This window comes from Nothobranchius furzeri, chromosome 1, assembly GCF_043380555.1.
Source record: "Nothobranchius furzeri strain GRZ-AD chromosome 1, NfurGRZ-RIMD1, whole genome shotgun sequence".
Classification (NCBI taxonomy): Eukaryota; Metazoa; Chordata; class Actinopteri; order Cyprinodontiformes; family Nothobranchiidae; genus Nothobranchius; species Nothobranchius furzeri.
The window spans coordinates 46,139,047-46,211,135 of record NC_091741.1 but is presented as its reverse complement, the minus strand read 5'-3'; the positions used below and the strand labels follow the sequence as shown (position 1 = coordinate 46,211,135).

Below are 72,089 nucleotides of genomic sequence, written 5' to 3'. Positions count from 1 at the left end.
TATACATTCAAACATGCACACACACACACACACACACACACACACACACACACACACACACACACACACACACACACACACACACACACACACACACACACACACACACACACACACACACACACACACACACACACACACACACACACACACACACACACACACACACACACACACACACACATACAATTTATACATGCATTTGCACACACATCCACACACGGCCATAAAATTAAGATAAGATAACAGTGAAACATAATGGTAAGTGCTTATCTATGAATAAAACTATATCTGTAAAAGGACGGTATAAATTATAAATAATACAGCCTAACCATATGTTTGTTCAAATAAATTTATTTTTAAATTTATCTTAAAAATATTAGCTGCTTCCCTCTTCTCCAAAGGCAAAGTATTCCAGATCTTAGGTGCATATACACTAAAAGCAGCCTCCGCTGACTTAGAATGTGTATGTGGTATAACAAGATTGGCATGATCTGCAGACCGGAGTGGTCTGACTGGTATATAAGGTACTAGCATGTCTGTAATATATTGTGGTGCAAGGCCATTGAGAGCTTTATATACAAGCATTTAAAATCCATTTGTTTTTCAACTGGTAACCAGTGCAGAGATCTTAAAACAGGAGTAATGTGTTCTGATTTCTTTGTTCCAGTCAGAACACAATCAATCAATCAAAGCTTTATTTATATAGTGCCTTCCGCAACCCTGTCGGGTAGCCCAAGGCGCTGAACATAGTACATGACAAAGTTAAATATGGTGAATAAATCGAAAATAAAAGCAGTTCAAATTACAAATTACAAAAAAAAGGTAAAACATTCCAGTAGAAGACAAATGGGTAAAACAAGGGATTGAGTGAACCAATGAAAACAGGGAAATAAAACCAACATTAAAGATGGCCAAATTCAAACATGTTCAGGAAACGCCAAGCGGAAGAGGTGGGTTTTTAGGCGACTCTTAAAGACTGGCAGAGATGGTGGCAGCCTAACTGAGGGTGGCAACTGGTTCCAGAATGACGGTGCTAGGACTGAGAAAGCCTGGTCCCCACGAGTACGACACCTCGAACGAGGGACAGCGAGCAGGCCTTGGTCAGAGGAGCGCAGAGCGTGTGATGGGGAATGTCTGTTCAGGAGTGTGGCTAGATAGGGGGGAGCATTACTCTGGAAGAAATTGTAGACAAAGACGAGGAGTTTGAAGTGTGAACGATAACAAACCGGAAGCCAGTGCAGGGAGGCCAGAAACGGACTGATGTGGTCCCGTTTCCTGGTCCCAGTCAGGAACCTGGCTGCGCTGTTCTGCACAACCTGTAGGCAATGCAGTGATGACTGACACAACCCTGCATATAGAGAGTTGCAGTAATCAAGCCTAGAAATTACAAATGCATGCAGTACCCGCTCCAGGTGGGCTCTTGACAGCATAGGATTGATTTTTGCAAGGCATCTTAGGTGAAAGAAACTGGACCGGATCACAGAGTTGATGTGTGCATCAAATTTAAGTCCAGCATCAACTTTCACCCCCCAAACTGGTGACAACTGGTTTTGAGTAGGGAGAAAGAGGGCCAAGATCAACATAACAACCCACATTCCTGCTGTTGGGGTGAAAAACAATGAGCTCTGTCTTTCCCTCATTCAGATGCAGATAGTTGGCCATTAGCCAAGACTTCACCTCATTAAGACAGGACACAAGGAGCAGCATTCTTAATCAGCTGCAATCTGTAATGGGCCATTCCCATCTGTACCTGGTTGGCCCTGCCCAGATAGCTCCAGTCGACCCCAGCCTGGCCCGGTTGATTCCACACATCCTTGCTTAGGTATGCAAGGAATGCAGTCAGAGACATTTTTAGCTTCTAGGTAATCAGCTTGATAAAGAATGATAATGATTTGAGCATGCCTTAAGCCTATGTGGGCTGATTCTACCCACCAATCAGAGGCTTGCTCTAATGGAAGGTGTGAATTTGCTGTCAGCAGTGGGTGTGTTGGCCCTGGTCAGCCTGAAGCAGACCACCTCAGAAAGAGGGCTGAAAAACAGTCTTGTTGCACCCTGAAAAAAGGCAGGCCACCAAGATATGTAAGCAAGCTATGCTATCTGGGCCGGTCCGACCAGGTACAGATGGGAATGGCTCATAAGTAGCATACTGAGGGAGGCCAATTAAGAGACCATTACAATAATCCAGCCTGCTAGTTATGAATTTTTCAAGGTCAGTTTTTGATACAAAATGTTTAATTTTAGAAATGTTACGTAAATGAAAAAAAGCTATTTTAATTTTATGATTAATGTGTTTTTTAAAATTCAGGTCACTATCTAAAAATACACCCAAGTTACGTGCTACAGTCACATTCTAGAGACAGAGAGGCGAGAAGATCTACAACTGTCTGTCTCTGTGCGTTTGGACCAAATACAAGAATTTCTGTCTGATTTTGAATTAATTGTAAGAAATTTTCAGACATCCAGGCATCCATATCCTTAATACATTGTGTAAGAGAGTGAAGGGGAGCTGTAGTATCAGAAGACAATGAAATATATAAGTGTAAGTCATCTGCGTAATTATGATAATTAACATTGTGCCTCTGAACAATGTGCACAAGAGGAAGCATATACAGATTAAATAATAACGGGCCAAGGATTGAACCTTGAGGTTCACCACAAGTAACCACCAGTTTTTTTGAGTTAAGCCCCCCAACTGAAAAAAATGACTGCCCGTCTCTAAGGTATGTTTGGAACCATCTAAGAACTGGACCGGAGAAACCAACCCAGTGCTCTAACCTGTCTAACAGAATATCATGGTCACTTGTATCAAATGCAGCACTAAGGTCCAGATGGACAAGGACAGTAACTTTCCTAGAGTCCGTGTTTATGTGTAGATCATTAACAACCTTAATAAGAGCTGTCTCTGTGCTGCGGTTACTGCGAAAATCAGACTGGTAGGTATCAAAGATGTTGTTTTATATAAGGTAACGGTTGATCTGAGTAAAAACTGCTTTCTCAAGTAGTTTACCAAGAAATGGTACATTTGAAATCGGTCGATAATTGGAGAACGCAGTTGGATCAAGGCCACTCTTTTTTAACAAGGGTTTAATGACAGCTATTTTTAGCGCACTGGGAAAAATTCCTGATTGAAGAGACGAATTAATGATTTCCAAAACATCAGATTTGACACAGTGGAAAGTAGTTTTAAAAAGATTGTTGGAATAGGATCCAGGCTGCAAGTCGACAATTTTAGTTGTTTAATCAAGTTATCTAGTGCTTTATCATTTAAGACAGATGGCTCAGTGGACGTATATATTAAAAAATAAACTAAGGTTATTCGTGAAATTCTGTTCAGACTATCAGGATAGCATCACAAACTCAAACCACTAGATGGCAGAAGCTATCAGGACATTTGTCCTGAACCATAAATGAGGTCTCAGCAGAAGGCAGAGTAATGATAACGCCTTCATTGTGTAAAAGCAACTCTTGTCAACATCTGTGAGCCTCATGAAATTGAAATGGTTTCCACGGACATCTGTTGCGGTTGTGTGTGTTTAGACTGGAGAGGAATAAGTAGGGTTCTTAGATCTGATCTCGTTAGAGTGACTTTGGAGCTGCTAAAGAAACAGAACTGTGTCAGGTTCTTTCTCCCTTTGTTCCCCAGCCCCTCCTGTTCCCCTGCCAAGCTCTTGCATTCCCATTTAGTTAATTGGTTCCACCAGGTTCTCCTCAGCCCTCTCTGGCCTTCCCTCTGGTGTCCTCCTAATCACTCCCTGTTAGTCCCCACTTGATTTCATATTTGTTCCCCTCATCCCTCTAGTTATTAGTTGTTTATATGTGCCCTCAGTCTTTAAGTTTAATTATCCACGTTTTATAGGTTTATCTGCCCCCCTGCTTGTTTCTTTCCACCATTTAGATTATTGCACGCACCTGCCTTCCCTCCAGCTCTCACTACTCACACCTGTCACCTGTTCCCCGGTTCACCTCCCTCTGTGTTTAAAAACCCTGTCTTGTCCTTCTGTGTTTGTCGGCCCATTGTATGTGTCTGTGCTGTTCTGTTCCCTCCCATGTTTTTGCCTGAGTCCTTGCTCGTGTTTTTTAACTTCAGTTTTTGTGTTTTGACCGCTGGATTAAGCCTCCACCTTAAAAATAAAGAATTTACTTCTTTACCTCTGCTCCTGTCTGAGTGATCTGGTGTTGTGCATCTTGGGTTCAAACCTACTGCCCGTCAGCGTGACAAACTGGTGAAAAAGTTCACACCCGGATTTGAGAATTAGATGGAAACTGTTGAAATATTTCCTGGATGGTTATCAGTTTTGATAGAGCTGCAGTAATCTCAGTGTCACGATGCTTCTTTACATGCTTCTCAAGTGACCGCTTGTGATTAGATCGCACTTCCTCTCTCATTCTTTATGCAAACAAACATTTCCTATCACACAGGCAGCTCAGAGTTGCACAAGGAATTTAAACCAAGTTTATTTATGTTCCAGCAAAATCGAAAATCAGTGAAGTGAGAATGAAAAACAAAGAATCAGAAACAAATGTTGATGAAACAAAAAATTAAAAAAAAAAACTGAGTGAGCCACCAACTTTTCACTCATGTTTAAAAACCTAAATGTTTGCTCTGGAAGTATAAAATGAAAAAACAAAAGCTAAAATAAATGTAATTTTTATAATTATATATATATATATATATATATTCATATATATATATATATATTCATATATATATATATATATATATATATATATATATATATATTCATATATATATATATATATTCATATATATTCATATATATATATATATATTCATATATATTCATATATATTCATATATATATATATATATATATATTCATATATATTCATATATATATATATATATATATATATATATATATATTCATATATATATATTCATATATATATATATATATTCATATATGAATATATATATATATATATATATATATATTCATATATGAATATATATATATATATATATATATATATATTCATATATGAATATATATATATATATATATATTCATATATGAATATATATATATATATATATATATTCATATATGAATATATATATATATATATATTCATATATGAATATATATATATATATATATTCATGTATATATATATATATATATTCATATATGAAGATATATATATATATATATATATATTCATATATGAAGATATATATATATATATATATATATTCATATATGAAGATATATATATATATATATATATATTCATATATGAATATATATATATATATATATATTCATATATGAATATATATATATATATATATATATATATATATATTCATATATGAATATATATATATATATATATATATTCATATATGAATATATATATATATATATATATTCATATATGAATATATATATATATATATATTCATATATGAATATATATATATATATATATATTCATATATGAATATATATATATATATATATATTCATATATGAATATATATATATATATATTCATATATGAATATATATATATATATATATATTCATATATGAATATATATATATATATATATTCATATATGAATATATATATATATATATATTCATATATGAATATATATATATATATATATTCATATATGAATATATATATATATATATATTCATATATGAATATATATATATATATATATTCATATATGAATATATATATATATATATATTCATATATGAATATATATATATATATATATATATATTCATATATGAATATATATATATATATATATTCATATATGAATATATATATATATATATTCATATATGAATATATATATATATATATATTCATATATGAATATATATATATATATATATTCATATATGAATATATATATATATATATATTCATATATGAATATATATATATATATATTCATATATGAATATATATATATATATATATTCATATATGAATATATATATATATATATATATTCATATATGAATATATATATATATATATATATTCATATATGAATATATATATATATATATATATATATATATATATATATATATATATATATATATATATATATATATATATTCATATATGAATATATATATATATATATATATATATATATTCATATATGAATATATATATATATATATATATATATATTCATATATGAATATATATATATATATATATATATATTCATATATGAATATATATATATATATATATATATATATATATATATATACTTACCATATGTATATTTAATATTTTTTCTTGTGAAACATCTCATGACTTTTATTTTGAGAGGCACTATTTAAATGCCAAAAATATGAGAAAAATATAAACAACAGATGAAACAGATGCTAGAGGACAAAAATACATATGAAATACTTAAAAAAGATCCAACAGAAAACATTAAGAAAAACATGAAAAAATTACTGAAGCCACTGCACGAAAAAGGCAAAATAACAGAAAAAATGTACAAACACTGGATTCCCACAGCAAACATAACACCAAGAATATATGGAACGCCAAAAATACATAAACAAAACACCCCACTTAGACCAATAGTTGACAGCATAGGTACACCAACATACAACATGGCAAAAGATATCAGCAGAATAATCAGCCCGTTATTAGGAAATACAGACCAACACTGCAAAAATAGTATAGAATTGGCAAAAGAACTAAAGGAAATTACAATAGAAGACAACGACATACTCATCTCACATGACGTCACATCTCTGTTCACAAAAACACCAACCCAAAAAACCATAGACATAGTAGTTAACAGAATCAGACAAGACAAAACTTTACACAAAAGGACAAACCTCACAGCAGACGACATAGCACAACTGATAGGACTGGTAGCTAACTCCACTTACTTCACATACGACAACACAATATACAAACAACTGGAAGGCTTCGCCATGGGTAACCCGTTATCAGCCACCATGTGCGAATTTTTCATGGAAAACCTAGAGCAAAAAGCCATAGCCACCGCCCCCCCAAACTGCAAAATAAAACTATGGAAACGCTACGTGGATGACATACTAGAAATCATACCAAAAGGTCAAACAGAAACACTAACACAACACTTAAACAATATTGACGACACGGGCAACATAAAATTCACTTATGAGTTAGAAACAGAAGGCAGCATAGCATTTATGGATATGAAAATCACCAGGCAGACCGACGGGACCCTAAACATAAACACATACAGGAAACCAACACACACAGACCAATATTTATTATGGACATCAGAACACCCCACCATACACAAAATGTCAGTAATCAGAACATTATATCACCGAGCAAACATAATAACAGAAGAGAGAGACCGTAAACAAGAGGACAAACACATACAACACGCTTTAAAGACCTGCGCATACCCGACATGGGCAATAAACAAAGGAAAACAACAAACAAAAACAGAAAGCAAAGAACAACCCAAAAAAAGAACCAGAAACCCAGAAAGACAAGAACCAAAACCAGTGATAACCCTACCATACATCCGAGGCATAACGGAAAAAATAAGAGCAACAATGAAAAAACACAACATAAACACACCAACAAAGCCATACACAACAGTTAGAAACAGACTAGTACACCCAAAAGACAAAATATCAGCTGGACAAAAATGTGGAGTCATCTACGAAATCCCATGCAAAATATGCAATAAAACATACATAGGAGAAACCGGACGCCAACTCAATACACGGACAATAGAACACAGAAGGGAGTGCGAGAAAGAGGCAAATCGTAAACACACAAGAGCAGCAAAAGAAGAAGCAGAAAGTACAATAAAAAAGTCAGCCGTAACAGATCATTGCTTAAGAGAAAACCATATAATGGACTGGGACAGCACACGGATCATAACCACCGAACAACAAAAATACAAAAGATGGATCAAGGAAGCAATCGAGATAAGGAGACGTGGATGTGGGACCATGAACAGGGACGACGGAGTTTACACGCTGGACCACGCATGGGACTGCATCGTCGGAGAGGGGAGAGCGGGCAGTAGAGGGCGACAACGTCCTCTGCTGCCCGCAGATAAACGGAGAAGGAAGTGACGCGCCACCATCAGCGTCAGCCTGAAGAAGCCGGCAGCTGTCGGCGAAACTGTAGCTACAAACAGGTAAACAAAACTGTTTCTGTGTTTAAAAAAGAACGAAAGCATGTTTTCTGATTGTTCCGTCTGTCTTCATGAATGAAGGGTAATGAGATTAGGAATGAAGGGCCTAGCAGACGGGAGCAGCAGTGTTATCAATCACCGTGGCAACTGACTGAATTATTTGGTGGTGAGTGTTTCAGATTAGACCAAGCACCTTTTAAGAAAATTACATATTAATTTATTACTGGCTTTATGTAAATCCATTTCCATTAGTTCATTAGGTAGAAGAGTTAGGCCTGAGTCATGCTTCTCCGTCAGCTCCAAAAGGGAGAGACGCGCACGGACGGATGGAGACATTTTGCCCTCATACTTCTCCGTCTCCTGGGGAGTGTTGCAAAGCAGTTCCCCGCCAGGACACCAGAGGGTGTAGCGCTGTTCTGTGGTATCCGGTCATGTATCCGGTCCAAGATAGTGTGTTTATATTGTGTTTTTTGTATATAAAAGACTTTTTAACACAGACAAATTTGTCCCTCATTCTCCTACACCTCTTCATGTGCTCGCCACCTCTACACAGACGTTTCCCCTCATTTCTGTCCACAAATAGAACGCTTGCTGCGTATCTTTTCACTCCTCCAGTCACGGGGGAATTAAACGTTCATATTTTTAGAGTTTTTTCGCGAGATATTCTTCAAGCTTCTCCGTGTCTGCCGCTAGTTATCCTCTGCTCTCTTTATGATTTTAGGGCGCAATGGCGGTGGTATAGATGACAGGACAGCGGTGCCCTGACCAATCACAAGCTTGCGTTCTCCAAATCGACAAACGGATGTTTAGAAAAGAGGGCTCGACTCCGTCCGTCCTTGTGGGGCTCTCCAGCAGGCCCGCAAGGACGGATAATGGTGTTGTGTGTCTCTGCACTGACGCAGACGCAGAAGCATGACTCAGGCTTAAGATTCATTACTTTGGTGCTTTGAGTTTGTGATTGCCCGTCTGTAAAACGACTGGAAGGTTTATGAACTGCATTGGAGATTGTGAGAGATTTTAAAATTATGCCTCAGTCATTCCAAGAAAAGCTGTCACAGACATGATTTATATTTTAAGATTCAGGAACTATAAACGTTTATAGTTAACTGACTTATAGCAACAATTATTATTATGGGTTGCTCATGTAAAAATACCTAGTAAGAGACAGGCCCCAGGTGGTGAGAGTTGGTAAGCACACTTCCTCATCACTCATCCTAAACACAGGTACGCCCCAGGGTTGTGTGCTTAGCCCCCTCCTATATTCCCTGTTCACACACGACTGTGTTGCTAAACATGAGACCAACATCACCATCAAGTTTGCGGATGACACAACCATCATAGGCCTCATCACAGGGGATGATGAGACGGCCTATAGAGAGGAGGTGATGGCACTGTACGAGTGGTGCCTGGAAAATAACCTGACTCTCAACATCAGCAAAACCAGAGAAATGATAGTGGACTACCGGAAACGACCAGTCAGGGAACACCAACCCATCCGCATCAACGGGGTCGAGGTCGAAAGGGTCAGCAGCTTCAAGTTCCTTGGAGTCAACATCACTGAGGACTTCTCCTGGACCCTTCACACAGACACTACTATCAGGAAAGCTCGCCAGCGGCTTTACTTCCTGAGGAGGCTGAGGAAGTTTGGCGTGAGCGCCTGCTTCATCTCAAATTTCTACAGGTGTGCAATTGAGAGCTTGCTGACGAGCTGCATCACAGTGTGGTACGGAAGCTGCTCTGCCAGCAGCCGTAAATCACTACAGAGGGTGGTGAAAGCAGCAGAGCACATCACTGGCATGAGGCTTCCTGCCATTCAGGACATTTATCTCCAACGATGCCTCCGGAAAGCACACAGCATCATCAAGGACCACAGCCACCCGGCACATCAGCTGTTCTCCTTGTTACCATCTGGCAGACGTTACAGGAGTCTGTCTGCTCGGACTACAAGACTTAAAAACAGTTTCTATCATCAAGCCATACGACACCTCAACCACAACACCTAAACACACACAACACAGGACTCAGAAGCTACCCTGCAGCTTCACAAGTACTATATTTAATCCGTACTGGTCACTTCACTTTATTGTTATTGTAATTTATATCCAAAGTGCAACACTGTAATCTATATCCTGCATAATTTATATCCTGCAATACTGTAATTTATATCTAAAGTGCAATACTGTAATTTTCTGCAGCTCATTCCTGTGCAATATCCCATCTGCCCTCCCGTCATATTTCTTTTCAGGATTTTCTTTATTGACACATATATATTTAGTCATCTTTTCCCTTTTACCATGTCTCTCTAATATTTTGCTCCTTACTATATTTTTTGCTTTATTTTATTATATTTTTATTATATTTTATTATATTTTCTCCTGTATCATGTTGCTGAGAGACCGCTGCTCGTCATACACGTTTCATTGCAATGTTGACCCTGTGCTAACTTGCATATGACAAATAAACTAAAACTGAACTGAAACTGAAAACTAAATAAACCAAATCTATTGGTTGGGTCACGGGGACAGTAACCTAAGCAGGAAGGCCAGGACTTCCCTCTCCACAGCCACTTGGGCCAGCTCCTCCTGGGGAATAATACGGCATTCACTGGCTAGCCAAAAAATAGTCCCTCCAGCATGTCCTGAGTCTTCCTGTAATTCTCCACCCTTTTGGACAGGCTTGGAAAACCTCATTAGGGAGGCATCCTGATGCTGCCGGGGCAGACGGCTCCTCTGATGGCGTTTCCGTGCGTTACGATACTTGGCACATCTGGACTCAGCCTAATATAATTTTTACTTGTGTGTGTGTGTGTGAGTCTGTGTGTGCGTGTGCTTGCATATGTTTGTAAATGTTTTTAACCTGTTATGGGAATCTGGGGTCATTTTGTAAAGCACTTTGAATCACACTTTGTTTGAAAAGCGCGTTAGAAATAAAATTTGATTGATTGATTGATCCTAACCAGATGCCCCACCCACATCAACCTTCTCCTCTTGATGTGGAAGAGCAGCGGATCTACTCCAAGCCCCTCCCAGATGACCAAACTTCTCACCCTATCTGTAAGGACAGTGACATAACTAGCTAATTTACCTCGTGCTGGCGCAAGCAGCAGGCTGCGTCTTAATTTGCATACTTGCTGCTACATGGCACTGCATGTAGTACTGGAGTGTTCCACTAGGGGAGCACTAAAACCCAGACCAGTTAGAGAACCGGGTTTGTGGGTACAACCAAAACAAACAAGATGTCAATAAAAGAGCTCGTTACCTGGTTAATTTTGAGATCACGACAGAATTAAAGTCAGCAATGATAGTTTGTGTGATAGAACTCTAAACCAAAGATGGAGTCACCGTGGTGAGTGTGTCTCGCTCATTTTGTCAACTCCACCTACTGGTTACTTGTACACTGCAGTGTTCGAATGCATTATGTAGCGATAATATCGGGGGATGTGCACAAATGACGTTTCAAATCATTGCAAGTAATGCATGGCAGCCATTTTAAACACGCATTTGCTTCGTTAAACAGGAAGTATATCACAGCCCTAAGGGAGAGCTTGTGACCATAGGTGAGGGTAGGAACACATATCGACTGGTAAAACGAGACCTTGGCCTCCATCTCAGCTCTCTCTTGACCTCGACAGACCGGTACAACGCCCGTATCACTGCAGACGCAGCACCAATCCACCTATCGATCTTCCCCTCACTCGCAAACATGACCTCGAGATACTTAAACTCCTCCATTTGAGGCAGGACCTTGTCTCTGACCTGGAGAAGGCATTCTCCGCTTTCCAGATGAGACCATGGTCTCAGATTTAGAGGAGTTGATTCTCATCCCAGCTGCTTCACACTCGACTCCAAACCACGCCTATGAGCTGATATGGACTTGATCCTTGTGATGAAATTTGGCGTAAGAATCCATATTGTGTCCAATTTAATAAAAAAATAACTTAGGTTTTTGTAACATTTTATGACCACAGATTATTTGCTTTGTGCTTATTTGACATCAAAAAGACTGAATGGATGAACTAAACATTGGTTTTAGAATCAGTATGACATTTTCAAACAGTTTATGAAATGGTCAAACTTTTTCAAGAATTTACAGATGATGGTACTAGAGTTCCTACGTTTTTATAATTTGCATGCCTTCAGCTCCTTGTCCTGTTTTTTCTGTTTCTATGGCAACACTACTTCTGACTGTTTTTTCAAAGTATTCAGTAGTAAAATCCTCATGACAACATTCTGATATGAGATGAAACTTGCTTCCAGTTTTGAATATGAACATTGAAAATTTGCTGTTTTTATACATTTTTATTTGTAGATATTTAGATGAGGGTGACCAAAAGATGGGAGGACCATTGGAAATAAATAAAGGAGAGCCTTCATTATTGTAATTTATTGCCGCTTGAATAATTTCTGATCCTTTCAAAATAAAGAAGTGAGAAAGAACAGAGTTAATTCCTATAACAAGCTTTTTCCTGCTTCATTTTGATGTCATGTTGCTATCCTTCCCATAACCAGCGTGTTTCCATGGAACGAGTCGTGTTCTGTCAGGTTTGATACTTGTTGCCATGCCAACAGAGATAATCGCTGTTGAATGTCTGTCAGTTTTGAGACAGAGGGATCTCATCAGGACGCTTTGTGTCAATTTTGCAGAAAAAAAAAGCACACTCGTTCCTTTGTTTTGTTCCATTTTTTGCAGTGTTTTTAATCATTTTTTTTAGAGGTGCTTGGTAACAGATTCCAGTCCACAACGCCTACTGACCACCTGCTGCAACTGTGTATGCCATCTATCAACCAGGCACACTGACAGATTCTTAGCACAAGCAGTGTGTTTACATGCACGCTGACACACCGCGTGGGCTTAAAGAGGGGTTGCAGGAAGGAAGTTTGGATTTTGACTGTTCATAGTGAGCTTTGTACATTCTGTTCCGGTTTCTGCAGCATGCATGAGCTCCAATCAGGAGTGTGTGAAGTGCAATGAAGAGAGTGTCTGTCGAGACACCGGTGACCCTGTCTCCAGCAAGGATGTGGCTAATGAGAACTATAAATATCTTGGAGCAGACCTGGCTGTCGTTCACAGTTCTACTATTTATGCGCACACACACACACACACACACACACACACACACACACACACACACACACACACACACACACACACACACACACACACACACACACACACACACACACACACACGTGTGTTATTACTATCTCCTTCTACGGAAGAACAGAGGAGAGGAAAAGGGTGTGATGATGAGGGTGTGTGTGTGTGTGTGTGAAATCATTAAATTATGAACAAAGCTCCTCAGCAATCACAAGCAGACTGTCATGACTCCCAGGCTGACACCTTCCCCTGCGTGTTTCTGCTTCTCCTCCGTTCATTGTTTTCACCTGTGCCCAATTCCCCACACACCTGCCCCTTGTCTCCTATCAACTAGCTCCTGTGTAAATGATCCTGTCTGTGTCTCTCTGTGTTGTCGGTCCATTGATGTTGTCAGCGTTGTTTTGTTCTCCCCCCCCCCCCCCGGTCTCTAGTTCTCTGCTCATAAAGTGAGCTTTTGGTTTAGTTCCTTGCAGCGTCTTGATAATCGGTTTTGGCTTCCTGCCCTTTTGGATGTTTATTTGGTTTTTCATCCTTAATAAAGGATTTTACTTTTATCTCCACTCCTGCCTCTTTTCATCCTGGGGTTCAGCATATTGGGTCCAACCTTCCTGATCTCAACGTGACACAGACCCCTTGATCAATCTACCACCTACATGCCATTTAGCCCACTCGCCTTTTTTCTTCCATACCTCCATCCTCATGCCCCCTAGCACCTGCAACTCAATCATTCATCATTGTGTGTGCCCTGTTCTCTTGTCAACAAATGCGATTGCATGCTTAACAGCGGTGATTCAAAGCAAGTGAAAAAAGCTTTTCAGGTGCAGAGATGGAGGGAGAAAGGCTGAAGCTCACAGGCTGCTTATTTGTACAAACACTTTGGTAAAAAGGTCACAGGAATGAAAAGGTGTTGCTTTCCACATGTACTTAAAAACCTACTGAAACCTGACCTTTGTGTAGATTTATGTTTTAAAGATGAAAATATCTGATTTTTGTGAGTATTAGTGACTAAGTCCAGTTAAACGTCACAACAACACTAATAAACTCATCCAGTTTACAAAAGCATTGCAGTCACAGCAAAATTTGACAGGTACTGTCAGTGAATGTCTCAGCACGTTTATGTTGTATATTAGATATGAGTCAGGGAGACTCACTCCTGATCCCGGAGAGCCGGGATCCACAGCAGGTTTTAGTTTCAACTCTGCTTCAACACACCTGACTCCAATCAGAAGGTGATTAACGGGTTTCGAAAGAGTTGGTGAGCTGCTGCACAGGTGATTCAACACCTGAATGAGGTGTGTTGGAGTGGAGAAACAAGGAAAACATGCAGGACACCAGCTCTCAAGGACCAGGAGTGAGTACCACTGCTATGAGAAAACATTTTTGTGATGGAGGAAGGAGATAAGAAGTGATATCACTTTACTGGAAGAGACAATTTTCTTTCTTTTGAGGTGAAATTGGAATTAGTTTTTTCGTTTATGTACTTTTCAGCCATTTTTCGTAAAACTTTGCAATTTATCTGCAAAATCAGTTATTGAGTCTACGTTTCCTCCTGCAATGTTACCGCAGAGGTTCTCAAATGTTTAACTATTATTCAAACTTTATGCTTTTGGATCCCCTTAGGGCAGGGGTGTCAAACTCAAACTCACACGGGGCCGAAATGAAACTCTGGGACGGAATCGAGGGCCAAACTTAATATTTTTTGAAAAAGTGACGGCAAATTTGCACATTTTCTTTATCAACATATATGCAATTTTGAACCTTTAAATTTGGAAACAAACTTATTTCTGTATTAACACTGAATGTGGAATAACCAAATTACACACGAGCAAGTCAGTTTTAAATAAAAGGCATCAGTGGTATTCATTACTTGTGGTATAATCAGCATTTTTAAAATCTATTCAGGATTTATGTTTTCTTGTTTATTCATTTTTCTTATTTTTTACTCTCCTTTTTTTTTCCTGTAATAAGTGTCATCGCTGCTGTGACTTCTAGCTTTCCCCACTGAGGAACAATAAAGGGATTTTCTATTCTATTCATCTATCTGCAGCCTTTCCACTTCCTGTTTACTGTAGGTTAAATCTTTTCTCACGGGCCAACAACAAAATAAAAATATCATTTTATCTTAAATGAAAATGCAACATCTCACCTGTTAACTTTCATGTTTTGGAGCAGAAAAAGAGCATAAAACCAACATATTTAAAGCTCAGTTTGCTCCACTGGTTTACTGTGATGCTCACCTGTTCCAGCCAGATACCTGCATCATGGGGTTGATCTGAGCTGAGGAGGAGACTCCTGTTGTTTTGTTCATCTTCATCATAATAATGACAACATTAGATGACAACAGGTGCTCACATAGGTTTGTGCTGATGAACATGTCTGAGCAGCTTGACCATGTTGTTGTGTGTCGGGGAGGAAACACAACGACAGCAGCCACAGAGTCGTGCTGGTTTGAGCGTGTCGCTGCTCGCTGGAGTTATATCGGCTCTGTCTGGACGTTAGTTGGAAAACTCTCTCTTTCAGTCATGAACACATTACTGAGCGGCTAGAATCTCCGTTTCTGGGCTTCAACGTCAGAAAATAGCTGAGTGAGAGGAGTGTTTAGTTTGTCCGAGACAGCGGAGCTGCAGACACCGGCAGCAGGCGCTGGAAAAAACACAAAGGAGGGGGCGCGTCGGCTCCGCGCTGACGCCGCAAAGCATCATGGGAGTTGAAGTCTTTGCGGTAAAATCGGCCAGCGGGCCAGTTTTAATATATTTTTGATATTTATCTCGCGGGCCACATAAAATGCTCCGTGGGCCGCATCTGGCCCGCGGGCCTTGTGTCTGACACATGTGCCTTAGGGGATTTTTCTCTGTATTTGACCCATCCCTAAGGAGCAGTGGGCTGCCATCTGCATAGCATCCATCCAAATGTAAAACGGCTTCATCCCTCAGCAAACATTAGAATTATTAATGTGACCCTGCCTGGCTGCAAATCAAAACACAATTGATCCTGTTTGGATCCTGTTGTTGGAAATGTTCAAGAAACAAACTCACAGCTGCTGAAAACGGTTCTGATTCATCTCTGAACAGTGGACCTCTTTTAAAACTCCCTTGCACGTTTTATTTTACACCTCTTCTTCTCTACCCGGTGTAGACTCTTGCCTATTGATTGTTAAGAACAGGTCTTGAATAAGTGGCTTCATTTTATTATGAGTCCCTGACTTACTGAAGCTTTGAATGTTATCAGTTAGCTTCCTTCCCCAGAGAAAGGCCATTGTGCACATCTATCAACTGAGAACATCTTATCTGTCCTGTGCTGGCCCAGTACTGGCATCAGCCACAGCAGTTGGGATTTTACTGGCCCAGGAAGAGCATGATGGGGTTATTGGTCCAGAGGTAAGTACCCCTGATGCCACTTTCTATTCCCTTTCTCCTCACTGCACTTCTGGCCCAGAAACATCCCCTTCCTTTTACTCACTTCTCTTATTTGTTGAGCAAAAAATGTCTGTTCATCTTCACCTTCAGAGTTACATGAAAAAGCTGGATTTAGACAGATAAAAAACAACTTTTGACTGATAATTATTTATAAAAAGATGGAAGATTATTATGTCCTTTTGATTGATGCAGGTCCAGTATTCACGACTTTTTGATTTATTTGGCTTTACACCAACTCACAAGCTATAAATACAGCTTGAGTAAACACTCTTGTGTCATCTGCAAATGTCTCATGAAGAATACTGCTTCTGGTAAAGCAACAAGGAAATGCCGATAAGAGTTGAGAGACTCAACAAAAGCTTCAAGCTAAAAGCCCCAAAAGGGCAGTAGGCTGCTAAAATCTGGTAGGAGTTGTGAGGCAATCTATTTTAAGGCAAGCCTTGATGATTTCTTAACTCGTCCCAGATGTATAAAGCTGCACTAATAAGCATGAGACATATTGTCCTGATTGTGGAGATAATTTGAAAGCAGATGTGGCTCGATTATTTCAACAGTTTGCTATTAGGTGGTTTGGTAATTTTGCATCGCCTAATTTGCTAATGTGGCTTTGCAGATAAACAGCCCTGATAATGAGAGAATAAATTAGTGTCGCACTCAAGAGACCTTTACCTGTCAGACAACCAAATTCTTCCTCTCAGTGACCGAATGCAACTGGTGAGATTCTAAAGATGCCACAAAAAATAAAAGAAAACAAGAAGAAAAATGATTCATCTGGAGGTTTGACCCCTTAACTTCTCTTTTCTGTAGGTTTCTCTTTTGTTTCTAATGGCTATCTTTCAGTAAAAGGTATTTTCATTCCATTTAAATTATTTTAGCAATAGAGTTTGTCCTTTTTTACTTTCCTATAAAAAGTCTCACTATTAACCCTTTGATGCATAATGGTCACTACAGTGGACAGGTACTCAAAATTGTTATTTATTTATTTTTGCTATTAAGCACAGCTGTTGAAGACTTTATTGCATGTGAGCCCCTCCCTTTGGACTTCAGTAAGGCAATCCAACATATTTCATGTTCAGAATGCACGCTGTCCACTGAGGTGGACATGTAATAAATTATTTGTAAATTAACAAAATGTCACAAAAAATATTTGTTGAAATTTGTTTCATTCACACCTAAAGATGAATGAAAAAAATTGTTTAAAAAATCATGGTTGAAGATTTCATAATTCATGCATCAGAGGGTTAATAAGTGTTACTAGCATGTTTACTCTTTTTTAATAACGTAAATAGGATCTTTAAAACAGTGTTTTTGTTGTTTGTTGATCTGCTAGTCTTATTTCACTTTTGCATTTACTGTCTGTGCTTATTATTATTCTCTTTTAACTACGGCTACTTGCTGCCTCTTCGATAAACATGCTGCTTTTGTGATCCGGCATTGTTGAATACTGTATGTACTCTCTAATGTTTTTATGTCCCTTTATAGAAATCCGAATTTACAGCTGGCACAGGACTACAGATGAAAACCAGCCGATGGCTAATTCTGGCATGTTCCAGCATGTATGATGTTAGCATGCGCTGTCCTGATTAATAAATAAATGATTGATCGATTGATAAAATAAGTAACATTTCATAAAAGCTCAGGAGAAATCTAATTTCCTTTTCCAAATGTTTTTGATTTTTATCTGACAAAGATCAAATTTGGGTCGCTGCGTGGTCAGTGTTCATCTGCATGAATCTAAATCTTATTTCATGAGTGATGAGTGTTGACTAATCATACCCAACTGTATGACCCAGCATTTCCAAAAAAAAGGACTACAGAGGCTTTAAACAACATGTTTGTTCACTTGATGCTTCTTGGTTAGAATTGTTTCCCTAGAGATGCAATTTCTTAGATGAGTCAATTTTCTAAGTGGCTCGGATTATACTGCAGCCTATAAATCTCACCTCCTCCTGCTTTGTTTCAATGCAAAAGCATCCCATCCTCTTCACCCTCTTGTTGGCCTGGAAATATGTTGCATTATAGGTTGTATGTAGGAGGAAAACAGCACACCCTCAAGAGGAACGCTGTACGAGATACACAATAGATGTTATGTCTTATCTTTGTGAATAAACATTTTATTTTCCTCAAAAAGCATCTTTGCTTGTTAAGCGAATGTCGTATTTCAACTGCTAACGGACAAGCTAACCCATTTACTGAGTGTCTCATCATGTGCTGTTCCAGTTTGCATCAGCTGTTCCATTTGGTTAATTGTCTGCCACTTCTTTGCAAATACGATGTCAGCCACTGCAGGCAGTTTTTAGAACATCAAAACATTTTGTGCAAGTACCTCTTTTGTTCATGAATCAAGGAGACGAAGAGCAGCCACAGCTACTTAACAAAACAAAGATTTTGGATTGAAAATACACTGGTAGGAAAAAAAAAACATTTTTTCTATGCCTAACTGCATCTCTGACCTATTCACCTCCTATGAGTCTCCCTCATTATTCCTTTACGATGGGGAGGGTGTTGCAAAGTCATGATCCAAACACTGGTTTCTGTATTGTGGCCCCCTTTGTCCTAATTTACCATGGGGGTGTGCTGCTGTGATGTGATGAGAGCTGACATCAGGTACCCAGGGGGAAACATTTTTGCTTTTGCATGTCCCAGTGGCCTTTCTGTGGAATTTGGTCCCCCATCTCTTCTTCCTTTAGCATTAATATGGAACAGATAAGGCCACCATACATATGCAGGGCATGAGACAGCTACCCCTCATCAGCATAGAAGAATAAATTAGGCAGGATTATTTTAATCCTCTTGTGTAATTAAGGTGACAGTAGCCTTTGTTCTGTGTAAAAAGAAGTGATGTCATGTCTATTCATACGAATGGGTAAGTGACTAATAAATTACCTGCACTTGTATAGTGCTTTTCTGATTCAGAGGACCATCAAATCAAACCGGTTTGATATTTTTCACCTCACTGGAGGTAGAAATTCACAGTGCGCGCACTACGTGAGCTGCTGGCTGAACTGAAATATTCTAGTTGTGTTTTTTTTACAATGCTCATTTTTAATCTACTTGGATACGCATTCATCCAACTAGTATGCCTCATCAGTTTTTTTTTTGCTGTAATCTGAGAGCTCTCTATTGGCTTCATAGCCAATTATATGACTAACAGAGCTGAAAACGAGGAGCTACATCAGACAGGGATAAGCGCATGAGACTAGATTTAGCATGTTACTGTTTATTCATTTGTTACAAACTTCAGGGGGGTGACTCGACCATCCAAAATAATGTTCACTGTTGGCCTCTGCCTCTCACAGCAGGGCATGACTTTCTGCATGTGACTCACTCAGCCACCACAGATTTGTTTTTCTTTCCCTGCAACACAAGTAAAAATAATAAGAAACTCCATCACATTTGAAGTCTGACGAATGAATAAAAACTAAAGTTTTTTTTAAACGAGGATGATTTCAACTGGACAAGAGGAAAAGACATTTCCATTTTGATACGGCTGCATTAATAATTCAGAATTAGCTAACTATTAAAAAGGTCAAAAATAGTACAGCAGAGCTCAAGTATTTTGTTGGAGGATGCAAATCAAACCAAAAAGCAAACAGAATTTAAAAAGCTGTACTCTACATTCAGTAACGCTAAAGAAAATGTGTCAACATAGTTTGATTTTCTTTACATACCAGATATGAGAGAGAGAGAGAGAGAGAGAGAGAGAGAGAGAGAGCGAGAGAGAGAGAGAGAGAGAGAGAGAGAGCAGCACCTTCTAGCTTGATAAACAATTATCTACTTCTTCCCAGCAATTAACTGTTTAGCTGTAGCTCAGGGGCGGTTCTTCCAGTGCCCCAGGAGTGATATTAGTTGGTCTGGTGGGAGAATTCACTGTTTAATGAGATATACCAGGCAAACATGATGTGTAAATAGTTCAGATTGCATGTAGGCACACACTATCAAGTAAAACTAACACATGTAAAGTAAATATATTTATATGGATTATGTGCTGTATTTTTTTACTTTTAAGGATGTTTTCTCTCTTCACGTCAGGGAGGGCGGTGCCCTAGCACCTACTGTGGATGAGCTGCCACTTTAAACATTTGTGAACCTACAGTCTTGGTAATTAAAGTTCCACAATCTCCATCTCAAAGCTGTTTTTCCAGACCAGGGAGGGTATTTAGTGCTCTGAGCATAAACACAGCACAAGTGAAGCCGAAAGGTCCAGCAGGGAATGGAGGCCTCACTCATCACAGCTGAGCAGCTTTTACTGAGACTTTAAATATTCATGACCCATAAAAACAGCCAAGTAGACATGGCTGTGGCCAGCAGAGAGGGTTCATTCATGCAGCTCACAGGAAGCAGAAATGTTCATAACCACTAAATCATACGGGTGGGGGAATTCTTGCACACACACACACACACGCACACGCACACACGAAAACTCATGCACAAGGTAATATTTCTGAGAATCATGAGGATTAGATGTACTTTCCTCAGATTTCGGCACATCTGCACTAACACACAGAATAAAACCGTCTTACAAAGAATTACTTTTAAAATCAGTTTTATTATGTTATTGAATTCCAGCTGAACTCAGGAATACCACAACCTTTTACCATTTTAGGGCTAAATTCAAAGCTCACCGGCTCAAGGTTGCCTATTTGCTATAACTGTATTTTATGTGTTTTATCCATCCATCCATCCATCCATCCGTTCTTTTCCACTTATCCGGATTCGAGTCGCGGGGCAGTAGCCTAAGCGAGAGGCCCAAATGTTCCTCTCCCAAGCCACTTGGACCAGCTCTTCCAAGGAATCCCGAGGCGTTCCCTGGCTAGCTGAGAGACATAGTCCCTCCACCGTGTCCTGGGTCTTCCTTTAGATTTTCTTCTGGATGGATGTGCCCGGGCGTCCAGGAGGCATCCTAACCAGATGCCCGAGCCACATCAACTGCCTCCTCTCGATGTGGAGGAGCAGCGGATCTACTCCGAGCCCCTCCCAGATGACTGAGCATCTTACTTTATCTCTAATGGAAAGCCCAGACACCCTGTGGAGAAAACTCATTCCAGCCGCTTGTATCCATGATCTCGTTCTTTCGGTCACTACCCAAAGCTTGTATCTTACTGCTGCACGGGCCTTCTCCCAGTTAGCCTACAGCAACACAAATAGTAAACAAATGCTGGCAGGAGTAAAAACTGGATGTGCACAGTGGCTGAAGAAATGGACAACAACGCTGCAACACAGCTTATTTGCTACGTACTGTACCGTTTAAAGGTGTTACCCGTGTTGCATTTTGGTGATGATATTATCAGAAGACTGTTTCCACGGCACTGAAGGTAATCAGCAGGCTACCAGCCTGACTGAGACGTTTACATGCAGATGAAGTCAGGTTCCTACCACATTATCTGGGTACTTCAGCTTGATTAGAACCTATTTAACTTCAGCCAGACTAAGGCGTTTACATCAATATATTTAGGCCAATACTCCAGTTTTCTGATGTGCATGTAAATGCACTGAGTGTATTTCTTTGTGTTGTCAAAAATCTTATCCTTTATACCCCCATCAGGTCTCGCATGGTAATATCATCTTTGATTTATCCTCTCTGAGACCTGAAATCTCATAAGTCATTGTCATTTTCCACAACATTTTACTCTATCTAAAGCTGCTTTGGCTAATCTACAGAACAAGCCAGGTTTTGAACTCAAACACAGTCACAGATCTAAATAATTAGACTGACTGCAAGTGAAAATAATTGGTAACATTAAGGAATTGCCCGCACCATTTTATACCTGGGACTACTTTATGACAAAACACAGCTGTAAGCCTCCGCTGAAAGGAGCAAGGCCCCAAAGACTCCTGCTACTGTAGACACAGATGCACATGTTGTTAGCGAACTGGCATAGGAACATGCACACACACACGCATGCTGTTTGAAGTTTCCCAACTTTTTATGGTCTGAACACATTTAATTAGCCTAATTCTTCCCGTCCATGCTCTGCAGATGGAATGATTTACGTGTTTCACGGCTGAAGGGGGAACGCGTGTCATTCAAAGCATTTTATTTAGGATTACCAGAGGAGGAGCAGGTCCAGGTGTTTAGTAAAGCTTTGTATTATTGTTGACTGAGTCGGTCGGTCAGGTCTCCTCTCCGGCAGAAGGCTGATTGGGTTGAGCTCAACACAGAAATCCTGTGCATAATTAAAATAAATATTGCCCCCCCCCCCCCCCCCCACACACACACACGAGAATTCCGCTGTTGGTGGTGGTCGGAGGGACCAATGGGTCCAGTGTTTGGCAGGCCTTGTCTCTGTCAGTGCGCTCCAGGGCAGCTGTGGCCACAATGTAGCTCATCACCAGCAGCGTGTGAATGGGTGAATGACTGATTGTTTTGTATGGTGCCTTGAGGGGATGTAAAACCCTATGAAGGTGCTATACAAATACAGACCATTTCACAGAGGTTTGTCATGAAGTAGTCCCAACTTTAAAATAGCGTCTGTGATTCCTTTATGATATTAATTATTTTCTCTTGAACTCTGATTATTTAGGTCACGAAGCAGTATTGTGATCAGAGTGATTTTATGGAGTTTTGTTACTAACAATGCCAGCTGGATCCATTCACTTACGGTGTTTTATGCCAAGCTAAAGCTAAAGGACTACAGCCGGGCCAGGAGAATGACTGGGCTGGTTATTATATATATATATATATATATATTTTTTTTTTTACTTATCTAACTCTGGGAAATAAGTCAACAGACAAAATTTCATTTTTGGGTGGAATATCCCTTTAAGCTAATTTGTTTTCCAAAAGGTGCTATTGCAGCTTTAACTAAGACATCGTTGTCATTACTTAGAGAAAACTGGAGGGGAATTTAAATTTTCACAATTTTTTTACCACTATATCCTCAAAATCAACACTTTTTAAACCATTTCTTTGACATTCTAATAATCTGAAATCGCTAGAGAAAATAAAAGTGTATCGTTCCCTAAAAAGCAAAGATCTCACAAGAATATGATGGTTTGTTGCATTTTAAACAGAAGAGACAGTCATTTTACCAACAAATCAATATTTGCATCACAATTTCACTTCCCACAAGAAATTTCAGTTTTGGCTTTTTTTTTTTTACTTCCTTTGAAAACTAACAGCAGGGTCAAAATACATAAAAAACTAACAAAATTTCTGTGCATCAAAGGTACATCCACATTTAAAACTCCTCATGCTCACACACAACTATAACAGTCACATGTCATTCATTCACAATACTGGTCAATAAAAGATAAAAAGTGCAAAATAAAAACAGTTGTTTGTCATGAAATTCATAAAGCTGATTTTCTAGTTTTAAACATGAAAATTCACTTCATGAATTTAACAAAACTGATGGGGTGTGAAAAGATATTAACAAGGACACATGAGGTCTCACAAAATAATATGTAACAGCGTCAAGATAACCTTTGTGATCTTCACAAAAACATGTTTAAATGAAGGCTTTATTTACCTTTGTTAATATATTCATATGTGAGTTGGATTTATCCTGGTGAGAAAGCAGTAGAAAAGCGAATTTGGAATTGTTTGTTTGGGGTTACTTTCCATAGCTATGCTGATAGATTACAGCAATACATCCCTATCGCGAGACAGAGCTGTGCAGAGTTTAGAAACCTACATGCTTACCTTCTGGCTGTAACGTCCAAGTTCTGAGATATCTTCCTGCAGTCAAACATGAATTAGAAGGAGATGGTCACTCTACAACACTTCAGCACCCATCAGAAATCGTCTCTGTACAACCACACCTTTAACAACATGGACAGTCATTTTAACTTGTTTCCATGGTTACTTGATTTTACTGATGATTACTGTTATTGCTTTTTTAATGCCTTTTTTTAAATAAATTCTGTCTATAGGGAGATGTTAAAATGGCCACATGAAAGCAAATAAAAACATGACTAACAGTGTTGTATCACAACTTAAAGGTGTGGATCACTTGTTTAATCAGAATGTTTGCAGTGGGCTCTGTACAGATGCAACAGGACAGGAGACCTGACTGACTGACTCAATCAATAAAAATACAAAGCTTTACTAAACACCTGGACCTGCTCCTCCTCTGGTAACCCTAAATAAAATGCTTTGAATGACCCGCGTTCCCGCTGCAGCCATGAAACACGTAAATCATTCCATCTGCAGAGCATGGACAGGAAGAATTAGGCTAATTAAATGTGTTCAGACCATAAAAAGTTGGGAAACTTCAAACAGCATGCGTGTGTGTGCATGTTTCTATGCCAGTTCGCTAACAACATGTGCATCTGTGCCTACAGTAGCAGGAGTCTGAAGAAACAAAGCTCCGGTGCACCAGTTTCAGGAACTAGAAATGAGCCACATCATTGGCCCAGTCACAATACTCACACTGCACCCTTCAGTCTTCTGCAAAGTGTACTTAAAAGAAATGTACAGTGAGCCTTCGAGTGCGTATGTGTGCAATTGCTGAACTGGGACAGTGAGAAATGCAGAGTCGGCTGCAATGCATGTCAGGATGTTGGGCGCTGTTTGTGCTACAATTTAAACAAATAATTATTTGACAAAATGTGCATTCATTGCTGTCCACATTTAAAAGAGACTGTGCAGTTTTTACCCTTAATCTAGATTAAAGATTAAAGTCCCATAGTTGTCACACACACTGGTGTGGTGTAAATTGTCCTCCGCATTTGACCCATCCCCGTGGGGGGCGGTGAGCTGTGCTGCACTCGAACTATTTGGTGGTTTAACCCCCCAATCCAACCTCTTAAAGCTGAGTGTCAAGCAGACCGGAAGGGGAAAAAATTCTCTTTTTCATTTTTGATCTTACCATTTTATTGTTGACTCAGCAGTTTGTTAAATTGTATTGAACGATATTGTGATTAAATGACTGACATGCCATGTCCAAAATACACACCAGCACTGTTATCAGTTAGCAATTTTCATCAACAGACATGCAATGCATCTTTCAACAAAAATACATTTGATTGTAACCATATACACACACACAATAATTAAATTCTCAATATTTTGATTATTGTCAAGTCCTGCACTGTTTTGTGCTTCCCCACTTGAGAGGGATAAACATCCACTACAGAGTTTAGAAACTGGATTTCACTCAGAGACCGAAACAATGCTTCACTTTTTGCTTTTATGTTTATTTCAGCATGTCAGCTCAGGTGAAAAACCTTCAATCAAGCAGACATATAACCTTAAATTAGATTTACAGTGTTTACATAATTACCTTTAGCATTACTTTTTAAACAGTAGTTTTAAGCATCAAATAGTTCCCTTAGAAAAATATAAGCTATTTATCATTATCTTTTATAATTCATCTTCCATTGAAACTAATCACAGAACCCAAAAATGAACAAGCAACTGCAACAAACAACTTGCTGAAACATTTTCAGATAAGTAATTCTTTTACTAACTGGCAAATAACCACAAACAAAGATTATACCAGCCAAATCAACAGAGACTCAATTGTTTGGGCCACGCCTAGGTAAGCAAACAAACAAACAATCAGACAGGTTTCCCGCCCAACCGCCTAACCAGCAGCAAAGTCCGTACACAACCAGCAATATATTATATATTTATCTTACCGGCTGCCTCTCTGATTTTGGTGGATGTATTTAGTTCTGAAGTCACTGAACGGCTGACTCAGAACACTATGCTCTCTGGTGAAATTACAGCTCAGAGGTGTACCACCTTTATTGTCCCCGTGGAACCCCTTCTGCTGAACATGGTTCCTAGTCTGAAAAAGTCCAAGCCTGACTTGACAATTATTGTACTTGAAAATCCATATTTTCAGAAAGGGCATTTAAGCCACTGCTCCACTTTCTTCTCAAATTTCCCACACAACAATGGCTTACGTTTAGCTAATGTCTACATTGATGTGGACTTTGGCGAAGTGCAGCTCAAGGGTGCAAAAGGGGTGTGGACAACTACAGCATTTAAGAATCCCACGCACTCGCACACACACTGGACAGGAACGAGCATTTGAGGGACGCAAAGGTTGAAGTGCGAGAATTGGGGCTGGGCCAGGGTTGAAATTCAGATGAGTCTTTTCTCCTAATTGTTGGACATCTCGCTTCAGATTGGATGACTGCAACATGACTCTACCACTGACTTTGCTTGCTCTGCAACATTGATGTTTTATCTCCACAAATAACACAAGCCTGAAGGAATTCTGCTGCATGGTGGAGTTGCTAATGCTAATGGTTAGCTTCTACTAGCAGTGACATTGTCTGCTGTTTACTGGAGGTTAAACCAACAACAGCCTTCCCTGTCATGAGTCAAACTGGGTGAGTCCATGAATGTTGAGACCGTGTGACTTACATCTGTAAGACTTGTCAAATCCTAGAGTTTCACCATCTATTGTCTATCAGAAGCTAAAACAGGAGATACGTTTAGAAGATTATTTTTATGTTCGGAAATCAGAAACCATTATTAAAAATATTTTTTTTCTGTGAACTACACCTTTAAGGAATAAATGAGAAATGGCAACAAAAAAGTGAAGTGGAAATGTGTAAGGGACTGAAAAAGACAAGGCAACATGAAGATTTGATGTTCAGATGAGATAAGAAAAACTCCAAGTTGAATTTGATTTTTTAAGCACTTTTCTTGCATGACTCCTTACATTAATGAGCTGCCTTTCCCGGTTGTGAAAAAAAAACACATCTGGTATGAAAAGAACATAAAATACTATTTTGATCTGACACAACCACCAAAACAACGCTGCCATTGTAAGCCAAAGGCTGTCTTAGCCCAGTGCACGTTGCATTCTGGGATGCGCGTGGCCAAAAACAAGCAATATTTGAACAGGAGTACATTTTTTGTTATACACCAGCTCAGAATGCAGTCATTTTCAAAAACCTTTACAGTTTTATTAGTTTTGGTTCAACTTCCCTTTGCAGTTTTGAAAGCAGATCCAACAACCTGAACAGGGCCACCATTTCCTAAAACAAGCACTGATGAAGGAAATGAAATAAATACGATGCAAAAGAAAACTTCATAGCTGGATCAGAGTTTGCCTGTTTGTTCTGCAGCAGAGGTCAAATAATTTAAATCCTGCTCCAACAAACTATCCAAAACCAACCCCAGCCTCCAGCATCCACCCCAAGCATGCTCTAAAGGTATTGTTTTCATTCAGCAACAACATTAGAATTACTTTTACATAGAAGCCTCCAAAGGGGGTTTGACCTTTGCATTGTGTTTATTTAAAACACTGCTTGCTTTCTCCTATTGCATGTTCAGCTGAGTAAATGTAAAATAAATCTCTTAGACAAAGACAAACATTTCCTAATGTACCAGAAATGATGGATTAAAGTTAGCAAAAAGCTAGCAGTGAACTCAGGAATACTTTCAGTCCCTTAGCTTAGCTCCTTGGCAAAGCAATAAAGATCACAAAACTGGGGTGAGCCTTAATTGGAACAAATAACTTTGCTTAAAAACCAAGCTGCAAATATGTAAAGAAGACAATTAGATGCTACAACACTCATAGGAAGCAAACTCTTTACTAAACGAATCATTGTTGTGTACAAAGCTGCAGGGAGCTCATGATCCTTGGCCTAGTTAGTAGATGCTGTCAACACGCTATTTCTTACTTTACATTAGTCAAGCAGAATTAGCAAGACCAACTGTATCACATGAATTGGGTTGATGGGTAAAAGAGCCCAAAATTCTCCCTCAGTAAAGGCACTGGACCTCATCCAGCTTAACAGAGTAGAAGAGAACACAAAGGACTCAACTTCTAGCAGATTTTGTACCTTCGGTCTGGGGGTCGGGATCCACTTCCTGAATTCCCTGTGCAGTCAGCCATCCACAGTATGACACTGTATCATTTCTCACCAAAAAATAAGATAATTAAGAACAAGTTTGGAATATAATACAATTTTTGACATTTACAAAACCTGCAAATACAAAGAAAACACCTGTATTTCGTTGGCTTTTACATGAGCAAATTAAATTTCCCCCATGCAAACAAAATGTTAAAAAACAACACAATTATAAGAAACCTACAGTACAAATACTTAGTTGTTCCTGCACTGGAGGTGAAGTTTTAACCTGCATGTAAAAAAGCACAATTTGTCCAGTCAGGTATTTTAAATCTAATAAATACAACCAGCACTGAGTGAAATGCCACTTTGAGATATGGAGTCCTGTATGTCACAGTCTTTCTTCTTAACAGTGAAGCACAAGCGCTGTTTAAGATCGGATCAAGGCGTCCACTGTTCCCGTGGCTTGGCACTTGAAGAGAATAGTCACTTAGATGACTTCCAGCAGGCTCTCTACAGAAGTGGGTTAGGTTGTGATCTTATTTAATGAGTCTGTTTGTACCACAGAGCCAACCAGTGGATCACAAATAAAATGCTGAGGTACATAGGTGTGATTTTCTTATTTCCTTTTCTTTTTTTGGCAGGAAATGTAACTTTCTGAGTATTTACACCAGCAAAACAAGATTTCACATTAAAACCTGAAAATAAATGTCACATTTGGCTATTAAAAGCAACAATGTACACCACACCAGAGTAAGTTCCCTTTTTGCTAAAGGGTTCAAATGCAAAGTGGCTCGACATTCTAAGGAGTTTTTATGATTCAATTTCCAGTAGCTTCTGCTTTGAACTAAAGCTGTATTTGGCACCACAGAGAAAGCCACTCAAGCGCTTTGTTGAAGGAAATAAAAAAGGAAAAAGAACCTAGAGGAAAATCGCCCTCTCTCCTGTTCATGCCAGTAGGTACCAGGAGGCCCTCCATTGTTTCACAGTTCAGCCATCTTTCAGTGTGTTTTACTGTCCCCCTTTGCTCCCTGAGTCTCCTTTGCCAAAAAGCCAGCTGGGGGTTTACCTCTGCAGCCATGTTTGTCAGTTTGATACCAACCCCCTCCCTATCTCTCTCTCACACACACACACACACACACACACGCACACATGCACGCACGCACACACACGCACGCACGCACGCGCACACACACACACACACACACACACACTGAAATCCATGCACACAAAAACAATTTTCATGAACAAGTGTTGACATATGGCCATGTTTTGGGAATGTATGCATACTTTGTGTGTGTGTGTGTGTGTGTGTGTGTGTATGTGTGTGTTGCTGCACATGTCGCTGTGTGTCCTGTGGAGGACATTCTTAAGATAATCAGGAGAAGAGCAAGGGATGGTATTGACAGAGATGCAGCACAGGGAATCCTCAGGCAATATATGCTCCCTCCTTTATCTTCCGTCTGCCTCACAATCCAGTTTTCTTCATCTGCCTGCTGCAACGTAATAAGCATCGACAGACCGTTATCGGCTCAGCCCTCCGGCTGCTCTAACTCTCTCCATTCTGAGGGGGACAGCGACCCACCCTCATACGCAGTGTGCCACTTTTGTGCAAGCGCCAAAGTTGCATGAACTCCTCGGGCATGGCATGGAACCACTTGTAGGGCAAAATGTTGTCATAGTAATGGTGGCTGATGGGTTGCTCGTCCAGGCCGACGGAGAAAGGCCAGAAGCCGTAAGCTGTGACCTCATCACACAGCCCCAGGGCCAGGCTGACCAGAAACAGCCCAGTGGAGAGGCGCTTGGCGTGAATGTCGTGGGCTTTCCAGAATTTACCCACAGAGCGCAGGAACTCAGGATTTGCAAAGAGCATGGTGAGGTTGGAGGAGGTGTCTGAGAGTGCATAATATGCCCGCAGCGATGGCTCAGTGCCGGGCTTCATGGAAAACGCTGGCATGTAGATGTAGCTTGAGCCATAGACCTTCATACTGTCCACAAAAGCTTTTCTAGACCACAGAAGGTTCTGATGCCTAAAGACAAAAAGCCAAGAATCATTGAAGATGATTGATTTCATTTCCTTTTTGAAGCTTCTTTGACAAATAGGGAGACCAAGTCTCCTCCCCTTCTAGTCGACTCATGGGTCCCTGGAAGAACGAAAAAATGAATGCAAGTCTAAAAGAGTTACTTCCTAATCCGCTTTTTCTCACGCCCTGAATCACACATGTTGTACTTCAATTTAAATGAAAAGTAATAATGTGTGTTTTTTCCACACCTGAGATTTATCAGCTTGTAAAAATTTCATAAATAGCATCAGATGTCGGTACGTTGCGTATGTGACGTCACCACAGAAACTCCTCTCCCTCAGCGTAGCTGCTACTTACCTCATTTTAACAAAAAAGCACTTGACCGCCTTCATTTGGTTCAGAACTCTGCAGCGAGGCTCCTAATTGGAGCAAACAGAAGGGCACCCATCACTTCTATTCTAATGCCTCTGCACTGGTTACCCATTAACTCTGGAGTTCATTTTAGAATCCTGACTATAACTTTCAATGCTCTAAATCAGCAGTTCCCAAACTTATTTAGCCGCGCACCCCCTTCTATGTCCCGACCATGTCGACGCACCCCCCAGCCCCACATCAGGGCATGGCACACACACACACACACACACACACACACACACATATATATATATATATATATATATATATATATATATATATATATATATATATATATATATACGTCAAGCTAAACAGTCTTTCGACAGACAGAGTTAAAAAATATGATAGACCATTTTCCCCATCACTTTCATTTTTTAAATAGTAATTAATAAACATTCAATACCATTAAGATTTCCTTTGATTTAATTTTAAATAAATATTTAGAGTGCCCAGGTAGCACATGAAAAATGCAATTTAATGGTTTTCTTAAAGCAGGAACGTTTAACCTGTGGCCAGAGCTCTCTCCTTCCTTCTGCTCTGCGTAAACCTGAGCTGATCACCTTCTTGTGCGTAATCAAATGTCTATAGGGGAAAAGATGGAAAAGCTATAGCCATGAGGTTCACTTTTGCCTCAGACCAACTTATTTCTGTTTTATGGTGTGGCTGAATCTGCGATCCGCTGCCATGCGGACTGGAATAACAAATGCTGCAGTAACATGAGTTGTGGTCAGGTTCGTGAGGAGTCACTGGCTGGAGCGGACTCGAATTTCATACGTCATCCCCAAACAGAAGCTAATATCTTAATTTGACCTTGAATGAAAAATGTTGTTATAAAACCTCTTAAAAGTTTTTATCACGGAGGAGGCAGCGCTCATTTCTGCATTCAGTCTGACGGCGCAGCGCCGCGCAATGCCGGAGTTTGCGCAGCGTGCGTTTGTTGAATCAGTGTGTGTGTGTGTGCGGCACAGCTCCATGAGCCGCTCAAGTCACCGTGTCTCGTTGTTGGTGCTATTTAAACCAATGTTGTAAAATTACTTCTGCCCAGCCCAGATGTGCTCACATGTGCACCCGTGAGCCGTGGTTCCGCTGGAACGCGTCTGACCTCTGACAGACGCACTCTGAGCTTCAGATCTTCAGTGCGCTGTTAATAGCCTGACACGTTTAGAATGCTGTCCCACAGTCAGTGTGCTAATATAATAATATAATAATGCTAAAATGCTCAGATGGCAATCATTTCTTGATTTATTTAGTTACATCCACAATGTTCTGTGTGTGAAGTTTACAACGTCAGAACACCTGCATGAGACACGGTGTTAATTACAATCTGCCAGAATGACTCACCACCTTCAGATTCCTCCAACATCGTTAAAAATGATCAAATATGGAATGTACCTTACTATTAACAGCGTGCACAGGTCAGAGTGCTGAAGCTCGGAGCGCATTATTATGAAGCTAGGGCACATGCAGAGGAAACACACACACACACACACACACACACACACACACACACACACACACACACACACACACACACACACACACACACACACACACACACACACACACAAGCAAAATATACTTGTTTTCAATAACATTTATTGGGCCCACTTACTTATTCTTAGGCCCACTCACAAATGAGTTTCTGGCTATGCTAATGGTGACATATGACAGACTTTCCCTGAGCTCCGCAGCCATTACACTTTTCACCTCACGCACCCCCTAGCAGCAGCTCTCGCACCCCCAGGGGTGCGCGCCGCGCACCACACTTAGGGAATCCCTGGTCTACATGGTCAAGCTTCTCCCCATATTACTGAACTGTTGAAGCGTTATGCTCCAACCCGAGCCCTCAGGTCCACCCACCAGAACCTTCTAGAAGTTCCAAAGACCAGATATAAAAGTCGAGGTGATCGCTCCTTCCAGACCGTTGCACCCTTTCATTTTTCATTTGCTTTACTTAATTGTTTTATGTTAATCTATTTCTGTTTCGAGATCATTATGTTTTACTTTGTTTTGATCTATGTGAAGCACTTTGTGATTCTATGTTGGTGATAAGCGCTATACATTTACTTACTCATGGTCAGATGTTTGGTGGTTCTTTCCTTCTGAAGGAAGGATTTTATGTTTGCTGAACTTACTTTTCTTCAGCTTTTCTCCGTGTCTGGTTCAATGATGTAAATGTGGTGATGCGCATTTGTAGTCCTGGATGTATTTAACTGATATAACTTTTACCCCTTGTTCAAAAATAAGCCCGTTCTTGGCATCAAAATGCATCTTTAAAATTTACAGACATCATATGGTAAATCCATGGCACATAACAAACGGGATTAGAATGCATTCATTTTCTTGTTCTTCTGGGGATCCATGGTCCAGAAGTAGATGAGCGTGACACAGGCCCCTATATAGATCTTTTCTATAATTTGAGTTCTTAGAAAACACATTCCCCTTCATTTAAACATCTTAGAGAAAGTATGGTAATTCTGTGTAAAGCATCAGTTGTGAATTCATCTTTTTACCTTTTTTCTATGATGCTGGGATTGGCAGTAACCAGATGTGTTCTTGTTCCCACATCGTCCACGTATTTCTTTGTAAGAGGAGGAAGATTACATCTATAAATAAATAAAAAGCACATAATTACATTTTGGCACAATTTATTTCAATTAAAGTTCTTAAAAGCTACACTCACTGGCCACTTTATTGGGTACACCTGTACAACTGCTCGTTAACGTAAACTACTAATCAGCCAATCACATGGTGGCAACTCAATGCATTTAGGCATGTTGACATGGATGAGTCGATCTGCTGCAGTTCAAACCGAGCTTCAGAAAGGGGAAGAAAGGTATTTAAGCAACTTTGAACGTGGCATGGTTGTTGAGTATTTCAGAAACTGCTGATCTTCTGGGATTGTCACACACAACCATCTCTAGGGTGTACAGAGAATGGTCCGAAAGGGAAGACATCCAGTGAGCGGCAGTTCGGTGGGAGAAAGTGCTTTGATGACAGAGGTCAGTAGCCTGGCAAGCCAGACTTTGCAAAGCAAGAATTTGGTCTAGTTCACTAGGCTAAGAGGTCAGGGGAGAATGGCCAGACTGTTTCAAGCTGATAGAAAGGCAACAGTGACTTAAATAACCACTCGTTACAACCAAGGTATGCAGAAGAGCATCTCTGAAAGCACAGCGTGTTGAACCTTGAGGCAGATGGACTACAGTAGTAGAAGACCACACCGGGTGCCACTCCTGCCAGCTAAGAACAGGAAACTGAGGCTACAATTCACACAGGCTCACCGAAACTGGACAATAGAAGATTGGAAAATGTTGTCTGGTCTGATGAGTCTCGATTCCTGCTGCAACATTCGGATGGCAGGGTCAGAATTTGGCTTCAACACCATGAAAGCATGGATCCATCCTGCCTTGTATGCATTTTCTTGGCACACTTTGGGCCCCTTAGTACTAATTGATCATCGTTGCAACACCACAGCCTAACCTGAATATTGTTGCTGACCATGTCCATCCCTTTATGATCACAGAGTACCATCTTCTGATGACTACTTCCAACCGGATAATGCTCCATATCATAAAGCTCGAATCACCTCAGACTGGCCCTCACAGACACCAGATCTACATCCAATAGAGCACCTTTGGGATGTGGTGGAAAAGGAGATTTGCATCATGGATGTGCATACCATACCATACCATACCATACCATACCATACCATACCATACCATACCACCTTTATTTATATAGCACTTTAAAAACACAGCCATACGGCTGACCAAAGTGCTGAACAGTCGCACAATAACAGAGATAGAAAACATAAAACAGTACTATGAAATACAACCAACAATAAAAAAGACAAGCCGATAAAAAAGTACAGCCGACAAATCTGCAGCAACTGAATGATGCTGTCACGTCAATGGACCAAAGTATCTTGGTATCTTGTTGAATCAATGCCACAAAGGATTAAGGCAGTTCTGAAGGCAAAAGTGGGGCCAACCCGGTACTAGCAAGGTGTACTCAATAAAGTGGCCGGTGAGTGTATAGCTCTGCTATAAATACCCACAGTTGCCAGTTTAGTGCTTTAGGAAGATTCAAACCAATAACTATTTAATCTTCAGGCCAGAAACCATCTCCTGGTGGCCCCTGGGACACATACAGTCCATGAGCTCATTCTGACTAATCAGCAGAGACTTAACTGATTCAGTTTGATGTAATTTTCTAGACACTTTAGCAGCGGTGACTCAGCCAATCACAACACTGGCTCAAATGATGAGCTATTATTCTGACACAAGAACAATGCTCCCGAGTGCGTGTATTGGATGTTTTATTTTTTTTGGTTTAAATGTCTACAAACTTTCTTTTTCAGGAAAAATTTTGTCTTGAGGAAGTTAAATTACTGCATGCAAAAATAAAAAAGTTATAGATCTTAATAGGAGTGAAATGCGTTCTTATCCTGGAAAAGGGGTGTGTATTGCTTCACTCGCATACACTAGAATAAATGTCAGCTGAACAGAAAGACATGAACAGTCTGGCGTGCGTTCACAGATATAAGAAGTATCTTGTTCAGAGCCACTGTGTCTGCTAACAATAAGACAACACAACATGCTTATCTGTGATGGTCGGGGGTGGGTGTGTGTGTGACTACATGTGATAAGTGTGTCTGATTGCCGTCAGGGAAATTTAAGACAGTGACACAAGCATCTGTGCTTTTTGTTGTATGCAAAAAGTATGCACTCAGTTAAGGATTTAGCAACTGTTCTTATTCCAAATCTCCATTTATGAACAGGACACACATTTTTTGTGCTTTCGTTTACCATAATGTTTATGCTAAAAACGTTTTCTTGGTTTTGTCATATTTTCTTTTACCTTGTTTCCCCCCATAATTAACACACGTGTAGGAATAATACAGGAAATGACAATTCAAAATAAAAATAAAGAAAAAAGTAGAGACTGAAATAAAAGGCCTTACTGTTGACACAACAGATACGGTAATAAAACATGGCTAACTAAGATGCTAATGAAAAACTGCTATTGAGATAGAGCAATCTTTAACTTAATTTAAAGCAGCCATATTCTGGATATTTTAGGAATTTGTGAGGTTTTGTTGAAAATGTTGATCATAAATGAGCAAAATTATTCTCTTGCTACCACTGAGACAGTTGAGAGCTGGTAACGGTCGTGGTCAACCACATCTTTCTACTTTCATCACCACAGGAACGTGCAAGTTGTTTGGAAAAGTTGCAGAATGGCTGGCAAGCTTCCCTCCAAATGGTTTTCTTCTTCTTGTCTTTTGGGGTAAAAATAGCCGACAGATGGTGTCTGTGTTATGAAATTTTTACATCATATTAGGAAGTAGATTTTTGAGCTTTACAGAAATCCAACCAGAACCTAACTGGTGAGTCTGTTTCAGCCCGATCGAAAGCTTCTAGCAGAAAAATAAGAATTTTCATATTTGCAAAAATTTAAAACAGAAAAAGAATTATTCTTCCCTGAGAGACAAGATCATTTTATTGTTGTTAGGTCTTTGTGAGAATGACTGCTTTGCAGTATTTCAACCATGTCCGTTTTTGTTAAATACGTCCCATAACCCTTTAAAGTCTGAAACATGACATAACATTTGACCTGTTGCCTGTGTACCAAATGTAATGCTTATGTCTCTGGTGTTTTTTTTAATTTTTTTATTGTCTTTCACACTTTTGTGTGATCTGTCTAGGGATTGCGGATGTAAATTAGTATTTATGCTATAATCTGGGATATTCATGTGTATTGAAACCTCAGTAGATGGTCATTAATGTGCACTGTTTTTTATCAAATGAATGGGTGGATGAATAAATGAATAATATAAAAACAAATTGACCACCTGTAGATCCTCCAGAGTGCCAGACTGGGCACTCTAACCTCTGGACCACCAAGTCTCTTACAAAACAATAGTCATCAAAGAGATGTTTGATGATGGCCATTACGTCCATCTTTGTAGACAGGACGCAAGGTTTATGCGGTGGTGTTTTGTCCCCAATGCAGTAGTAATGTGTCAGAACATCCAGGTTTCAGAACCGAGACCAGACCAGGTTCAGGGGGAGGGGAAATGCCTGGTGATGCATTCATCACATAGACCAAATTGCTGCGGAGAGCAGAAAATGCATGAACACAGCCAACAATAAATGGTTTGGGGGGTTTTCTCATGAGGAAAGGACAATTTAAAATTGTAAAAAGCTTAAAAAGTGGATTTTCCATTTTATGGCCCCTTTAAGACTAAAAATATTTTTTCTATAGTGCCATTTCATCTCCCAGCTGTAGGGGGAGCTCAAGAGCAGAAAAATAATTCCAGAATCTATGACATTGCTTTAATTCTTAATCTTGTTTGTAAGATACTTTTATTGCCACTTTATTGTAGTTCTTCCTGTATTCAGGGGGTGTGCACAGGGGTGTTATGAAATTCCAAGGAGACAAGGGTTTTGCAGAGCTTTTATTGTTACAGGATAGTCTAATCTCCACAAAATACAGGATTTTAGATCCCGAGTACTGACTGCATTGTTTTGCACACCAGACCACTCATCACTTTATCCTCTTTCTATAGTTTTTTTGCTGATTCACTTGCTTTGTTTTCTCTTGACCTCTCTTTGGCCCATTTTTGTATCTATGTCATTGTCTCTTGGCAACAGCTAACACCAGCTCTCTTTACTGAAGACTTGGCTGCACTCTTAGGCTCAGTACAGTACATTCAGATTTAGAGTTCCAGTGATGCACAGACTCCCAGTAACCAGGAATCTCTGTGTGTCTCACCGCATAATGAAGTCGGCCTGGTCGATGTCCCGGCCACACTTGCTGTTTCTGAGGATGCCACCGTTTCCCACAACCGCACACTTTTTCAGCGGCAGCTGCAGAGGGTTGCTCTGGACATAAAACACAAACAAGAAGCTTGGTTTGCATGCAAACTGACCAAAGCATCAGGGCATTTCTACACAGTGCCCATTCGCAATCAGCGGGACAATATGTCAGCTGTGCTCATCCTGTGTCACCTTTGACCTTGTGCTAGTTTCCTTCCACAGTCTGCCTAGTCTGTTGAAAGATGAGCTACCAGAAAGATATGAATGGAAGGGGTTTCAGAGAAACAAGCTGACTTATTTCTGACTCGTGCTGCAGAATAAGGTCTACATTTTATGATGCAGTTTTTTAACAAGCAGACCACGACTGTAAATGGTATTTTACAAATGCATGGAAAAAGAAACTCCATCAGTAGCATGTAAAAACAAAACAATAAACAAACAATATTTCAACTAAATGTATTTACATTATATTTTACAGAATTTAAATGCCTACCGCCAAATAAAACCTCTTTCATTAATGCATTATAATCAAATCAGTGACTTCTACTAAATTATATTTTAAAAGTACATTTAAAAACTCTCCACAAAATATTAGTTCTGTTTTGAATAAGGATCATTTTGACTCAGGTTTTACATAGAGGTTTCAGTCTGGTCTGTGCATTCCTCAGACATCGCCCCCAATAATTTATAATATCTAAGGCTTTATCATATCTAAGGGTTTAAACAAAAACAGTGAAACATATCTAATACCCGTCAGTATGGTGACCTGTGGTTGCAAAAGAGATTTGTTTGTATTGATTTATTTATAGTCTTCAAACTAAACTCATTTTTTTCAATGCAGTTTGGTTTTGAAAGATTTTAACTGATTTGTTGACATCAACCAATCCAGAAAAATCTGGCAGGATCGGACACAAAAATGAAGCGAGAACAGTTTCAGAACTTCTCATATGACGAATGTTTTTTCACACTCTACAGTGACAGAAATACTTTGTTTTGATCGAAGCAGCGTTTCCTGTACATGTGATGGCAGGAAACTGAGCACTGAGGGACAGAGGTCTGCCGCAGGCATTCAGACACTCAACACTAAGGTTTACAGCTGAACCATATCCCAAAAACGTCTGTGGCTCGGGGGAAAAAAAGATCGAAACAAAGCTTTTCATCGTGCAGTGTGATTTGGTCATGGTTTGTGATATTTTCTGTCAAGTGGTTGTGTCATTTGAAATGACAGACATGAGCATACCATCTAGCTTTTTTGAATGTGTTTTTTTGAATGTGTAGGGGTTTTATGACAGCAATATTGCAATAGGTTGTCAGAAATGCACGTAAACCATCGCAGGTGTTAATCAATTATAACTCAAGGTAATGGCTGACCACCTTTGATGTGAATTGCTGTTTTTTAATCGCATATACTGAAGCTTGTTCATAACATCATTAAAGGTTTTGTGGAGGACATACTTTATGAAGCACGAACCATAAAGATCCCTTCTCTTTGCCTCTGAGCCCGAGGCCTGGATTAAGCGAGACGGTGGAAACAATTGTGCTCATTATTCTCCCCTTGGAGTGAGCATGCGCATGTGCGTGTGCACACACACACACACACACACACACACACGCACACACACACATTGAGTCAGAGGACAATACCATGATACCATGACAACAGAATAGAGCCTGAAAGTTTGACCAGATAGGAAAAGGTACCTTTTTTTAAGACTGGTTATTTGACTCAAAACTGTAGATTTCCCATTTGAAAGTTTAAATCTCGTCACTGTTCGACTGTTACAGGTCCAAAATGTGATCAGCAAACATTGAGAATCTGCTGCTCAGTTCACTAAACTATATGTATGCAAGCTCTGTTTGAGCCATCACACTAACCAGCAATTAACTGTCAAGGCCCTAATTGGCACATTCCCTGGCAGATGCTCTGATTCTGTGGCTGCTGCCAGCTCAGCCGGTGCAGCATGGCGGGTTGTCTGTGCGCAGACCAGCAATCACAGAAGTGGTAGTTCAGAAGGCCGGGTACCAAACATCACCAGTGCACTGTAACTACCAATTACCTCGACTCTGAGAAACACACTTCATATTATAGGCCAACAGCAGAAATGCAGAACCACAACTAAAAGTGTACATGCAAGGGTTAGATGCAAATTCAGCACAAAGAAACACATGCTTCAGTCAAAATGAAAGAAACACATACAACTTTTACATGTTGGTCAGGACACACTGAACAGAACCTGGCTGGACAGGCCAAAACAAAAAATGTTGATAAGAGAACATGGTCTCTGAAAAGCAGTAGGTCTGCATATTTACAGCTGAAAAAATAAAGCTTTAACAAAAATATTTTTCATTATTATTTATGGGGCTACAATGTGGTGCATTGGCTGGCGCTGTTACCATGCAGCAAGAAGGTCCTGGGTTCAAATCCCAGCCTGGAGTCTTTCTGCGAGGAGTTTGCATGTTCTCCATGTGCACACTTGGGTTCTCTCTAGGTACCCAGGCTTCGTCCAACAGTTCAAAAACATGACTGTCGATTGATTGGCCTCTTTAAATTGTCCTTAGGTGTGAGTGTGGTCATGAATAGTTGTTTGTCTCTGTGTGTCCCTGTGATGGATTAGCAACCTGTCAAGTGTGTCCTCCCACCTCCAGCCCAATGACAGCTGGAGATAAGACACCAATTCCCCATGAAGCAGTTAGAACAAAGGAGAGATGGATGAGGTTGGGCCTGATAAGTCTTTCGTAAAAGCTCTTTTTAGAAGACAGACCGTGCCGCAAAGCAGCATAATACTGCCGCCATGGCAACATGCCAATGCAGGAATTTTGTAGCATCCATACCGCCAAGCTTGGTTGTAACACCACTGCAATGCCAGACGTATGAATCATGTGGGGAGTTACTGCCGAGCTCCGGATGGCAACTATGTTGAAAATGAAAGTAACCATACCATACCATACCATACCATACCAATTTCTTTATAAAGCACAATTTAAAAATAGCACAGCTGCTAACCAAAGTGCTGTACAGAAAACAGCCAAATGCTCGAGCATATCAGCAAAACTAAGTAAAAACATGGAACTCGGGTAAAATACATAAACACATAGCATAAATAACCAAGAATAAAATTCATATTAAAAACTAACAGAATAAGAGAACAGGTGAAAGGTAACAGCTCTATCCAAAGTAAACAATAATGCAGCGACTGATAAAAACCATTTGGAATGACACAAATTAAACCTAAAAAGCCACAAGATAGTGGCAGTAAGTTTCATTTTTGTTAACAGAATCAGCTGAGATGATAAACTGGAGCAATGCAGAGGTGGGTTGGGTGTCTTGCCCAAGGACACAACGACGGATTCAGAGGGGCTTTTGAACCTGCAACCCTCTGACATTACGGGGCAAGCCCTTAACTTCTGTGTCACCGTCGCCCCATTTATTTGTCTTAAAATATCAGATATAATGCCCAAACATTATGGGAGAAATACTTAACAACTCAATGAAAATGTTACAAATCAATCCTCAGTTGAATGATTTTTTAATGATTAAAATCTCACACACACACACACACATACACACACACACACACACACACACACACACACACACACACACACACACACACACACACAATTTCCCTTGTGCTTATTTATTCACCCTCACCTCCTCTATCCTGCATGACTGAACAAGCACAGCTTCCTCCTTCAAATTAGGGTCAGATATTCATCAGTCACCAACCAGAATATTAAACTGCAGATATGCGGCCTCAGAAACTGGATCAGTCTCTGCGATTTTAGAGTTCACCCATTCGTTAGTTCAACTGGTCTTGTTTCAGGGCACAAACGCCCTCCTCCAGATGTGGCAGCAGCACACACGAGTAGAAAATAAACCTGGTCTGAGTACAGATACACAAAGGAAGCATAAACACAAATGTCAAGGCCCGTTTTTATTTCCAGCGTGGGAAGGTAAAGGACATAACGGTACATCCTCCTTGGGTCTGTACCCACATGTGCCTTTCTAGAGGTTTAAACGAAACAGGACATTCCAGTTTGGTTTCAAACAAAAGAATAAATGCAAATGTGTAAAAAACACTTGAAAGCTGCGCTAATTTGTTTGTAAGTACAGTTCGTTAATCTGAGTCACATTTTTGTAAAACTGAAAGGAGTATGGGGCATGAAGAAAGCGAAAACAAGAAGGAAAATGGGTGTTTTGTTTTTGAAATGACATCCATCCGTCCATCATCCATCCATCCATCCATCCATCCATCCATACATACATACATACATCTATACATACATCCATACATCTATACATACATACACCTCCACTGCATATCCAATGTTGGGTTGAAAGCAACCGGCTCTGGAGGGAGGCACAGACCCTCCCCACCTATCTAAGGCCTTTCTAGTCCAGATAGGATATTTCATCTTTTTTGCAAGGTCTGAGTCAGCTCTGAGGTCTTCTTCCAGTGTTTGGAAAATGTCCAAAGGGAGACAACCAGGAGACATTCTAATCAGATGCCTGTACCACTTCACAGGACTCCTTTCCATGAGGTGCAGCAGCTCTACCCCGAGCTCACGCTGAAAAATCAAAGCTCTTCATCTTATATCTAAATCCAATCAAACCTGTACGGAAACATGATCTTGTTTCCGGGATCACACAACATCTTTCACAATGTCATGACCATGGGTGAGGGATGGAACTCTGATGCTCACGGCGTGATGATGCCAACAGAACCACTTTTCCATTTTTCTCTTCCCCTGACCCCAGCTCAACCCAAATGGAGGAGGTTGTGGAGCAGACCGCCATCCACTAATGGGGAGTAGACTGCTGCAATATCGTCTCAGTGAGAGATGAGCTGATATTAAGGTATGGAGATGTTTGAGAACCCCCTCCCTGGGGTCAGTCTTCAGAGCTGTGCAGTTCTTTTACAGCCAAAGAAAAATTCCACCCACTCTTTCCAACACAATTGAACTGATTTGGACATCTACCTTGTCTCTGAACCGGTTTGTGTTGTTGAGAAAAAGATATGGGAACCTTGGAGTTCACAGACATCTTGTACTGAGACCTTAGCAGTAATCTTTTACATGCCATTACATGACAATGTCTACTCCACTGCCTCTTACATACTGGATCACCAAGGAAAACCTCCTCATGTTTCACTGAGTGGAGAGGAAATTCTTTTACATCTTCTTCCTTTGGTTACTAATGTGTCTGTCATGAGTCTTGTGGTGGGAACTGCAAGGAAATCTGTGGCTTTCTGAGGTCGAAAAGTATGAAACACCAGAAACCCATAGCATTAAAAGCTTTTACATCTTACAGACCCTACACGATTGAACAATTCCAAATAATTGTGTGAATACCTGAGCAAATACTGCATATGTCTCGTTGTTGACAGTGTGCGAGTGGTAAAACTCGCCGTCGTACCACATGACCTTCCCCATTGGTGAGTTCTCCTTCGTCACGGCAAACATGCGCTTCGGATCGCAACAGTCCGTCAGCAACTTCCTGGACAGAGAGGAAAAGTTTGGACGTTGGTGATATCTGGATATCTTTATCATATTTTCACTACTTCCAAAAGATGAAAAATACATATTCAAGCACACTATGTAGGAAAAGAAAGGATCAGAGAGCAGGAGCATCCTCCTGCAACTGTCATTTTCTGTTATTAGTCAGGGTGTCATTCTATATTTATGATTTCCCTGACTGAAGGAAAATAGTACACACACACACACACACACACACACACACACACACACACACACACACACACACACACACACACACACACACACACACACACACACACACACACACACATATATCCTCTAATTCCTTATAGGACTTGTATTTCTAACAGAGGGACACTTCAGCGGGGCCTCACATTGCAAGGCAACATTTTCATAGCTAGACAGAAATCTGAGCTTGGAGGCGAACCTGTACAGATCAATGCCCGTCTGGTTCTTCTGCCACACTTCGCCCTGCCTCAGCACCTCCTCCACTATTTCTTTGTCGCTGGGGATCCTGTAGACCGGGAACGCGTAAAACCAGCAGAGCACCAGCACGCACAGAGCTGCCCACACCGACAGCTTGGCCCGGTAACATCGCGCCAACATCTTCTCCTGCGTCCCGTCTGGTTCCGTTCCTCTACACTCCAACGAGCGCGCCGCACATCCGAAACCCCTGGCGGAGAAAACCGTAGGCTCGTCTCAAAGCTGCGAGGAGGAGAATGAATGAATGGGTTTGGTGATCTGAGGCTGGAGGCGGACGCCGCTGCTCGGCTGCAGGTTTGTGGTGCAGTGTGTCGGGCTCTGCGGGAATCCGCCGCTCTTCTCACGGCGCATCACCACCACCATCATCACCGCCCGTTTACGGTGAGCAACTGAGCGGAGGCTCTCCGATCCTAGAGTGCCGCTGCATCCAAGTCCTTACGCGCAGTACCCGCCTTGATCCCCCACCTCTTGTTCCGGGCCTCTGAAGGTCTGTAGTGCAAAATAACTGGGCTGGTCCAATTCAGTGTCCATCCACCTCCCCCCTTCCTTCTCCCGTTTACACCCCCTCCGCCCAGACACAAAGTGCTGCTTGTGAGGATGGGGGTGCGGGGAGCAGGCAGCCACAAAAGGCAAAACGGAAGAAGATTTTCAAAGTAAAAGCGCACACATTATTTGTTGCTTTGTCCAAAATGAACTAGAACAATTACTTTCATGTTTATTCTCTGAAAACAATGACAAAAAAAATAAGCTATTTACATTGATAGTGTCAGACTCTGTTTTTTTAATCTACCATAAAGAAGAAGTGGAATTAAGAAAAGTAAGAGCAATTTAGTAAATGTCTTTCAGACATATTTTTATGGGTCATTAAATTCAGTTCAATTCAAGTTTATTTATATAGCGCCAAATCATGACTGTCATGTTGAGAGGTGGAGGAGTAGGAACGACACACGGCAGGAGAGGATGTAAAATGGAACATCGGAAGACCATTTATTGAGATGATGAGCCCAACGAAAAAAAAAACGTAAACGTAGAGGGGGGGGGGAGGGGGGGGGACGAGTGGGAGATGAGCTGCAGGTGCGTGGGGAGAGAAATCTAGTGAAAACAATTAAGGGAGGGGAAAGTAACATGACCTAAGAGTAAAAACAAAACCTAAAGACAAGAAGAGCAAAATAAACTAATGATCTAAGGAGGGAGGAGAACAAAAAAACGACAGGGAAAGAAACACACTAAAAGAGACTAATTAAATGAAAAGCTGAACCTATAGAAAAAATACAGAGGGGTGACTAGGGGAGACCAACGGGAGCACAGGACCCGGGGGGGATACCTGGGGGAAGCACCTGGAGGGGCAGCAGACAAGGGGACACATAAGGGGCAGTAGCTCAGGTGGTAGAGCGGGTTGCCTCATGATCGGAGGGTCATGGGCTCGATTCCAGCTCCCGCCAGGGGTATCCTGCTGATGTGTCCTTGGGCAAGACACTTCACCTAACTTGCCTGTGTTAGTGGTGGTCAGAGGGGCCGACGACGCCAAATGGCAGCCTCGCCTCTGTCAGACCTCCCCAGGGCGGCTGTGGCTACAAGTAGCTTACCATCACTAGCAGTGTGTGAATGTGAGAGTGTGTGGAAAGCGCCTTTGGGTGTCTAGAAAAGCGCTATATAAGTTCATTGCATTATTATTATTATTATCCTAGAGGGGAATGGAGAACACAAGGAGAGACATGAGGGAGACACAGACGCAGACCATGACAATGACAAGCGTCGTCTCAAGGCACTTCACATAATAAACATTCCAATTCAGGTCAATTCATTAAGCTGACCAGTGAAAAGTTTCCTATATAAGGAACCCAGCAAATTGCATCTTGTCTCTGACCGGTGTCAGCGACTTTACAGCAATCCTCATACTAAGCAAGCATTTAGCAACAGTGGAGAGGAAAACTCCCTTTTAACAGGAAAAAACCTCCAGAGGATCCTGGCTCAGTATAAGCAGCCATCCACCACGACTCACTGGGGATGGAGAAGACAGCACACGCACGCACACACACACACACACAAACACACACACACACACACACGCACACACACACACACACACACACACACACACACACGCACACACACACGCACGCACACACACACACACACACACACACGCGCACACGCACACACACACACACACACACACACACACACACACACACACACACACACACACACACGCACACGCACACGCACACGCACACACACACGCACACACACACACACACACACACACACACACACACACACACACACACACACACACACACACGCACACACACACACACACACACACACAAACCACCACACACACACACACACACACACACACCACATATATACCAAGTAAAAAGTAAGTGTTATTATCAGGAGAGGGAGAATGTTTAAGTGGTTAGCAACAGTGTTCAAGCCGATGGCCCCCTCCATGAGGCCACCACAGCTCAACAAAACATCATTGTAGCTTCTTCTGGGGAGAAAAAACACTAAGAGAAAAAAATAAAGTTAACAGCTGAAATTGCAGGAAATAATACAGTTAAAGAGCAAATTGTAGAAGAAAGTAGTCGAGTGTGGAAAGTGGTCAGTGTATCCTCCAGCAGTCTAAGCCTATAGCAGCATAACTACAGAGATAACTCAGGATACCCTTTCAGATGGAGGCATGTTGGAGGCAGGGCAAGGGAGAGCTGTCTTTACTGATTGTACACTCCACCTCCCTCTACTCCCCCACTTGTCCAGATCTAGGCTAACATCAGATTTTAGCCATAGGCCCTATCAAATAAAAATGTTTAAGCCTAGTCTTAAAAGTAGACAAGGTGTCTGCCTCATGGACTAAACCTGGGAGCTGGTTCCACAGGAGAGGAGCCTGATAGCTAAAAGATCTGCCTCCCATCCTATTTTTAGATATTCCGGAGAACCACCAGTAAACCTGCAGTCTGAGAGCGAAGTGCTCGGTTAGAAACATATGGAACAATCAGGTCACTGATGTATGATGGAGCTTGATTATTAAGAGCTTTATATGTGAGAAGAAGGATCTTAAAACTATTCTGAATTTAACAGGCAGCCAATGTAGTGAAGCTAAGACAGGAGAGATATGATCTCTCTTTTTAATTCTCATCAGAACTCTAGCTGCAGCATTTTGGACAAGCTGAAGACTTTTAACTACATTCTGTGGACTTCCTGAGAGTAATGAATTACAGTAATCCAGTCTTGATGTAATAAATGCATGAACTAGTTTTCCAGTATCACTCCTGGAAAGGATGCTTCTAATCTTATCAATATTCTGAAGGTGTAAAAAGGAAATCCTACAAACTTGTTTAACGTGGGATTTGAATGACATGTCCTGGTCAAAGATAAACACCAAGGTTCCTTACTTTGTTCTCGGAGACTAATTTACAGTTTTAGTCCATTGCTTGAACACACTTTGCAAAACTTGGCTCATGGTGCCAAAACTCCACACACAAGGAAGTACACTGGGAAATAAACCATTCACATCTATGCCAGATTCAAACTCTGCCATAAAAACTGAACAATCCTTTGTCAAAACCTCACTTTGATGACTAAATGATGCCCACTTCCACATGTCAATACACTGTCATATCTGCGGCAACACACTAGTCTACTTTAAATAAAACACTGCAGTCTCTCACTTGTACTGCATTTATTGAGTTACAATTCCAGATGTTTCTCATAATTCCAAAAATAAAATACTGAAAACAACATTACTGCAATTACATTACAGTAGTGAAATTCATATGACAGGAAATTCAGTTACTGTAAAGCAAAAGTAAAACAAACTGAACTTCACACAAACGAAGTTACATGTATGGATCCTGCCGTCTGTCGGGGTCGGGCCACAGGTCCTCGTCCACATCGCAAGCAATATCTTCTCCGGCTAAACATCGGGGAAAAAATCCCCTTGTGTGTCTAATCCATCCCTGAATTGACCTGATTTCAATATCTCCGCAGGCCTGTTCCATTGCTTGTGAAAGTGGCATTCGGGCGTGGGGTTGGCGGTCATATACGCGCCATCTCCATGCTGAAAAGAACTCCTCTATAGGATTCAAAAATGAGGAGTAAGGGGGCAAGTACACCACTTCAAATCCTCCATGATGAGTAAACCAGTCTTGGACCAGAGCAGCCCGGTGGAAACTAACATTATCCCACACAACAACAAACCTGGGGCTGCTCTGGTCTATTCTGTAAGACGATGTCATGTAGACCATCAAGAAATGTATTTCCTGTGAATTGTAGGGCCCCAATTTGGCATGACGGTGCAGTAGCCCTTGAAGGCTAATGGCAGCACACAATGTAATATTTCCTTCACGTTGCCCAGGGACGTGCACAATTGCCCTTCGGCCAATTAGATTACGCCCCCATCGTCTGTTTTTTGTCAGATTGAATCCAGCCTCATCGATGTAAATACACTCATGAGGCTGAGCAGCTCCATCCATGGCGAGCATTCTCTGCAAGAAAAAGTACATATTACTGTACTGTACAGTACTGTATGGATGGCATTACTCAAAGTACACAACTACACTGATACAGAATTGAACCACCTCATCACACAGGGGCCAGTTTAGCTTTTTGAATATACAGTGTCAATGTGGTACTGATCCAATGGTACAGACTCAGCTATTTGGCTGCTCCTCTTTTGTATTGTAAATGTAGAGGACTGAAACACTTACCTGTACGTATTCACGTCGAAGTTCCTTCACTCTGGCATTGTTCCTTTGAAATGGAAACCTGTACGGTTGTTTCATTGTAATATGGTTCTTTGTCAAGATGCGTCTAATGGTGGTAATGCGTACTGTATTTATATTGCCAAAACTTTGTCTATCTGCAATTATGTGACTCTGTAGCCGGTGGAGACGGATCACATTATTTGCCCTGACCATATCCACTAATGCAAGTTCTTGTTGTTCAGTAAATAGGCGTTGACGTCCACCGCCAGTAGGTCTTCTGATCATTCTGTAGAAAACAATGCAACCAGTATTTGGAATCGTTTTGTTCTATTTTTCAGTACTATACAAACTGTATTTTATTGTATTTACTGTACTTGTATTACAGTACTGTAAAACATCTCAAGACATGATTATATGTGTCACAACACAAGGAGCCACCCTTCAGTACAGTACTGGTGTAACAGTACATGTACGTTACATATACATGTAAGATGGGACAGTACTGTAAATACTCAAGCTACATTACTGTAGTAGAGGAATTGAAGACATACCTGTTTTCCTGTCTGAATGTCCTTATGATGGATGCGACCGTGAAACGGCTAAGATCGGGGTGGACTCTCTGTCCAGCTTCCCTCGTGGTCAGACCATGGTTTATGACATGGTCCACCACAGTTGCCCTAATGTCATCAGAAATTATGGTCCTTGCACGGCCTCTTCGTCCACGTCCTCCTCTTGCTCTTCCTCTTGCTCTGCCTCTTGCTCTGCCTTTGGAGGGGGTGCTGGAAAGCGCTCCTTCCGGTGACTCCCTCTTTCTGCTGGGGGACTTTAACACTCATGTGGGCAAAGACAGTGAGACCTGGAGAGGTGTGGTTGGGAGGAACGGCCCCCGTGATCTGAATTCGAGTGATGTTTTGTTATTGGACTTCTGTGACAGTCATGGATTGTCCATAATGAACACCATGTTCAGACATAAAGGTGTCTATATGTGCTCTTGGCACCAGGATACCTTAGGCCGCAGCTCGATGATCAACTTTGTTGTTGTTTTGTCTGACCTGCGGCCGCATGTCTTGGACACTCGGGTGAAGAGAGGGGCAGAGCTGTCAACTGACCACTGCCTGGTGGTGAGTTGGCTTAGATGGTGGGGGAGGATGCCAGTCAGACCAGGCAGGCCCAAACGCATCGCGAGGGTCTGCTGGGAACATCTGGCAGAGTCTCCTGTCAGAAGGAGATTCAATTCCCACCTCCGACAGAACTTCCAAAATGTTCCGGGGGAGGCGGGGGACATTGAGTCTGAATGGACCCTGTTCCGTGCCTCCATTGTTGAGGCGGCCGACCGGAGATGTGGTCGCAGGATCGTCGGTGCCTGTCGTGGTGGTAACCCCCGAACCCGCTGGTGGACACCGGCAGTTAGGAATGCTATCAAGCTGAAGAAAGAGTCCTGTCAGGTCTTTTTTGCCTGTGGGACTCCAGAGGCAGCTGACGGGTACCGGCAGTCCAAGCGGAACGCGGCTCGGGTGGTCGCCAAGGCAAAAACCCGGGCATGGGAGGAGTTCGGTGAGACCATGGAGCAAGACTTCCGTACGGCTTTGAGGAGATTCTGGTCCACCATCTGGCGCCTCAGGGGGGCGTTGTACCGGTCTGTCATGGTGAAGAAAGTGCTGAGTCAGAAGGCGAAGCTCTTGGTTTACCAGTCGATCTACATTCCTACCCTCACCTATGGTCATGAGCTTTGGGTAGTGACCGAAAGAACGAGATTGCGGATACAAGCGGCCAAAATGAGTTTTCTCTGCAGAGTGGCTAGGCTCTCCCTTAGAGATAGGGTGAGACGCTCGGTCATTCGGGAGGGACTCGGAGTAGACCCGCTGCTCCTCCACATCGAGAGGAGCCAGTTGAGGTGGCTCGGGTATCTGGTCAGGATGCCTCTTGGACGCCTCCCTGGTGAGGTTTTCCGGGCATGTCCAACTGGGAGGAGGCCTAAAGATAGGCCCAGGACACGGTGGAGGGACTATGTCTCTCACCTGGCCAGGGAACACCTTAGGATTCCCCCGGAGGAGCTGGCCCTAGTGGCTGGAGAGAGGGAAGTCTGGGTCTCTAGCCTTAGGCTACTGCCCCCATGACCCGACTCCGGATAAGCAGATGAAAATGGATGGATGGATGGATAATAAAATTAGAATTACTCACCCTCATACAACAATTAAAACCAGTCCTTAAAATAAACTTTAAATATTAGAGAAAATGCGCCATTTCCTCATTTTCATAAGTTTCCTTTGGTGCTAATGTAAAAAATACCAATAAATCTCAGCAATCAACTATACAAATTCTTACTTTCTTACAGTTCCAAGAAATAATGATTTTATATAAATGATAAATGATGATATATAATTGTTATTTCTATCAGAAGGACATACAGACGTCACAGTTCTTTAATCTCAGATTAAATTCCCTCTAAGGACATAGTGAGCTATGTCATTATGGCAGATGCCAGAAGGACACTGGTCAATGTAGAGATTTTCTTGGAATCTTTTTAAATGATTGAAAGTTCTCAGGACTTTCTGAAGGTATTCAAAACGTTTATCTTTGGCTCATTTTTAATTCTACCAGAGAACAAGGCGTCGTTCTCATTTAGAAGTTCCATCTTTAACGTCTTTTTAAAATTCCCATAGGTTTTAACTGACTGACCTCTCCGTATGAGTGCCTCTATGCTCTATAAAGTGATGCACTGCTGCCCCCTGCTGGACTAGGCTGTAGAATGAACACTGCAGCGTCATCTCCACCCAATAAAGGCACTTAATCACTGTAAACCACACACCTTCCACCAGGTGTCTTCCTCTGAATACCAATTAGGTTCTACAGTAACCTTCTGTCCTTTAGTACAAATTATGGAGTTTTTTTTAAATAGCTTTGATATATTTTCCTTGGAAAGAGATGGCTTGGTGCTTAAAACAAAAATCTGCTGAACTCTTGTGGACAAAGTCAGTATCCAGGCTTTATTTGTCTCTCTAGTTCTTGCCAACAAAATTTATTTGTGTGTGTGTGTGTGTGTGTGTGCGTGTGTGTGTGCATACCCATACATTGGACTGGTAACCGAAACCTTCCAGCCAGCAGCTGTGCTGTCCCTCTGGATGTTTCTCTGTGAGAACTCCATAACTTTGGTGTTGTCTTTCACTTGCTTGTAAAGGCACTTGAGGCAACTCAACACACAACAAACAGTTTAAGTTAAAAAGAGCACGACATACCAGGCACTGAAACCTGGTGTTTTGGTCGGGTTGGACACACAGCAGGTTTTATCCAAAACGAGGTGTTGAAAAATGTGGCCTATGCAGGGCGCCTGCAGGGATTATTGGAGGGCAGAGTCAAGGTTGGTGGAGCGGTCAGACGGATGCCGTGGCAGGAAACGGGCTGAAGTCGTGTGTCAGCTGTTCTTTGTGTCCTGAATGCAAACACAGGGCTGTACAAACAAATAAAAACATTGATGCGAAATCTTGTTTAAAAATGAGCCAAAGCCATTTTGTGACTTGGTTTAAACTCCTAGTGAATAACCCGACCTGAACACTATTAATCATGAGAGGGAAGGGCTGCAGAACACATACAGCTACTGTCAAAGTAAACTAACTTGTATGAGTCACCAGATATTATTGTGACTGTTGTTGCCTTCCTATTTAAAGCAGTGAAAGATGAAAGTGCACAACAAGCAGACTCACAATACTTTTTATCTTTGCGCTTCAGTGAAGTGACTGAAGGGAGTTGGGTTGCATCAGGAATAGCACGCCCACCTGCTGAGGTTCACATTCAAACAAAAAAAAAAAGAAAGAAAGAACATTTGCTGCCTTCTTTCTCTTGTTCGTAGGTTTTCCAGCACTCTCTGAGGTGTTATGTTTGCAGCTCAGTCACCTGGAGAAGCTGAGACACCAAATAAAGTCCCACCTGTGTTTATTAAGGAGTTGCTTGCAATTAATTGAAATCTTACACAACTATTGAAGAAATGCATAAAAAGATGCAACACCTCTCAACCTTTGAATAATAAAACGCATCAAAGCCTCTCATTTTGACATTTATTTCTCCTCCTAATCTCTTATGAGACTTAACAACAGGGAAAAAAGAGCCACCACAAAACTTCATGCGACTCTAGTGAGGATAATCTTGGTAAATCAAAAACATCTCAGCGCTTGCATTAGCCCCCTTCATGTGAAGGCCACTGGAAAGATTAGACATCTGACGCTCAGGGGCTGAGTGATTTGGAAGATGTGTCAAGGTTAAGGTCAAGATTTGCACTCATGCTCAGAAATCATGCAACTGTCCAGCCTGGGAGAGGTTGAAAGCAGATGTAAAAACAAACAAACAAAATGATTGACTATGAAGGAAAGGTTTTATGATGCTCAGGAGCTTATGGAGAACTTTCATCCTGCAAAAACAACTAAAGGTTAGAGATTCAAGAAACGGCCGTAAAAATCTATTAACAAACCCAGATGTGATGCATTATGAACTAAAGCTGCATTGTGTATGGAAGATGTGCATGTTTGGTTTTTGTGTGACCTTTAAATTTGTGTTATTTATACCTTTGACTGTAAAGAAGCATCAGGAAGGACAAACCTTCATGAGTTTGGTTGCTTTCTGAATTTCCCTTTGATTAACTGCCATCCATCCATCCATTTTTGACCACTTATCTGGGGTCAGGTTGTGGTGACAGCAGCCTACACAGAGAGGCCCAGACTTCCCCTCTAACTAGCCTCTTGGGCCAGCTCCTCCAGCGTGTCCTGGGTCTTCCTTTGGGTCTTCTCCTGGTTGGACGTTCCTTTAAAACCTCACCAGGGAGGCTTCCAGGAGGCATCCTGACCAGATGCCCGAGCCACCTCAAGTGGCTCCTCTCGATGTGGAGAAGCAGCAGATCTACTCCGAGCCCCCCCCCTTTGGATGACCGAGCTTCTCATCCTATCTCTAAGGGAGATCCCAGACACCCTGCGGAGAAATCTCGTTTCGGCCGCTTGTGTCTGTGATCTCATTCTTTCGGTTACTACCCAAATAGGTCATAGGTGAGGGTAGGAACGTAGATCGACTGGAAAATCAAGAGCTTTACTTAATTATTTGCCTTTTTATAAAATGGAATGTTTCTATTTTTCATATGCAAGTCGAACTTTGAGTATCATTGAAATAAATATTCTAGCCTCCAAAATGCATGATCTAAATCGCTTCCTGACTTTAAAGTTACGATCACTCCATTTCCTCTCTTTTCTTAATGCACCTGAGAGTGAAACTGGTGCAACATTTCAACAATTTTTCATCATTTGCAGCATTAATAATAAATGATGGTAAAATGGTCAAAAACCAGTTGTATAGTTTACAGCGCGTTGTCACGGTTGGGGACGTTTAGTACCCAAATGTGCAGAAACCCAGGATGACACGAGGCTGGGAAGATGTAAAGTAAAATCCTTTATTTTAGGAGTAACCCAAAAAAACATAAGTAATCCAAAAGGCTGGGAGCCAACACTCCAAATATCCAGATAAAGATCTGGAGATCCAAAAATACAAGAAGCACGAGAAGACTAGATCCAAGCACTAGAGGCACGAGAAGACTAGATCCAAGCACTAGAGGCACGAGAACACTTGACAGAACTACAACAAACAGTGGACCGACACCAAACAGAGACAAGACAGGGCTTAAATACACAGGGAGGATGAGAGGGAGATGAGCTGCAGGTGTGTGGAGTGTGGGAGGAGGACCAGGTGAAGGCAATGACTAATCAGGGGAGAAACTAACTTGACCTAATAATAAAACCTAATACATAAGAGCAGGAAACATAACTACAACTCAATGGGAGGTGGGAGAAAAATAATAAACACTGATGGGAAAAAAAAACACACTAAATGATGAAAGGCTGTAACTAAAGGAAATGACCTGAGAAACCTAGAGGGCTGGAGATCTAGGGGCAAATGGGGAAAACCAGAAGACACACGAGGAAGACGCAGGCATGACACATGAGGGCGCTAGGACACAGAAGGGAATCTAGAGAGGATGGAGAAACAACAGGAGGCACATGAAGGAAGGGGCAGACGCAGACCATGACATGTGTGTGTTCTGTTTGGCTCAGATGTTGATCATGTTTGTGTTAATCAATACAATCAGTGATAAAATACACAATAAGTGACTGAGTAAGAAAAGGCTCTGATTTCAAAGTGCTGCTGACAATGCTATGAGAGGAGCGCCTTTAACTAGTATGTTTATGTTTATGTTTATGTATTTAGCAGACACTTTTGTCCAACTATTTTTTTTGTCTAGCTATTAGAATATGATTGTGAGCATTGGCCATTCATGAGACACGTGCATCTTAATCATCTTAATCACAGCTGATCCTTTTATGACTAAGTTCACTTGTTTAATTTATTTAATGCATTCAGCATTTGGTGTATTGTGCTTAATGTTTAACAAACTAAAATGTCAGAAAGACGGCCCGCTGTTGTTGCAAGAGTCGAGTCCATATGTAAGTTTTGCTTTACACCTTTCACCTCAGCATGGAGAATTTTAAGATGACTTGGGGGATAAAATTTTGCACATATGTATCAGAGGTTCTTACATTTAACACCTGGTAAATACATGTACACTTCTGTTTAAGTGAGAAGCACCAGTTGGGGTTAAATAACTTGCTGCAGCTGAAAGATAACGGCCCATGTAGTAATTATCCAATAGGAGGCTCGTACCTGTTTGCTTAGTTAAATCCAGGTGGTGACGTTTTTGGCCGTGCAAAAGAGTATTAGTGCAAAATGTGAAGTTTTTATGTGGAAAAAGAAAAGTTGTAACTGAGATTTTCTGAATTGTGATGACCTGAAATACTACAGAAAAAAAGAAAAAGTGGATCATAAATGGTTTAATAGTTTTCTTTTTTGGGTTCTTTATTTTTCTACAGTTTTTTAGTTTATGCTCTTTAAATGGTTTTCTCACCATTTTAACTTTGACATGTGTTATTTTTTCTATCCCTCTGGAGTCCTTCCTCATTAAAATAAAATTAGTTTGAAATAGAGACTAAGGTCCTTGTGCACTACTGTCACAAATTCACATCAAACCACTTCTGGCTTCAAAGCGTCCAGATTAAGATTAGTACCTTCTCTACAAACCTGCCATGTCCTATACGTGTCTACTGCTCTACGGTGGCAGGTCTACAGGTGGAAAAGGCCAATTGAGTTTCTTAAAAACTGTTATATTGAAAAACAAATAAACAATAGAAAAAATCAATTGTTTTAATGATGTTAAATTATACCATTTGTAAACACTAGTTTATTTCATGTGTTAGAAATTGAGGCCCTGTCCACACGTAGCCGGGGATCTGCCAAAACGTAGATATTTTTCTACGTTTTGGCCTGTCATCCACACGAAAACGGAGTTTTTCACACGAAAACGGATCTTTTTAAAAACTCCGGCCAAAGTGAAGATCTGCGTTTTCTCCGTTTTGGGTGTCTGCGTGTGGACAGACAAAACCGGAGTTTTAAGGTCCGCAACGTCACTTTCCGCGACAAAAAATGCTGACATCACGTGTGCGACCTGTGTTTACACTAGCCGACAGCATGGAAGCCCTCAGAGCTGCGCTCACTTTATCAATTGTCCAAGCGCTTTTTGCTTGTTTGTTTTTGCAAGCGGAATTACTGCTCCTTGCGGAAGACCACAGACGAAGGACGAGGTTAACAACGGGGGACGTGGCGCCATCTACAGGTCTGGCATGTCCTTAACAACGTATTTATCCGGGTACGTGTGGACAGAGTTTCTTTTTAAAACGAGGTGGTGTGGATGCAAGTTTTTGGAGGGGCGGATATTTGTTTTAAAAAAAAAACGGCTACGTGTGGACTAGGCCTAAAGGGTTCAAGCACATGATCAAACAGATAGAGGTGTAACTGTTCTGACCTCAGCTGAATCTGTACATTATGACTTAAAGGAATTTAGTTAATCTTTTCTTAATAGAAACTTGAAGTCAGTAATCGCACTTTAGTTTATGTTCATACACAAATAGAAAATAACAAAGGAGAAAATCTGCTCAATACCATAAAGATACTGGAAGATAATGACACTGCAGGCTGGTGTTGCACTGGTGTCAGGGAGGTGGACTCCTGCCAGCACATTCTTGAGACCAGACGTTATATCTGCTGTCCCCTCACCACCAGCCTCATATAAAAAGCCACCCATTGTCTGCAGCAGTGACTGACTCTTCACACGTCTGCACACGTCCAATTTACAGGTAAAATGTCTTTTTCATGTATTAAAGGCTTTCATGATTAGATTTATAACTTTTATCATCACATATATTTAAACCTTAAAATTTGCCTTTTTTATTCCATTTTTCATAATTGATTAAAAATATCTAGATTAGTTACTAGAAGTACATTTTCCTCCTAACTGGTACAAATAAAATGACTAATTTTATTAATTTATCTATTGAGAGAATCTGGTCTGTGCGAAAGCTGTTTAGATCGTAGTGATTGTGCCTTCATCCCTGTCTTGATGACGCTAATCTACACTAGAACGGTTTCTAAAGGACGTTTTGCTCTCACTCACAGCCAGTAGGTCAGATCAAACTGCAGCTCAACTCTAAAATCTCCTTCCATGCTTTTGTTTCTCCCAGGCATTTGATTTTATGAGCACAAGTCAAGCCAGGTAGATTCCTCCTGTTCACACCTTTAAAAAACTGTGTTTCTCATAAATATGCTAAACCTTTCCTACCCTGAGTGGTTCCATGTGTCCTTGTTTGCTGTTTCAGGAGCTCCACAGAAGCAGAGCGATGAATCCCAAAGGGGATAAGGTGAGCCGGCTATGTTCCACCGTGTTAATCCTCCATGCATGGACAGAGGACACATTGTCCTCACAGACATGACAAAGATGTGACCACGGCTATCTGTCAGATTTGATATCAGCATCCCTGAGAGCTTTCCACTTCACTTCATCCTATTAATAAAGCATTATCTTTTCATGGGCAGCCATTACATCATAACTGTACATGGAGCCTTTGCGCTGTTCATCTTATCAGGATTTAATTTGATATTAAACTGCCAAATGATTATTTTTGAGTATCTCAGTGATTACTTGGTAATATCTGAATCTGTTTTGTTGTGAATTTGAATTGACAAGTTCTATTTTCCACAGCCGAAGTCGAAGATTTCGGCTTCCCGCAAGCTCTCCCTCAAAGTAAGTTACTGCCGTGCCTTTTATGCTTGACAAACCGGCAGAATCCTTCAGCTTTGATGTCTCACCGGACACGAAGCCATCCTGCAGTCTGTCCCATTGATGCTTGCTGAGATCATAATACTTCAGATCCCAGTTGGAGACGTTTCATCATGCAGCTCTGGCTATAATTGACTGATGTTTGTTGTGTCTGATCAGATGTTGCTCCTCCAAAGAGCATGCGAGGATCTGGAGAAGGAGAGACAGGAGCGGGAGGAGGAGAAAGCGCGTTATTTGGGGGAAAAGTTGCCCCCACTGCAGCTGTCTGGTTTATCACTGGATGAGCTACAAGTAAGGCCTGGTAAAGACAAATAAAACCGTCAAATTCACAAACTAAATCGGTGTGTTTGAACCGTCTCTTTTAGAAATTGTGCAAACAGCTTCATGAAAAAATTGACATTGTGGACGAAGAGCGGTACGACTGTGAACATAAAGTAAACAAACACAACAAAGATGTAAGTTTCCTTTGAGCAGATCCAACTTGTCTCCTGACGAATCCGTGTTTGCGGATCTTTCAGAAAAGATCTTGAAATCCTGATGTTGTCCGGTGTTGCTTTAGATCCACGAGCTGAAACTGAAAGTGCAGGACCTTGGAGGAAAGTTCAAAAAGCCCGCCCTGAGGAAGGTGAGGGTGTCAGCAGATGAGATGATGAGGGCTCTCCTGGGCTCCAAACACAAGGGCTCAATGGACCTCCGAGCTAATCTGAAGTCTGTGAAGAAGGAGGACGTCAAACAAGACAAGGTAGAGCCAACTGTCTTATTAGGTTAAATCTGTTAAAATGGTTTCATACATTAAAACTAATTATGGTTGATGTCGTTTTAGGTGCTCACCTCTGAGGTGGGAGACTGGCGTAAGAACGTGGAGGCCATGTCAGGCATGGAAGGCCGCAAGAAGATGTTTGATACAGGCGGCGGAGCGCAGTGAGTCACTGCAGGCCAAAAATAAAAAATAAAAAATCTAAATGCAGATAAATATTCTCTATTTATAATAAATCAAAAACATGGATTATTGATCTGAAGGCCAACAGTTTTATTTACAGTGCAGTGACTTGCAGCACTCAAGAGTGTTTTTAACATTTCCTTTTGTTTTAAGACAAGCCAAATGAACCAGAAATAAAAGTCTGTTTCTATTTTTCCTGATGCTCTATATCTGTTGTTGACTCCATCGTGTTTCACTTCAGCAGCACCTGGTGGTGATTTTAAAGACAAGATGAAAAAGGGGAGGGGAGGGGGAACAACAGGTGCTGCTTACACGTTTTACACCTCACGATGTTTAAAAAGATTCGTCTTTGTGTCAAGTTTCCTAAAATCATCTAAAAACGCAAATTAAATTAGATTAAGTGTAAAAAAATAGTTTAGACTGTAAGAGTTGTAACTTGTAGTCCATAAACCAGAAACAGATTATTTTAATGAGCCCTGGCGGGTTCAGCAGGAGCTTCAGTTCTTCATTCCACTGCTTCTTCTGTTGACCGGCTGCAACACCCAGCCTGTTATTTGAAGCACGACCGTAACACTAACAATAGCTTTAAGTTATCCGCAGAGAGAACTTCAGATGAGGAATCTCATGCTTTTATAGGTCGCCCACGGGAAAAAGGAAATACAGCTGACAGATTTTTCAGGAAAAAAATCCAAACCCTCGGTGGAAAGATGGAAATTCACCCTTTTCTCAGTTTGTGATGTCATCTGTGCTCAGGTTTTCAAGAAACATGGTGCTCGTTGCTTTTTTAAGCTCAGCCTTTGTAAGTGGATAGTAAAACTCTCTCTAGGTCTTGATATTTGATAAAAAAGCACCATATTTTCATCTGGAACAAAGATTCCATGTGCAGCATCAGTTTTATATCACCTACTTATAATAAAGACTCAACGTGGTGTGAGTTAGGAATAAAAAGTAAACCAAACACATGTCATTGTGACTTTATGCCCCAAAATAGACCTTGGGTCACTCATTATGAGGGAAACCTGATCGGGATGCGTTTCCTCATTACTGCCGTTAGGGGGCAGCAAAAACCTGCAAGTGAAAAGTCACACTAAAACAATCAGTAGGGAAATGCAGAGACTCTTAAACTTAAGTCTAATTAAATGGGATTTTTACTTTCCAAAAATAAATCATTGTAAAATTTATTGGTGGTTTCACTCGAAACAAATAAATGAAACAAAGAAACATTTGTTTAAATGAAATGATTTTGATATTGGTTGAGAATAAATACGAGAACAGGCTTTCACCCGAAAAAAATGTGCTAACTGCTTTAATAAATTAAAAGGGCAAAAGCATAAATAAACGTTTTCTCATTAGAAGAAGCTGACTTCTAAACATGTTGTTTTTGATTAAAATATTACTAATTTGACTTGATGTGTGAGTAATAATTACAGTCTAATAATCCCACGTCCATGTTCTCTGTCAGTTATAATCTGACCGAATCACCTCTGAACATTTACCTTAGATCAAGTGCTAGAAGCATTTTAACACTGTGAGATATTGAACTTTTACCCACAATCCTTCAGTTCATTTTCTCTTTATCTGATTGTGATTAGATCTGTTGTTCAGTGCAACACCAGTGGATAAACAACTGTTTAAAGTAAAAAAAAAAGAAAAGAAAAGAAAACATTGTTAGATTTAAGCAGCAGAACTTCTCAAATAATAACCACTGATGTGGCTCTCGGGTCGCTTTACTCATTGAATAAACTGAAAGGGGAAACTATATTTAATCTCCAAGGAAGATTGCAGTTTAGTTACAGATTTCAGATTTCAGATTTATTTCAGATTTATTGGCCAAGTAAAATTACATTTACAAGGGATTTGTCTTCGGTAGATGTTCGCTCTCTAAAACATACAACAACCATAATAAATGAGAATAAAAATACCTAAAAACACATAAGAACATGTATACCCACACACATGTTCATTTACACACACACCTATATACATATATACATACCCACACACACACGCACGCACGCACGCGCACACACACACACACACACACATATCCATAAGCATACTGATTAAGTATTAAAAACTATAGTAAAAGGATGGTAAAATAATCTACAGATTCAGGAGAGAAATGGCTGAAGGAAAGAAACTGTTCTTGTGTCTGGTGGTTTTTGTGTACAGTGATCTATAGCGTTGAGACCATTATTACAACTGTTGTAATAATTGTTGTGCACCGACATCTCCTCAACACACTTCACTGAGACTTCAGGTCCAGTCATATCAGCCTTTAGAGGACCTAGAGCACTTAAAGGGTCATTAGAATTTATATTTTAACATTAATTCACTCATATTGTTGATCTGAGGCATCATATAGCTACTGCTGATGCCAGACTTTGTTCTGTGAACTCATGGCTCCTGCTGCTGTAACTCAGGGTGTCTATCAGTGACTATCAGTCATGATGTGATAAATAAGAGACTTGAGGAAAATTCTAATTCAGTCTATATTTGGAGGCAATGGCACAGAAAAGGCCCTCTGGAACAATATTAGTCAGGTAAATTCAAGGGTTTTAGTAGAAAAAATACACAAACACACTCAATAAAACAAAATAAAGAAGGTTTTCTCAACTCAGAAACTGTTGATTGGATTTTACTGATAGAAGACAGTAGATATTTGTTATTAGGGTAAGATTTTAATTTTTAAATGGGTGTAAAACATTTACAAGTGTATAATTTAGTGCCAACATACCAATGCATTTATAGGTTCTAAAGGCATTTTGAAGCAAAAGAAAGATTTACCACATGATTTTAATAGAAAAGATGCTGGATGAAAATGGGGCTTTTATTAATAGTTTCTGACATTTCAATAGAATTTCTAGACAAATGATCAGTTAACACACTGTAAACTTACATAATTAATTATATTTTATTATTTTCTTTCACTGTTCAGCCACTTTAAACTAAACAATGAAAGCCCGCAGCACAGATCCTATTATACGTCGTTGTGTCGCCTTTCAAGATGTTTTACAGCTTCACCGTCATGTTTGAACACAGCTCAAAGCAGGTAAGACTTCATGTTGCCCACCCTGTAACATGCTTTAGATTTATCTCTGGTGCTATTGGGTGTGAGTGTGAAACAGCTGGGATGAGAATCAGCTCCTCTAAATCTGAGACCATGCTCGGCAAAGGGTAGAATGCCTTCTCCCAGTCATGGACGTGGTCCTGGCCTAAGTGGATGAGTTTCTCTGGGTCTTGTTCACGAGGGAGGGAAAAACTGAGCAATATGGATTGATGCTGTGTCTGCAGTGATGCAGGCGCTGTACCGATCTGTTGTTGTGGAGAAAGAGCTGAGCAGGAAGGCAAAGCTCTTGATTTACCGGACGATCTACGTTCTTCACCTCTGGTCACGAGCTTTGGGAAGTGACAGAAAGAACGAGATCCCAGATACAAGCGGCTGAAATGAGTTTCCGCCGCAGGATGGCTGCGCTCTCCCTTAGAGATAGGATGAGAAGCTTGTCATCCAGGAGGGGCTTGGAGTAGACTCGCTGCTCCTCTACATTGAGAGGAGTCAGTTGAGGTGGCTCGGGTATCTGGCTAGGATGCCTCCTGGTGAGGTTTTCCAGGCATGTCCAACTGGGAGAAGACCTAAAGGAAGACCCAGGACATGCTGGAGGGACTATGTTTCTCGGCTGGCAAGGGAACGCCTTGGGATTCTCCTGGAGGAGCTGATCCAAGTGGCTGGGGAGAGGGAAGTCTGGGCCTCTCTGCTTAGGCTGCTGCTCCCACGACCCAACCCTGGAGAGGCAGCCGAAAATGGATGATCTGGTGCTGTTGGGACTCCTCACTCAATAATAAATATAGAAGCCATTGAATTTCCTAACTGTAACATGTGGTATTCATGGATCTTTAAATATGCTGTTTGGTTTTCCTCTGAAATACTTCTTCAAGGGTTATTTGCACAAACATTTGTGTCTGAATAACATTTTAATGTTAAGCAACCATTAGTCTCCAGCTCATCCAAGCATTTCCTCCTTTAACTTGTAACAAAAACATGTTAACATTCAAACGAGTGGTTAACATTAAGAACAGTACGATTGCAAACATGCCGCTGCATTAGCTAACTGCTGTCTACATAGGTTGCAGAGAGAGGGGGGTGACTGATGGGTATTGGCTTTGGACCCTAAAGCTTGCGTCAACAATCAGGTGGCGGCTTTCAAAAGGAGCAAAGAAGAGCAAAGCCTTTTCTTCTTATCTGATAAGTTTTATTTACTTTATTTTAAAAGCAGGGTGTTAAACTCCTGGAGTAAAACTGCTAACATTTGTAGGATTTGTACTGAGCAGATCCAGCGTTGCTTCAGGTCTCCCTGGAGGCGAGCCGCTGTGTGAACGGCACATCTCAAATTAAAGCTGGTGCTGTTTAAATGAGTAGATGCTTGAAAAGTCAACCCTTAGAGGAACGAGTTTGCTCAAAGTTTTGGCTCCTAGGTGCTTCCTGGCAAACGTTCTGTGGGCAACTGTCTGAATCATTCGGAGTTCTGAGTGATTCATCGTTTTAAAAAGTGCTCCGTGTTTCAGGAAATTCTGTCCATGACTTAATAAAACTGCTGACTAAACCGAAAAAAAGCTTCTTTTCAGTGCACTCGTCTCACTGATAAATGTCCTCGTAACCTATCTACTCATCTTTTATCTCTTCATTTTCTCCCTTGTGACACACGGAGGAATCAATAAAGAATAATTGATTCTACCTCGACTTAACTCTGCTTTATGAGACGAGCCTGCAGTATTTTCCACCTTGGGCTTGCGTCTGAGCCGTTCTTGGACGGAGGTTGTCGCCCGGTCGATCCCTGGTCCAAACTCAACTAAACTCTTAGATTAACTGGCATGACATCTGCTCACTGTGTTTATAATAAACAGTGTTGTTGCCACTCAGCTAAATCATCTGAAGTGCTGCGCTTAGCTGATGATCGACGTGCCAGTGACTTGCAGAGTAACTTCTAGCAAATGGAGTCACTATAGAAGTGTTGTTAAAGAGCAAGTCAACCCCTACCAGAGTCTAACTTCACTCCCACTTCATGTTTGAAAAATGCAACACATGCTGTTGCCTGGCAGACCGAGAGGGTGGAGCCGCTAACAAATACACACACACACACACAGGCTCACGACAGCATTGTGACATCATAATGTACCAGTTTACATCATAGCATACTTCTTAGCCAATAGCGGTGGCAGATTTAAATTAAAATACAGTGCAGAGTTTTTACCTGACAACGGCACAACACTGCCAGTTTTAGGCAGAATATTTAAATTTTAACTAAGATGCACTGAAGTACCAAATTATTGACGACACGTGTCTGCAGCACGATTAGACACTCGTTTATTTAGTTTATCAGTAAAAAAAGTTTATTTGGGGGTGACTTGCTCTTTAATGAAGTGCAGCGATGAAGGTAATGGAGCTACTTGTTGGATGTTTTTTATTTACTTTCACTTCACAGAGATATTTTGTTCAAAAATTCCTTCAGAAATTAAATTTATTTTCAGGTATTTATGAAACTTCATCACTTATTTTAATCAGCCAAAGGAGTGTCTATCTCAGTGTTTTCTGCTTTAAAGCCAAAACGATGTCAGAACCATAACAAATGAGTCATCTCGTGGCAGAATCTCGGTCACTTTCCCACTCAAGTGCATCGATAAGCTGCTTATTAATATTGATGAGGGAAAATGCGAGTGTTCTTGTTTCACACACTTTCCTATTCTTGGGAGGAGAGAAAAGTATTTTTTGTGTTTTATCCAGATTGTACACCATCGCAGCACTGCCCTGCCTGTGACTGCGCGAGACGGCACCAGATTCCTCTGACTAATGAGAGAAAATCCAGCTTTCAACCTGCGTTACAGCCGCACTCAGGGGAGCAAGCCCGTGCTCGTATAACACAGCTTTCATTTTAAGTTGTTGAGGAGAATCGGGAGAAACTTTAACAACTTTTAAATTGAACATTTTCTTTAAGTAAAAACAAAAACTTAAATTAATGATCTCATTAAAGTTTCGATTTTTGAATCACTTAAGAACCCTCTGAACGTTTTGTCTCTTGCAGACAGATAATCATTCATTTCACACAACATTCCTTCTCCAGTACACTCCGGATTAAAAATGTGCTCCCATCATGCATCAGACTCACCTGTAAGACAACTGGTGTTAAAGGTGAGCTCCTCCATCAGGATTCAGAATAAAGGAGAACATTGCTGACGCCTATCTACACCCTTGTATTTTACAATCCTGGTGCTAAACAATTTTTTGTATTTTTTTTTTTTTTTTTGGTGTCCAGCCATGTGTCACTGGGTGATTAACCCTGACATGATCTGGGGAAGGAGTTTAACCCAGGACATGCAGAATCAACACACTCACAAATAAAGATCAAAAAAAGGTATTTATTAGTAGACAGGAACCAAAAGCGCACTGGAGCTTCCAGTGGATGAGTAAAGTCCATACTCAGCGTCTGAGGAGGGGGAGAGCAAAATAAGGTGAGTCCTGAGAAGTAAGTCTTAACTGAGGAGGTGCAGAGATAAGACTTACTGGGCGAAGGAGATGAGGAAAAATCGGGAGGGGCCGGTCGAGAGTTGGGTGAGTCAAGGTGAGTAAATCCAGGAGAGGGAGCTTGTGGGAAGCAGAGGAGTGGGGCGACTGGAGAGATGGAGAACACGGGAAGCTGAGTCCAGACTGTTATGTGGCAAAGGTGAGTTTCCTGATGAGTCACTGAATCCTGAGAAGGCTCTACTCCAGAGATGTTCCAAAAAAAATCCTGAAGAAGATGTATACACAAAAATCCACAGCGAATAATAAGCCAAAAACACAAGAGGTACAAAGTCACTGCAACACTAGACGGCTGGAATATACCGAGTAGTAGTAATCATCCCGCGTTGAGGTGTGTTCTCCAACTCCTTAAGAAGCCAGTGCCGTTGATTGCTAACCAGAAGCAGCTGGGCGCCTCCCTCTCCTGAAAAACAACTCAAAGGTGGAATGTGCGACGGGAGTACTCACCCCGACTCATGACAGTACCCCCCCCTCAACGGACGCCTCCCGGCGTCCTGGCAGATGCCACCTCAAAGTCCCGGATGAGGGACGGATCTTCAATAAAGGAGCGTGGAACCCAGGAACGCTCCTCCGGGCCGTACCCCTCCCAGTCAACGAGGTACTGGATGCCCCTGCCACGGGGTCGGGAGTCCAGAATCCTGCGAACAGAATAAACCAGACCCCCCTTGTAGAACCGTGCAGGCGGGGGAGGAGCAGGCGTAGGGCAGAGACGGCTCGTGGTCACCGGCTTCACCAAGGACACGTGGAACACAGGGTGAACCCTGAGAGAGGGAGGCAGGGCCAGCCGGACAGTAGAGGGCGTGGGGATGTCCAGAATCCTGAAAGGACCCAGAAACCTGGGCGACAGTTTGCGGCTGGACGCCTTCAGGGGGATATCCTTGGAGGAGAGCCAAACCTCCTGACCAGGAGCGTAGGACGGGGCAGGACGCCGCCTGCGATCAGCAAGCCGTTTGTTGGAGGCCGCCGTCCTGTCCAAAGCCGCCCGGGTGGAGGCCCAGGCCCGTTTGGCCCCCCGGAGAAACTGTGGAACCGTGGTGAGGGCTGGAGACTGTGGAGGGAACAGGGAAGGTTGATAACCCAAGGAGGATTCAAAAGGTGACTGACCTGTTGCCGTAGAGACGTGAGAATTGTGGGCGTATTCGATCCAGGGGAGGTGCGAACTCCATGATGACGGGTGAGCAGAACATACACAGCGTAACATAGCACCGAGTTCTTGGTTCATACGCTCACATTGACCATTGGTCTGGGGATGGTGTCCAGAGGTAAGGGCGACTCGGGCCCCCAGAGCCTCTGCAAACTCCCTCCAGACTCTGGATATGAACTGGGGACCACGATCGGACAAGATTTCCTCCGGGATACCATGCAACCGGAAAACATGTCTGATGAGCAGTTTGGCTGTAACAGTAGAAGATGGAAGAGTTTTCAAAGGAATGAGATGGCATGCTTTGGAGAATCTGTCCACAATGGTGAGTATGGTGTTAAATCCCTGAGAATTCGGTAAACCACACACAAAATCCAGAGCCACATGAGACCATGGTCGAGAGGGGGTCGGCAGAGGGTTCAACAGTCCAGCAGGTGCACGGTGATCACCCTTCTGCTGAGCACAGATGTGGCAACCTGAAACATAATCCTTGACATCTCGGTACATGGCCGGCCACCAGAATGTGCGTCTGATGAGTGCAATAGTACGTCCTACTCCGGGGTGAAGTGAAAATTTGCCAGTATGAGCCCAGTGAATGACCTTGCTTCTCACAGCCTGCGGAACCCAGAGCCTGTCTGGAGGTCCCTTACCTGGATCAGGGTCAGTTCTCTGTGCCTCCAGTACCTGGTCACGTATCTCCCACGTCACACCTCCCACAACACACGCCGGGGGTAGGATGGTGGAGAGCTCAGTCTCCTGGTCAGAAGCATATTGTCTCGAGAGAGCATCTGGTTTTACGTTCTTGGATCCGGGTCGGTATGAAATCTGAAAGTTGAAACGAGAGAAGAAAAGGGACCACCTGTATTGTCGTGGGTTTAGTCTCTTGGCCTCTCTGAGGTAGACCAAATTCTTGTGATCAGTCCAGATGATGAAGGGAATCTCAGCTCCCTCGAGCCAGTGCCTCCACTCCTCAATGGCGAGTTTCACCGCCAAGAGCTCTCTGTCACCCACGTCATATCGGCTCTCTGTTGGGGTGAGACGGCGAGAAAAAAAAGCACAAGGGTGAAGGCGATGGTCGAGCGGTGATACCTGTGACAACACGGCGCCGACTCCGGTGTCTGAGGCATCCACCTCGAGTGTAAACTGGAGTTGGGGGTCTGGGCGATGGAGCACTGGAGCATTTGTGAATAGTCTTTTCAGCTTCTGAAAGGCTGCTTCAGCCTCTGTGGACCAAACAAAAGGGCGGTTAGTGGATGTGAGGTTGGTTAAAGGTATGGCAGTCTGACTGAAATTTCTGATGAATCTTCTGTAGAAATTGGCAAAACCCAGGAATCTCTGAAGCTGTTTACGTGACGAGGGGGTAGGCCACTCTGTGACCGCCTGGACCTTCTCAGGGTCAGCCCTCAGTCTTCCACTTTCGATCACAAATCCTAAAAACTTAACAGTAGAGACATGAAAAACACATTTCTCGGCCTTCACATAAAGCCGATTCTCCAGGAGTCGTTGCAACACAGAACGCACATGCAAGACGTGTTGTTCCAGAGTCTTTGAAAAAATCAAAATGTCATCCAAGTAGACAGTCACGTACTTATTCAACATATCTCCTAAAACAGAGTTCACCAGAGACTGAAACACAGCTGGAGCATTTGTTAGGCCGAAAGGCATTACCAGATACTCAAAATGTCCTAACGGAGTCTTAAATGCCGTCTTCCACTCATCACCCTGTCTGATTCGTACCAAGTGGTACGCATTTCTGAGATCCAGGCGGCTAAAAATGGTGGCGTCCTGAATGGGTTCAAAAGTGGAGGTTAACAGAGGCAGAGGATATTTGTTCTTTACTGTTATTTGGTTCAATTCCCTGTAATCAATACAGGGCCTTAGAGTCCCCTCCTTCTTTGGAACAAAGAAGAACCCTGCCCCCAATGGTGAGGTGGACGGCCTGATAAGACCGGTTGCTAGAGACTCCTGGATGTATTTCTCCATGCTCTCCCTCTCAGGTTTGGAAAGGTGATATAGTCGACTGGAGGGAAGTGGGGCTCCGGGTAACAACTCAATGCAGCAATCAAAAGGTCTGTGTGGGGGAAGAGAAGAAGCACGGTCCTTACTGAATACCTGTCGGAGGTCATGGTAGGCCGGAGGAACGTTGGAGAGGTCAATCTTCTCAGAAGGAGAGGTTGTGGAATTTTGGAGAGTTGGTGCAGCTGAGCGAAGGCAGGCTAGAGAACACTCAGGACTCCATCCTTCAATCTGACTGGTTCTCCAGTTCAGCTGGGGATTGTGGTGTTTCAACCAGGAATGGCCAAGAACCACTGGAGACTGGGGAGAGGGAAATACAAAAAATGCCAGAAGTTCTGTGTGGTTACCTGACACCTTTATCTGCAGTGGGATGGTCTGGTGAGTGATGGTGGACAAACTGCGATCATCCAGAGACGAAACCGTGAGAGGAGAAGACAAACGGGTGGTAGGTATTTTCCACCTCTTTACCAAACCGACATCCAACATAGATTGCTCACAACCAGAGTCCACCAGAGCCTCTAACTGAAATTGTTCAGAATTAAAACACACAGTGCATGGAATTGAACAACGGGAGCTAAAAGAGTCTGAATTTCCGCCCACCAGTAGCCCCGGCTTTACTGATGGGCTCTCCCTTTTCCCAGAGCAGGACAGGCTCTGGCTAAGTGTCCGGTCTGCCCGCAATATAAACAGAGACCTGACCTCAAACGATGTTCCCGTTCCTCTGGGGTAAGGCGAGTGCGACCCATCTGCATAGGTTCATCAGCTGTGGGGGTCTCGGAAAAGGAGCGAAGACCACCCAGGTTTCGGTCAGGAATAGGAGCTGGACGGGCACTGCTGGCGGGGCGCCGTAGCTCCTGGTGACGTTTATCAATGGAGATGGCCAGGCGAATGAGCCCCTCGAGAGACTGAGGTTCGGGGCACAGCGCCAGCTGATCCCGTACACGAACACTGAGGGCCTCCGTGAATGCAGCCATCAACGCCTCCTCGTTCCACGAAGTCCTAGCTGCCAGGGTTCGGAACTCTACCGACATGTCTGCAACCGATCGTCGGCCCTGCGACAGGTTCCAGAGTCTCTTTCCTATATCTGAAACGGACTCGGTCTGTCCAAAAGTTAATGTAAAGTCCGCTAAAAACTCATCAAAAGGTCCTGCTAAAAAGGCAGCACAATGGCTCTTAGCTTCCGCCCACCGTAGGGCTCTTCCACGTAGCAGTCCAATAACGTACGAAATCTTACTTGAGTCCGTGGGAAAGGCTCCAGGTGAGCGTTCGAACGCAAGCCGGCACTGGAGCAGGAAGCTGTGGCATTCTTCGAACTCACCGCTGAATGTCTGTGAGGGAGGAGAAATGGCTGGACGAAAATGAGAAGTCTCTGTGGGGACAGGAACTCCCGGTCCGGAAGCAACAGGAGCGGCTGCTTGAGGTTCCGACCTTGTAGTCTGTGGCAGCGGCTGCGTAACCCGCTCATGGATCTGCCGGACTAGGGCCTCCAACTGCTGGTAACGATTGTGGGCAGCGTTGAGCTGATCCATAAGCAGTGGTAATGTCTGCTCCTGTTGAGACACTCTCTGAAGAAGATCTGAGAGGGTTGAGTCTGCTGGGTTAGCGGGTTGGCGGGATGATTCTGACATGATCTGGGGAAGGAGTTTAACCCAGGACATGCAGAATCAACACACTCACAAATAAAGATCAAAAAAAGGTATTTATTAGTAGACAGGAACCAAAAGCGCACTGGAGCTTCCAGTGGATGAGTAAAGTCCATACTCAGCGTCTGAGGAGGGGGAGAGCAAAATAAGGTGAGTCCTGAGAAGTAAGTCTTAACTGAGGAGGTGCAGAGATAAGGCTTACTGGGCGAAGGAGATGAGGAAAAATCGGGAGGGGCCGGTCGAGAGTTGGGTGAGTCAAGGTGAGTAAATCCAGTAGAGGGAGCTTGTGGGAAGCAGAGGAGTGGGGCGACTGGAGAGATGGAGAACACGGGAAGCTGAGTCCAGACTGTTATGTGGCAAAGGTGAGTTTCCTGATGAGTCACTGAATCCTGAGAAGGCTCTACTCCAGAGATGTTCCAAAAAAAATCCTGAAGAAGATGTATACACAAAAATCCACAGCGAATAATAAGCCAAAAACACAAGAGGTACAAAGTCACTGCAACACTAGACGGCTGGAATATACCGAGTAGTAGTAATCATCCCGCGTTGAGGTGTGTTCTCCAACTCCTTAAGAAGCCAGTGCCGTTGATTGCTAACCAGAAGCAGCTGGGCGCCTCCCTCTCCTGAAAAACAACTCAAAGGTGGAATGTGCGACGGGAGTACTCACCCCGACTCATGACAAACCCCTTTTTCACTAATGCAGGTTGTAAAGCAGCAGGAGAGCTCTGGCTGCCCTCACTGGCTCTGGTCTTCATATTTAGCCACTTTTGTGGAGGTTTGGCATTAAGAAGTTTTCTGAACTGCTTAGAAAAAGTTTGATGAAGTGTTAAATTATAAAAAAGTTAAACACTTGCATCAATTAAAAATTAAAAAGGAGTAGGGCTGTAGCGAAGCCTCGATTACGTCGACGGCTCGATTCTAAAAATTCGTCGACGTCAGATCCGGAAGTCGACGCACCGCGCCCACTTGTTGCATCCCCAGGAGTTTGTAAATAGAGGAGGAATCTGCCTGTTTTTCCTCTAGTTCGCCCTCTTCTCCGCCTTCACTAACATCTCCGCCAAATACCGAAGACCCGGAACAACGTCCGTCCACTACTAGGTTCCTTTCCTGTTTTGCCCGCCTTCGTTTCCCGGTGTTGTGCCATAAATCGACTCACTGCCAAAAAATGATTAGCTTAGTTTTTTCCAGTTCGGAAGTTGTTTTAAGTGTTGCTATTTCTCTTAAACGTTCACAATGAGGATATATTAATCCTTTTTGCAATATTTGCGATTGAAAGATGGTTTGTGGTAAGAACTGGCTTTCTTTATGTTACAGCCTTGATACTAAAAAATAAATAAACAATGTAAAATGCGCCCTGTATTGAATGTAAACGTTGTATAAATGTAAATTAACAATTCTCCAGTGATTTGATTTTTTCCCCCTTCCTTTCTTTAGTGGCTAATCATTTTTTGGCAGCGAGTCGATTTATGGCACAACACAGGCAACGGACAACAACTTCCGGGGTCAGATGCGCTGCTTCGTCTCTATAGCAGATGCAGAAAATCACCTGGAGCGTTTCTCCCTTCATAAAGGAGCTTCTTTCAGACATGAGGAGAGCTGTTTTGGTGGTAGCAGTCTCTCCTCCGTGCTGGTCTGTTTGCTGCTGGGTGTTTTTGGTTTATTTAAACTTGGCAACTTGAACTTAACATTGGTAAAGCTACTGTTAGCATCTTCGCTAACAGCTTCTTGCGTTTGGATAAGCTGTTACGTTTTGGTTTAGAGTTGATCTTTTTTCAATCCAATCCAATTTTATTTATAAAGCGCATTCACAAGGCATTACAACCAAACACGGCGCTGTACACTAGAAATGTTGGTTAATTAAACAAGCGATATTTAAACATGTTGAACACATATAAAAAATAATAATTTGTGGTACAAATTAATAAATGTCTAAATGTAATAAAATCTCCCTTTTATTACATTTAGAGTGTTGTGGGTTTTCGGTTTAGTTTAAAATATCACCTTGAGTTTGGTTTAACCGCCCAGTTTAGAGTTTGGAACTTTGGAGATTCTTATTTTGGTCCAAAACCCAGTAATCTTTGCCCAGCGGGACATCCCTAGTTATCTGTACTTTTGTTTTAATTCCCCACAGGCAGAATTAGTTTTATTACTCCCAACCTGTGGATGGA

General features: G+C 41.6%; 2 protein-coding genes across 2 annotated transcripts; one reads left to right on the top strand and one right to left on the bottom strand.

Annotated features, from left to right (window-relative positions):
- Positions 1-29,922: 29,922 nt before the first annotated feature.
- st8sia1 (ST8 alpha-N-acetyl-neuraminide alpha-2,8-sialyltransferase 1) lies at positions 29,923-44,017 on the bottom strand. The gene is made up of 5 exons (XM_015950719.3): positions 43,641-44,017; positions 43,067-43,211; positions 37,671-37,780; positions 33,407-33,499; positions 29,923-30,482 (listed from the first exon to the last, which is right to left on the bottom strand). Exons 1-5 carry the CDS (start codon positions 43,817-43,819, stop codon positions 30,002-30,004), a joined length of 1,008 nt encoding a protein of 335 aa, XP_015806205.3. The 5' UTR covers positions 43,820-44,017; the 3' UTR covers positions 29,923-30,001.
- Positions 44,018-56,506: 12,489 nt separating this feature from the next.
- Positions 56,507-58,754, top strand: LOC107379801 (troponin I, slow skeletal muscle). The gene is made up of 8 exons (XM_015950720.3): positions 56,507-56,627; positions 57,012-57,043; positions 57,147-57,188; positions 57,530-57,571; positions 57,767-57,898; positions 57,973-58,062; positions 58,167-58,349; positions 58,431-58,754. The coding sequence occupies exons 3-8, from the start codon at positions 57,168-57,170 to the stop codon at positions 58,530-58,532; spliced, it is 570 nt and encodes a 189-aa protein (XP_015806206.1). The 5' UTR covers positions 56,507-56,627; positions 57,012-57,043; positions 57,147-57,167; the 3' UTR covers positions 58,533-58,754.
- Positions 58,755-72,089: the final 13,335 nt, after the last annotated feature.

Coding starts and splice junctions, on each gene's coding strand:
- st8sia1 (XM_015950719.3), bottom strand. CDS start 43,819: ATGTTGGCGCGATGTTACCGGGCCAAGCTGTCGGTGTGGGCAGCTCTG. Junction 37,781..43,066: donor CATATGCAGTATTTGCTCAG/GTATTCACACAA, acceptor TTTTATGTCCAG/AGCAACCCTCTGCAGCTGCC. Junction 33,500..37,670: donor CAGGCCGACTTCATTATGCG/GTGAGACACACA, acceptor ATTTATTTATAG/ATGTAATCTTCCTCCTCTTA.
- LOC107379801 (XM_015950720.3), top strand. CDS start 57,168: ATGAATCCCAAAGGGGATAAG. Junction 57,572..57,766: donor CCCGCAAGCTCTCCCTCAAA/GTAAGTTACTGC, acceptor GTGTCTGATCAG/ATGTTGCTCCTCCAAAGAGC. Junction 57,899..57,972: donor TATCACTGGATGAGCTACAA/GTAAGGCCTGGT, acceptor CGTCTCTTTTAG/AAATTGTGCAAACAGCTTCA.